The 72,089-nt window shown below is 38.8% G+C and overlaps 1 long non-coding RNA gene across 1 annotated transcript; it reads left to right on the top strand.

Annotated features, from left to right (window-relative positions):
• Positions 1-29,310: 29,310 nt before the first annotated feature.
• On the top strand, positions 29,311-61,103 carry LOC131508453 (uncharacterized). The gene is made up of 3 exons (XR_009260026.1): positions 29,311-29,369; positions 59,174-59,304; positions 60,804-61,103. It is a non-coding gene; the product is annotated as an uncharacterized LOC131508453 (long non-coding RNA).
• Positions 61,104-72,089: the final 10,986 nt, after the last annotated feature.

Raw genomic sequence — 72,089 nt, 5'->3', positions numbered from 1 at the left:
AAGAGCTGGCATCTTTGTTTTGTTCTTGATAGTCTAGGAAAAACTTTCAATCTTTCACTGTTGATTAGGATGTTAACTCTGGGTTTGTTATACTTGGCTTTTATTATGTTGAAGTATGTCCTTCTATATCTGATTTTTTGAGCATTTTTATCATTAAAGGATGTGATATCTTGTCAAGTGCTTTTTTTGCATCTGACATGATCATATGATTTCATCTTTCATTCTGTTAATGTGATGTATCACATTTACTGATTTGTGTATGTTGAAACATCCTTACTTCTCAGCAATAAATCTAATTTTAACATGGTGTATGATCCTTCTACTGTACTACTGAAAAATGTTTGCTAATATTTTTTTGAGAATCTTTTCATCTGTATACATCAGAGATACTGGCCTATAGTTTGCTTTTCTTGTAGGCTCCATATACAGTGTCAGGGTAATTCTGGCTTTCTAACATTAGTTTAGGAGTATACCCTCCTCTTCATTTTTTTTAGAAGAGTTTGAAATAGATTGGCATTAACTCTTCCTTACATTTAAGGTAGAAGTTACCAGTGAAACCATCTGAATCTGGGTAGTTGGTAGGTTTTCTTTTTGGGTAGTTTTGATTAGTGATGGAATCTCCTTAGTCATTACTGTTCTCTCTACATTTAAAATTTTTTTTCATGATTCAGATTTTTTTTGTTGTCTATTTCTGGGAATTTACCCATTTTCTAAATTAATCAGTCTGTTGGCGTATCATTGTTCTAAGTAGTCTCTTAAGATCTTTTGTATTTGTGTGGTATCACTTGTGATGTCTGCTCTTTGACTTCTGATTTTTTTTTTTTCTTAATCAAGGTAAAAGTTTGTTGGTTTTGCTTAACTTTTCATAATGCCAGCTTGGTTTCATTTGATATTTTCTATATTTTCCTGGTTTCTATTTTATTTATTTCTGCTCTAGTCTTTGTTTTTTTCTTCTTTCCATTGACTTTTGGCTTAGTTTGTTCTTTTTTTAGTTTCTTCAGGTGTAAATAGGTTGTTTATTCGACATCTTTATCTTCTTGATCTAGGCATTTATTGCTATAAACTTCCCTTTAAGAACTGCTTTTGCTGCCTCACATAAGTTTTGGTATGTTGTGTTTCCATTTTCATTTGCTTCAAGATTTTTATTTCCTTTTAATTTCTTCTTTAACCCATTGGTTTGGAAGTGTTCAATTTTCACATAGTTGTGAATTTTCCAGTTTGCTTCTTGTTTTTGTTGTTGATTTCTAGTTTCATACCATTGTACTTGGAAAAGATACTTGGTATAATTTTAGTTTTCTTAAATTTGCTAAGGTTTATTTTGTGACCTAACATATGATCTATCCTGAGGAATGTTCCATGTGCGCTTGAGAAGAATGTGTATTCTGCTGTCGTATGAGATGCTTTTTATATGTCTGTTAGGTCCATTTTGTCTGAAGTATAATTCATGTCCATTGTTTCCATATTGATTTTCTGTGTGAATGGTCTATCCATTATTGAGAGTAGATATTCATATTGAAGGTCTCCCTCTATTATTATTATTATTGTCAATTTCTCCCTTAAAATCTGTTAGTATTTGCTTAATGTATTTAGGTGTGCCTATGTTGAGTGCATATACATGATTGTTATATCTTTTGATGAATTGCTTATCATTATATAAGCCTTTTCTTTGTCCTTGTTAGAGCTTTTTTTTTTTAATTTTATTTTTTATTTTTTGAAATTTACTTCCAATTTAGTCAGCATATAGTGCAACAATGATTTCAGGAGTAGATTCCTTACTGTCCCTTACCCATTTAGCTCATCCGCCCTCCCACAACCCCTCCAGCAACTTTCAGTTTGTTCTCCATATTTATGAGTCTCTTATGTTTTGTCCCCCTCCCTGTTTTTATATTATTTTCGTTTCCCTTCCCTTATGTTCATCTGTTTTGTCTCTTCATGTCCTCATATGAGTGAAGTCATATGATTTTTGTCTTTCTCTGACTAATTTCGCTTAGCATAATACCCTCCAGTTCCATCCACGTAGTTGCAAATGGCAAGATTTCATTCTTTTTGACTGCCGAGTAATACTCCATTGTATATATACACCACATCTTCTTTATCCATTCATCCATCGATGGACATTTGGGCTCTTTCCATACTTTGGCTATTGTTGATAGTGCTGCTTTAAACATGGGGGTGCATGTATCCCTTGGAAACAGTACACCTATATCCCGTGGATAAATGCCTAGTAGTGCAATTGCTGGGTTGTAGGGTAGTTCTATTTTTCGTTTTTTGAGGAACCTCCATACAGTTTTCCAGAATGGCTGCACCAGCTTGCATTCGCACCAACAATGCAAAAGAGATCCTCTTTCTCCGCATCTCCGCCAACACCAGTTGTTGCCTGAGTTGTTAATATTAGCCATTCTGACAGGTGTAAGGTGGTATCTCATTATGGTTTTGGTTCATATTTCCCTGATGAGTGATGTTGAGCATTTTTTCATGTGTCAGTTGGCCATCTGGATGTCTTCTTTGGAGAAGTGTCTATTCATGTCTTTTCCCATTTCTTCACTGGATTATTTGCTTTTTGGGTGTTGAGTTTGATAAGTTCTTTATAGGTTTTGGATACTAACCCTTTATCTGTTATGTTATTTGCAAATATCTTCTCCCATTCTATCATTTGCCTTTTAGTTTTGCTGATTGTTTCCTTTGCTGTGCAGAAGCTTTTGATTTTGATGAGGTTCTAGTAGTTCATTTTTGCTTTTGTTTCCCTTGCCTCTGGAGACGTGTTGAGTGAGAAGTTGCTGCGGCCAAGATCAAAGAGGTTTTTGCCTGCTTTCTCCTTGAGGATTTTGATGGCTTCCTGTCTTACATTGAGGTATTTCATCCATTTTGAGTTTATTTTTGTGTATGGTGTAAGAAAGTGGTCCAGGTTCATTCTCCTGCCTGTTGCTGTCCAGTTTTCCCAGCACCACTTGCTGAAGAGACTGTCTTCATTCCATTGGATATTCTTTCCTGCTTTGTCAAAGATTAGTCACCCATACGTTTGTGGGTACATTTCTGGGTTCTCTATTCTGTTCCATTGATCTGAGTGTCTGTCCTTGTGCCAGTAGCATACTGTCTTGATGATTACAGCTTTGTAGTATAGCTTGAAGTCTGGGATTGTGATGCCTCATGCTTTGGTTTTCTTTTTCAAGATCACTTTGGCTATTCGGGGTCTTTCTGGTTCTATACAAATTTTAGGATTATTCTAGCTCTCTGAAGACTGCTGGTGTTACTTTGATAGGGATTGCATTGAATATATAGATTGTTTTGGGTAGTAACAACATTTTAAGAATATTTTTCTTCCTATCCAGCAGCATGGAATCTTTTTCCATTTTTTGTGTCTTCTTCAATTTCTTTCATAAACTTTCTACAGTTTTCAGTGTATAGATTTTTCACTTCTTTGGTTAGATTTATTCCTAGGTTTTTATGTTTTTTGGTGCAACTGTAAATGGAATCGATTCCTTGATTTCTCTTTCTCTTGCTTCATTGTTGGTGTATAGGAATGCAACCGATTTCTGTGAGTTGATTTTATATCCTGCAACTTTGCTGAAATCATGAATCAATTCTAGAAGTTTTTTGGTGGAGTCTTTTGGGTTTTCCATATAGAGTATCATGTCATCTGCAAAGAGTGAAAGTTTGACCTCCCCCTGGCCATTGTGGATGCCTTTTATTTCTTTGTGTTGTCTGATTGCAGAGGCTAAAACTTCCAATACTATGTTGAATAACAGTGGTGAGAGTGGACATCCCTGTCTTGTTCCTGACCTTCGGGGGAAAGATTTCAGTTTTTCCCCATTGAGGATGATAATAGCATTGGGTCATTCATATATGGTTTTTATGATCTTGAGGCATGCTCCTTCTAGCCCTATTTTCTTGAGGGTTTTTATCAAGAAAGGATTCTATATTTTGTCAAATGCTTTTTCTACATCTATTGAGAGGATCATATGGTTCTTGTCCTTTCTTTTATTGATGTGATGAATCACGTTGTTTTGAGGATGTTGAACCAGCCCTGCATCCCAGTTATAAATCCTGCTTGGTCATGGTAAATAAATTTTTTAATGTATTGTTGGATCCAGTTGGCTAATATCTTGTTGAGGATTTTTGCATCCATATTCATCAGGGAAATTGGACTAGAGTTCTCCTTTTTAGTGGGGTCTCTGTCTGGCTTTGGAATCAAGGTAATGCTGGCTTCATAGACAGAGTTTGGAAGTTTTCCTTCCATTTCTATTTTTTGGAACAGTTTCAAGAGAAGAGGTGTTAACTCTTCCTTAAGTGTTTGGTAGAATTCCCCTGGAAAGCCATCTGGCCCTGGACTCTTGTTTTATGGCAGATTTTTAATTACTAATTCGATTTCCTTACTGGTTATAGGTCTGTTCAAAATTTCTATTTCTTCCTGTTTCAGTTTTGGTGGTGTACATGTTTCTAGGAATTTGTCCATTTCTTCTAGATTACCCATTTTATTGGCATATAATTGCTCATAATATTGTTTTATTACTGTTTTTATTTCTGCTGTGTTGGTTGTGATCTCTTCTCTTTCATTGTTGATTTTATTTATTTGGGTCCTTTTCTTTTTGATCAAACTGGCTATTGATTTATCCATTTTGTTAATTCTTTCAAAGAACCAGCTTCTGTTTTCATTGATCTGTTCTGTTCTTTTGGTTTCTGTAGCATTAATTTCTGCTCTAATCTTTATTATTTCCTGTCTTTTGCTGGTTTGGGGTTTTATTTGCTGTTCTTTTTCCAGCTCCTTAAGACTTAAGGTTAGGTTGTGTATCTAAGATCTTTCTTCCTTTTTTACGAAGGCCTGGATTGCTATATGTTTTCCTCTTATGACCACCTTTGCTGCATCCCAGAGGTTTTAGGCTGTGGTGTTATCATTTTCATTGGCTTCCATATACTTTTTAATTTCCTCTTGAACTGCTTGGTTAGCCCATTCCTTCTTTAGTAGGATGTTCTTCAGTTTCCAACTAATACGTTTCCAAATTTTTTCTTGTGGTTGATTTGGAGTTTCATAGCATTGTGGTCTGAAAATATGCACGGTATGATCTCAATCTTTTTGTACTCATGCACTGGAGAGGAATGTATATTCCGCTGCTTTAGGATGAAATGTCCTGAATGTATCTGTTAAGTCCATCTGGTCCAGTGTGTCATTCAAAGCCATTGTTTCTTTGTTGATTTTTTGATTAGATGATCTGTCCATTGCTGTGAGTGGGGTGTTGAAGTCTCCTACTATTAAGGTATTACTATCGATGAGTTTCTTTATGTTTGTGATTAACTGATTTATATATTTGGGTTCTTCCATATTTGGTGCATAAATGTTTACAATTGTTAGGTCTTCTTGGTGGATAGACCCCTTGAGTATGATACAATGCTCTTCTGCATCTCTTGATAGAGTCTTTATTTTAAAGTCTAGGTTGTTTGATCTAAGTATGGCTACTCCACTTTCTTTTGTTCACCATTAGCATGATAGATGGTTCTCCATCCCCTTATTTTCAATCTAAAGGTGTCTTTAGGTATAAAGTGGGTCTCTTGTAAACAGCAAATAGATGGATCTTGTTTTCTTATCCATTCTGTTACCTTATGTCTTTTGATTGGAGCATTGAGTCCATTGATGTTTAGTGTGAGTACTGAAAGATATGAATTTATTGCCATTATGATGCTTGTAGAGTTGGAGTTTCTGGTGGTGTTCTCTGGTCCTTTCTAATCTTTTGTTGCTTTTTTCATCTTTTCTTCCCTTAGAGAGTCCCCCTTAAAGTTTCTTGCAGGCCTGGTTTAATGGTCACAAACTCCTTTAATTTTTCTTTGTCTGGGAATCTTTTTATCTCTCCTTCTATTTTGAATGACAGCCTTGCTGGATAAAGAATTCTTGGCTGCATATTTTTCTGATTCAGCACACTGAATATATCCTGCCACTCCTTTCTGGCCTGCCAAGTTTCTGTGGATAGGTCTGCTGCAAACCTGATCTGTCTTCCCTTGTAGGTTAGGGACTTTTTTCCCCTTGCTACTTTCATGATTCTCTCCTTGCCTGAATATTTTGTGAATTTGACTATGATATGCCTTGTTGATGGTTGGTTTTTGTTGAATCTAATGGGGGTCCTCTGTGCTTCCTGGAATTTGATGTCTGTGTCTTTCCCCAGGTTAGGAAAGTTTTCTGCTATGATTTGCTCACATAATCCTTCTACCCCTATTTCTCTCTCTTCCTCCTCTGAGACCCCTATGATTCTCATGTTGTTCCTTTTTAATGAGTCACTGATTTCTCTAATTCTTAAATTGTGCTCTTTTGCCTTAATCTCCCTCTTTTTTTCTGCTTCTTTATTCTCCGTAAGTTTGTCCTTTATATCGCTGATTCTCTGTTCTGCCTCGTCCATCCTTGCCACCACTACATCCATCCGTGATTACAGCTCAGTTATAGCATTTTTAATTTCATTCTGGGTATTTTTTACTTCTTGTGTCTCTGCAGAAAGGGATTCTAATCTATTTTCGACTCCAGCTAGTATTCTTATTATCGTGGTTCTAAATTCTGGTTCAGACATCTTGCTTGTATCTGTGTTGGTTAAATCCCTGGCTGTCGTTTCTTCATGCTCTTTCTTTTGGGGTGAATTCCTTCATTTTGTCATTTTGAAGAGAGAAGAAGAATTAATGAGGTAGAAAAATTGAAATTAAAAACAACTAAAATTAAAAAAATATTAAAATTAAAAATTAAAAACACACACACAAAAATTGAATAGATGATCCTAGATCCTAGGTGTGTTTTGGTCTGGGTGTTGAAAGTGGTTTGACAGATTAGAGGAAAAAAAAGGGGAGGGGGGAAGAAGAAAAAAAAAGGAAATCGTTTGAGAATTTGAAAAAATGAATACACTAAAGTAGACTAAAATGAGATGATTGGGGTAAAATAGAATTTCAAAAAATATACACAAAAGTAAAGAATATAGTAGAAAAAAATTAAAGAAAAATATTTTTAATAAAAATTAGAAATTAATATGAATTTTTTCTTTTTCTTTATTCAAGAAAAAAGGAAAACAAAAAAGATAAAAAGATAAAAAAACAAATTAAAGAAAGAAAATCGTTTGAAAATTTGAAAAAGTCAATACACTCTAGTAGACTAAAATAAAATGATGGAAGTAAAATGGAATTTGAAAAAATATACATAAAGACAAAAAATATGTAAAAAATTAAATAAAAATATTTTTAATAGAAATTGAGAATAAAACTGAAGTTTTTCTCTTTCTGCATTCAAGAAAAAGAAAAGAAATGAAAAAGAGAAAGAAAAAAATAAAAAGGAAATTGTTGAAAATTTGAAAAGGTGAATATGCTGAAGTAGACTAAAATAAAATGATGGAAAATAGAATTCGAAAAAATTTACACAAAAGTAAAAAATATAGTAATAAAAATTAAAAATATTTTTAATAAAAATTGGAAATAAAAATGAATTTTTTCTTTCTGTTTTCTAGAAAAAGAAGTGTAAAAGAGAAAAATTAAAAAAACAAAGAAAGAAAATTGAATAGATGAACCTGCTAACAGATTGAAGTAGGACTGAAATTACTTCATTTTCCTCTAGAAGTCAGTCTATGGTAGCGCTTTATAGTCCATAAACTCTAAGCCGGTGGTGATACTTGTGTTCTTGAAAAGTGAGGTTGGCCCATTTGGGCGGGGCTCAGTGTAACAGCTCCGTTCTCCACTAGATGGTGCTGCTAGCCTACTGGGGTGGATTGTTGCAGTGCTGGTAGGTGTGTATGCACATGCGCAGGAGCAGTGAAAATGGCGCCACCCAGCTACCCAGTCTGTTCTCCCAGATCAGCAGTCGCGCACCCATGTTCTGTCTTCAGCTTTCATCCCCTCCCCGCTTTTTCAGTCTCCGTGACCAGGCCCCAGGCAGTACCTCTCTCCCAAGTTTTGTCTCAGATGCGGCTGTTTTCCCCAGCCCCTTACTTCTGAAGTACTGCGGCTTTGACCCATTCCACCCCTCTGTGGGAGGGTCTCACCGAGCAATGGCTGAATGTCAGCTGCACCCATGTACGCTTGCTGGACCCTGCTGCTGCTGGTGCCCCGAGACTGTGGCCAGGCAGCAGCCTATTCCAGGAAAAGTTTGTGAGATAGTGTAGCAGCAGCATTTCAGGGATTATGGAAAATCACAGCACACATCTGGCACCAGGCCTCCCCCTTAACGACCTTGTTCCAGCACCAGCGAATGTGGCCATTTTCTGGGGTCTGGTGGGACCAGGTGGCTTCAACAGTCTCTACCAAATGTCCTTCCAGCAGTGGAACTGCTTTTCCCCGTGTGGCCTGAGAACCTCCCGGACCCCACTCTGTTCCCAGGGATTTGCCCTTCCCACCAGAGCACTGGCAGGTATCCAGCTGTGGAGTTGCAGCCTTTGAGCTCCCCTTGTTTACAGTCTTAATGGAATTTAAACCCTCTCCTTTCTCCTTTCTCCCTTTTTAGTTTAGTCCCTGTGTCTGTTTCCAATTTTCCACTTTCTCTCCAGCTGCTTTTGGGGAGGGGTGCTTTTCCCGTATTCTGCTGCCCTCCACAGTCTCCATCCTCTCTCCACCTAGAAAAGCAGTTCCCTACCCTCCACAGCTTCTCACTCCCCAAATTCACCTCTCCATGCTGCATACCTGCTCAATTCTGTGGTTCAGTTGTGCAGATTGTTGTGTTAATCTTGCAATCGGTTTTCTAGGTGTGTAGGATGGTTTAGTGTTGGTCTGGCTGTATTTCATGGACACAAGACACACAAAAAACTTCCATGCTGTTCTGCCATCTTGGCTCCTCCCTTCTGTCCTTGTTAGAGCTTTTAAGTCTGTTTTGTCTGATATATGTAGGGATACCCCTGTTCTCTTTGGGTGTCTACTTGGATGGGATATCTTGATGGGATATCTTTTTTCATCTCTTGGAGCTTATGTATCCTAGATAAATTGAATGTACAGGAACCCACTGTGACTCAAGTTTTGAGAAAATGGGAAGTGAATTGTGAATTCGGATTGGAGGTGCCCAAATCAAATTATACATACACAGCCTGGTTTTGTAAATGAGTGAAGTCTGGAAAAAGGAGTGGGTGGTAGAAAATAGGGCATATTGGAGAGCATGAGTCCCATCTAAAGATGACTCAGAATTTTTTGAAGGACATAAATCCAAAATTTTATGTGAAATCAGCCTTGTGTAAATATTATGGATCTTGATTTTAAAAACAGAATGTACTAGCCCAAATCATATTTCTGTCTTTTCTGCAAGTTGGCATGTTTTGAACACTAGCGTATCAGGGAAGGTCTTTTAGGATGTTTTCCTTATTTACTGCTTCCCATTTCTTTTATTTCTACCTTTAACTCCTTCCTAGTCCTTCTCATTTCCCCCCCTTTTCTTTACCACATCTAGGCTCTAAACCCAACCTAACAACAGAAGTTGAGAGGAGAGGAACATTTTCTAGCAGAGTAGGATTTGAATGTAAATACTTGTATTTATTTTTACCTGTTAGCCTTGTTTTGAAGCATGTTTAGAAACTGCTTTTTATATGTCCTTAACTATTTCTGTTACAAAGATGCTCCAGGATAGGATAACCTGCGCTGTAAAGGTGGTTTGTACCATATCTAATTCTTGCTCTGTATCTTTAGGCAATAGCATAATGGGATTTTATGTTGGAGGTGAAAAAATGAGACTATTTTACAGTGCAACTTTCATTGCCCAAAATATGTTAAGTTCAACATCCTTAAAAGGCTACTACCGTATTAAAACCATTAAAAGGTGGGATTTCATGGAATTGAAGAAGACACTTAGACATTGCCCAGGGGAGAGTGAAAGCATATGGAAAGTAGTATACACTTTAGAGGTAGAAAGAGCTGGGTATTTGACATGTACCAGCTACATGAGGGCTAGCAAGTTTCTTAGCTTCTCTGAGCTCCTGTAAATGGGGATAAGGAGGGAAAAGAGGATTAATTAATTGATTAAAAATTTCCCGAGAGACCCCTCTATAGCAGCTCTTGCTCTAAACATATTTAGTCTGCCCACATAGAATTAAAAGTCTGGCAGGAGAGACAGATGAAAAATAAGCAAATTTTATATGCTTATTTACTATTGTGATAGGTGCTACAGAGGAAAACCACAGCATGGAATGAGAGCAAAACTAAGTGATCGTGCATGGCAAGTACTCAAAAATATTCATGAGTGTGAATGAAAGGTGATAAAGCCTTTTTTGGGGTAAGATTTGGAAAAGATGTTTAAACAGCATAGTGTCTTCAGTATCAGATTTCAAGGGGTTATTATTAACAGTGCTGTGATGATGCCTTTCAAAAAGGGTGCAGAGTTAATGCTGAGTAATGGTTTGGATGTGCAACACACTCTGAAAAAAAATCCTGGTAATATACTCATTTTTCAGTTGTTGCCTGTGACTAGTCTGGTCTTTACTTCTCTGCTGTCAGTGATGGTAGTTGGTGGGACACCTTAAGTTTCCTGATTCAGGCATTCCCATTAAATTCTCAGATGAATTAAAGACTATCTAAAGAATGTGCTTAAGTGGAAGCAAGAGATACCTTCCTCAGCTTCAGCCACAGCAGGGAATATGTTAGAAAATACACAGATCCTGGTTGATGAGGTGGTGCCCAAAATAGGTCCTGCAAAGGAATCAGTCATCAAAGGAACATATCTCTCTTCTCTGTCTGCACTGCCTTCCATCTCTGCTTTCTTCTGTTCTTACAGCAGAGAGCCTTTCTCTGCTTCTCTGTCTGTGGGTTACAGGAGGTTCCAGCCATCCATGGACCTCTAGTATGTGTCCCAGGAGGGGTAGTCTGATCAGTCCTGCTTTAATCAGGTATTGTACCCAAGTCCAGTCCACATGGTGAAGAGGGTAGAATCACATAATAGGGTCGAGTCACATGACTCCCACCACTTGCAGAGTGACTTTTGGAGTTCATTAATCTATTTAGTGGGGAGTAAAAACAGTACACACTTCATCAGGAATATTGTGAACATTAAATGAAACAGTATATAGTGCCCAGCACGTAGTAAGTAGCAATAAATGTGAGGTATTATTACTGTTATTGTTGTTGCCATTTGACGTATTATTTCAAGCTTTGTAAGAGACATTTTTGCTTGTAATCATTGGAATCATTTCAAGAAGTTTAGAATGAAAGTCTTATTCTGTAATCAACTCATGAGCAATTGTGGGACTGTGAGGCTGAATGTGTCCTCATTAGTACAGTATCAGTCTTAGAAACATGGCTCACGTAATTAAATTTGTTATACTCTTTTCTTTATCATTTTGTTGAAGCAAGCCAGATGGGAGGAAGGCAAATAACAAAGCTTATCATTACCAAGGGTAAAAAAAAAATTCAAGCTAATATTCAAGCTAGCTGCTTAGATGTTTCTGAACTTCTAGTGAATAAAATAGGCATTAATAGTAATACAATTGTTGGTACTCATTGAAGTTTGCAGTTATTAAAGCAGTAATAAAAAGAAACTTATCATAGCCATTACATGGTTTTCCCACATTTTAATAGACATTTGCCTCTCCGGGTAATTAAGGCATGCCCATTAAATTCTCAGATGAGTAAAGTTAATGTAAATGAACATTTCTAAGTCAATACCCAGTGGGTGAAATTGTTTTTGTGGTTTTTTTTTCCTATTTTCTCAACCGATCAGAGAAACCTTTCGAGTTGTAGAGTCAGTCTACTGAGGTAAAAAGTTCTAGCATATCTGTGGTATTTGCACATTCAGTAATTAAAGATAGGTAAAATTGTCTTTGGCAATTACGCAAAAGTAGTTTTCATTTTTCTTAGTAATAAGATGTTTGTGACTAGGGTCCTTCAGCAGGCATGTGTGAAGCCATGTTTGCTCTCACTTCAGCCCATGTACTGGCTGCTTTCCTGCCCAGTGGGCTTCTTTGCTAGGTATCTGCCTGGCTTATGCCTCCCTTCCTCATATTTTGCTCACCTAGTCCCTTCTCCGTGGCAACTGCTCTGCCCATCTGTTAAAAATTGCATTTCATCACCACAGCTTTCCTCAATCCCCTTATCTTGCTGGACTTTTTTCTCAGAGAACTTAATACATTCTAACATGTTAGGTAGTTGATTTATTTATAATGTTTATTTTAGGTCTTAATACTGTTTTTATTTGTTTTCCCTGATATATCTCCAGTGCCTCAAACCAATCCAGGCACAGAGTATACCTTCCATAAATACCTAATGTATGGAATATATAATTCATATGTAAATACCATGCACATATATACTTACGTTAGTGGGGCTAAAATATTTTAATGTATGTGTTCATAGTACTATTTTTTTGTTTTTGTTTTTTAGCTTTCATCCTTCAATCCATCTATCCATTCCTTCATCTATTAATGTTTTCTGAGCCCCTGAAAACGTTCCCCTGGAGCTTTGTTTCCTGGGTGGGATGGAGGAAATGGAAAGGAAGGAGGACCTAATTCTTGTTTTTACTGAGTTTATGATACAGCCGGGGCAAGACACTATTAAATATGTTCTGTAAGATGAATTCAGAGTTACTAAAGGACACTTGGATACCATAGGAGAAGATAACAGAGGCTAACACGGGCTTAGGCTTTTTTTCAGGGGAGACCTGAATGATGGGAAAGTTCCCAGCAAAGGGGTTATGTGAAGGGTTTGGAGATGACAAAATGGATGGCAGATGTGTGACAGGCAGAGCAACAGTATATGCACAGGCCTAGGGTAGGAGAGATGGAGAATCTTAAAAAGCAAAGGAAGGTTAGTGTTACCAATTGAGAGTCAGAATGAGGACAATGAGAGAAACAGAGGCCAAGTCCTCAAACACCCTATAAGCCTCGTTGGTAGGTTGAGACTTGTCCTGAGCCATTTGTAGATTTTAAGCACTGGGGAATGAAGTAGCCCAACTGCCACAAAGCGTGGCTGCTCTGTATGTATGTCTTCTCCTCCATCTGTGAGTGTCACATAGAATGCCTTGAGGTAAGCCTTGGTGTCAAATTTGGCCTATAAAAGCTGTCCTTGGAAAACCACTGAATATATTTGCTGTCCTTGAATGGCCAGAGTCCATTTCCTCCTTTGCTCATCGTAGAACCCTGAGTTTCCTTTAGGAAACTCTTCATCTCTTGTTAGTCCTTGTTGAGGTGAGGCCCCACTCCTGATGCCAGAGGTGGAACCCTAGAGCCTAATCTATGAAAGTGTTAAGTTCCCTTGTCTACAATGATGGGTCTGAGTGTGAGCACATGACCCAGTCTGTGCTCATCAGTGTAATTTCACCCTTCTCTAGCATTACTAACTGGTTCAATATGGCCAAACTGGTTTAATTAAAATGAACTCAGCTGTTACAGAGAGGAAAATCTGGTTTTATACTGGGTTTGAACCTTGGAAGCTCCAAGGTAGCCTGGAGATGCTGGCAGCCATCTTAGCACTGTATGGGGCCTGAGATTTGCGCCAGGATGGAGAAGAACATTGGGGGCAGGATGGGGATACTGGGTCTTGGTGACATTGCTTGAGGCCTAGATCAAGTTTTGCATAAAGCCAGAAAAAAATCTGTAATTTTCGGGAATGTGTTATGTTTGGTTTCATTTTCATTTTTGCTTATGTAGTTTGAGTTAGATTTTTCTGTCTTTGCAGAGGTAAGCATCCTGACTTACATAGACTGCAAAAGATTTCCCTGTTGTAGACTCCCATGCTGCAATTTGCTTAAATGGGGTGCTGACCCTGCTTGTTGACCATTATTAACACTGGAAGTGAATTGTTTCAATACAGTGGCTTGAACTGCCTCTTGTTCTATGCAATTAATCATGGTTAATGTAAGGAAATAATTTATTCTTCATTTCATCCATTTTTCTAACACATTCCAAATTTTTTGAATTTTCATCTGATCCATACTTACTTTCTCAGATGATTACTTGTGAAAACTCGAGATAGCATAAATAATTCTCTGCTTTTTCTTGGAACAGTAAGGATAGTAGTGTATTAAATTCTGCTAGTCCTGTATCAAGCCCCAACTTGAAATGCAGTATTAAAATCTCCTTCAGATGCATGCATTGGTTTACAGAAAAATTCATGGCATCCTCGAAACTCCAACACAAACTATGGTTGACTGTAACCAAAACGATATTCCCCAAACCATATTTGAGTCAGTTTATAAAGGAGTCTGTTTGTTGGATATTGATCAAATTCATGTCAGCTTTTTCAATAGAAGTTTGTTGGTGGCAACTGTGAATTTTATTCTTTCTGAAAATGAATACATTTGATTTCATTGCTCATTACTTTTAGTATGAAAATGCAACTGTAATTCGTACACATATTTGTTTACTTCAGAGTTATCTCTGAAATCATCTGCTTAGTCATTTATGCATGCATGCATTTCTTGATTCATTCAGCAAATGCTTGTTGATCACCCAGCTTCTCCTGGTATTAGGGATATAGAGACCATTGATTATGGTCTTTCTTTTTAAAGAATGCATATGGATTGAGTTCCTACTGCTTGTTTAAAAATTAGGAATAGAACTCTAAAGACAGTTGTATTTTATCTTCAGATTTTTACGTCATAAAGTGTCCTTATGACAGACATTGTATAACAGTAGTGGTTCTCATACTTGAAATTCTAGGACCTGCACTCAGATAAGCTAGGAAGTGGGTCCAGCTTTTCCAACCAGCTTCCCAAGGGTTCTGTTCTAGATGGTCAGCTAATCACATGTTAAGAATCATATTCTTATAAGATAATAGTTATTTTGGAAATGAGAGCTTAAAGGAGAAATGTATAAAGATATTAGACTAGAGGAAGGATAAGGGCAAAACCTCTTTGGCTAGAATGCAAGACCATGGATAATATGACCTGGGTTTATAAGCCCAGTTTCATCTCTTACTGCACCCCCAAACAACCCTTTGGTTTAAGTAAGATACCCACCCACTAAAGACATTTCAGTAGTTTGGTTTATCAAACCTTTTTTCCCTTCTCTTCTCAACCATAGGAAGCCCATTGTCCCCATCTTCTCCTTGAATATCTGAATTTTGCATATCATCAAAAACATGTCAAGCTAAGTGCTCTTCAAACTTTAATTGGCATATATAACATCCAGGAATATTATTAAAATATAAATTCTGATTCAGGACTGGCACTGGACTTGAAGATCTACATTTCTAATAAGATCCTGGGTGATGTTGATGTTACCTATCCTCAGACCACACTTGAAGTAGCAAGGATCCAGCCTATAGTAAGATCTTTCTTCTCAGAACCCCTACTTGCCCTAGAAAATGTCCAATTCTATATTGCCTCATACTGGTACTTTTCCACATACATACTTTTCCTATCTAAATATTAAATACTTAATATTTACCTACTAAATGCTAAGCATTTCATATGTGTTCTCTTAATTCTCTCAAGCATCCTGAGTAGATGGTACTATCACTGCCATGTTATAGATGAGAAAATAGGCTCTGAGAGATTGAGATAGTTACCCATAATCACACACAATTTTCCTGAAAGTTTTTGAGGGTATGATCTAGGTATCCTATACAATATACAGCACAAGGGTTGACACATTTGGATTACATTTTGAAAAACATCTTTATAAAAAGAAAGAATATGGGACTGGGAGCAGCCATGATGTTAAACTTGTTTTTTCCACTTACTAATATGGCCTTGGGAGAAATTACATGACCTTCTAAAATTTGTTTCCTCACCTATAGTAGTGTATCCTTGTGTTGACTGTCTGGTTCACATGAAATAAAGTATATGAAATGCTATGTAAAGCATTCTGTAAGTAAGACATTGTTCTTATTTCACAAAACCTAACTAAGAGAGTAGAAAGAAAAAGTTTGTAGTTAGTAATAATACTTACATTGAGGTGACATGTCTTGGCCTTTTATTTTTTAAATGAAATCATACTACTGCTATAAAAATTGTGACAGCACAGAGAATTTATTCCTACAGAGAGATGACACCTTTGATCTCAAGATATAAAGCCTTTTGGAAAAGGAACCATGTTCATGGATAGGCCCACAGCACACTGAATGCATAGATGACCAGTTTCAGCTTGGTCAAGGAAATAAAGAAGAAAGACCAAAGTTAGACTGAATTAAAATATTTTTTCATATTTCTCTAACTCAATAAAAGAGCAGGATGTATGCATCAGAGGAGATCAAAATTCATAGTGATCGTTTGATAACTAAGGTACCCTCCCTGATTCTTAATTCTTTACCTTCACTTCACCCTCTTTGTGTTGTAGCTTCATTGAACTTGTTTCAGTCCTAAATGTTCTTTGTTGATTTCAGCTTCAGCATATAAACTTTACCTGGAGTATTCTCCTCTGTTCTCTGCTTAGTGAATACTTTATTACCTGTTTAATAGTCATTCTGAATGGGAAAGCGAATTTCCCTGCACTTGAAGCAGGGTCTCTGTGGTTATGTAATCTGATGTTAGCCTTGTATAACCCTGAATGTCTTCATCAGAACACCCACCCCACCACTGTCTTTTTGTAGCTCATTTATCATGGAATGGTAAGCTCCATAAAAGACTATGCTTATTTCATTGACTGCAATATTGTCAACAGCCCAGAGCCTAGCACATAATAGACTGTCAATAATTATTTATTTTTTGTACTGCTGCGTTTTTTTTCTTTTTCTTTTTCTTTTCTTTAAGCCAAGAAAGAACAGTTCCTTGGAAGCTAATGATGAGGATACCCAAGAGCATTAGTACTTCAAAACTGCTCCTGGATCCACAAGCATCCCATGCCTAAGGGCATAGGATTTCCATTGTTATTTGTTTTTAATACTTCACATCTCTATATTGTTTGTTTGTTTGTTTCATTCTTTTTCTCTCTCTCTCTTTTCTTTTTTTTTTTTTTTTTTTCTTTTGGAATCAGACGATGCCTGCATGCATGTTGATTGCAAATGACTGGGCAGGCTTCAGATTGCTACTGGATAGATATTCATGCAAGTAAATCTTCCCTTTTATCAAAATTTCAGAACTTTTCCAAAGCAAAGGGATCAGAATTAGCATTCTCCTTAAGGCGGAGTGACTCACATCAGGTCATGAACTCACTGAGTCACCCATGCATACACAGTTTTGTGTTTTGAAATCAAAATGGGCATTGAGATCACAGCCAGAATGAAAATAATGTTTTGAGAGGTTATTACTATTTAGTTCTGGGAAACAATAGCCAGCCTTTGTTGTTTCCCCTCCAACCCTGTCATTTGCTATTTACACGCAACTTTGGCCTTTTATTTATTTTTTTTATATTTATTTATTTATTTATTTATTTATTTATTTATTTTTTAATATATGAAATTTACTGTCAAATTGGTTTCCATACAACACCCAGTGCTCATCCCAAAAGGTGCCCTCCTCAATACCCATCACCCACCCTGCCCTCCCTCCCACCCCCCATCAACCCTCAGTTTGTTCTCAGTTTTTAACAGTCTCTTATGCTTTGGCTCTCTCCCACTCTAACCTCTTTTTTTTTTTTTTTTCCCTTCCCCTCCCCCATGGGTTTCTGTTACGTTTCTCAGGATCCACATAAGAGTGAAACCATATGGTATCTGTCTTTCTCTGTATGGCTTATTTCACTTAGCATCACACTCTCCAGTTCCATCCACGTTGCTACAAAAGGCCATATTTCATTTTTTCTCATTGCCATGTAGTATTCCATTGTGTATATAAACCACAATTTCTTTATCCATTCATCAGTTGATGGACATTTAGGCTCTTTCCATAATTTGGCTATTGTTGAGAGTGCTGCTATAAACATTGGGGTACAAGTGCCCCTATGCATCAGTACTCCTGTATCCCTTGGATAAATTCCTAGCAGTGCTATTGCTGGGTCATAGGGTAGGTCTATTTTTAATTTTCTGAGGAACCTCCACACTGCTTTCCAGAGCGGCTGCACCAATTTGCATTCCCACCAACAGTGCAAGAGGGTTCCCGTCTCTCCACATCCTCTCCAGCATCTATAGTCTCCTGATTTCTTCATTTTGGCCACTCTGACTGGCGTGAGGTGGTATCTGAGTGTGGTTTTGATTTGTATTTCCCTGATGAGGAGTGACGTTGAACATCTTTTCATGTGCCTGTTGGCCATCCGGATGTCTTCTTTAGAGAAGTGTCTATTCATGTTTTCTGCCCATTTCTTCACTGGGTTATTTGTTTTTCGGGTGTGGAGTTTGATGAGCTCTTTATAGATTTTGGATACTAGCCCTTTGTCCGATGTGTCATTTCCAAATATCTTTTCCCATTCTGTTGGTTGCCTTTTAGTTTTGTTGGTTGTTTCCTTTGCTGTGCAGAAGCTTTTTATCTTCATAAGGTCCCAGTAATTCACTTTTGCTTTTAATTCCCTTGCCTTTGGGGATGTGCCGAGTAAGAGATTGCTACGGCTGAGGTCAGAGAGGTCTTTTCCTGCTTTCTCCTCTAAGGTTTTGATGGTTTCCTGTCTCACATTCAGGTCCTTTATCCATTTTGAGTTTATTTTTGTGAATGGTGTGAGAAAGTGGTCTAGTTTCAACCTTCTGCATGTTGCTGTCCAGTGCTCCCGGCACCATTTGTTAAAGAGACTGTCTTTTTTCCATTGGATGTTCTTTCCTGCTTTGTCAAAAATGAGTTGGCCATACGTTTGTGGGTCTAGTTCTGGGGTTTCTATTCGATTCCATTGGTCTATGTGTCTGTTTTTATGCCAATACCATGCTGTCTTGATGATGACAGCTTTGTAGTAGAGGCTAAAGTCTGGGATTGTGATGCCTCCTGCTTTGGTCTTCTTCAAAATTACTTTGGCTATTCGGGGCCTTTTGTGGTTCCATATGAATTTTAGGATTGCTTGTTCTAGTTTCAAGAAGAATGCTGGTGCAATTTTGATTGGGATTGCATTGAATGTGTAGATAGCTTTGGGTAGTATTGACATTTTGACAATATTTATTCTTCCAATCCATGAGCAGGGAATGTCTTTCCTTTTCTTTATATCTTCTTCAATTACCTGCATAAGCTTTCTATAGTTTTCAGCATACAGATCTTTTACATCTTTGGTTAGATTTATTCCTAGGTATTTTATGCTTCTTCGTGCAATTGTGAATGGGATCAGTTTCTTTATTTGTCTTTCTGTTGCTTCATTGTTAGTGTATAAGACTGCAACTGATTTCTGTACATTGATTTTGTATCCTGCAACTTTGCTGAATTCATGTATCAGTTCTAGCAGACTTTTGGTGGAGTCTATCGGATTTTCCATGTATAATATCATGTCATCTGCAAAAAGCGAAAGCTTGACTTCATCCTTGCCAATTTGGATGCCTTTGATTTCCTTTTGTTGTCTGATTGCTGATGCTAGAACTTCCAGCACTATATTAAACAACAGCGGTGAGAGTGGGCATCCCTGTCGTGTTCCTGATCTCAGGGAAAAAGCTCTCAGTTTTTCCCCATTGAGGATGATGTTAGCTGTGGGCTTTTCATAAACGGCTTTTATGATCTTTAAGTATGTTCCTTCTATCCCGACTTTCTCAAGGGTTTTTATTAAGAAAGGGTGCTGGATTTTGTCAAAGGCCTTTTCTGCATCGATTGACAGGATCATATGGTTCTTCTCTTTTTTTTTTGTTAATGTGATGTATCACGTTGATCGATTTGCGAATGTTGAACCAGCCCTGCATCCCAGGAATGAATCCCACTTGATCATGGTGAATAATTAACTTTGGCCTTTTAGATGGAGCGGCAAGGAAGGGGGCTGTTAGAGGTGGAGCTTTAGGTTGCCCATCAACCATTCACCCATCTACCCATCACTAAATACATGCATACTCACCTGGAGAATTACACATCCAAGCTATTGAGTTGAAGAGGCAGTATGTCTAGTTTAGAATTTCCTAAGTCATCAAATTTGTGCAAATTACAGTGATAAAAAGGGTGGCTAGACATAGGAAAGGGTAGAAGTGCTCTAAGATTCAAAGCAGGAATTTTTATATTTTGCTAGAATGTTTGAATTGAAAGGATCTTTAAAATATATCAACTTTGGTGGTGCCTGGGTGGCTCAATTGGCTAAGCATCTGACTCCTGATTTTGGCTCAGGTCATGATCTCACAGTATGTGGGATCAAGCCCCATGTTGGGCTCTGCACTGGCAGCCCCCTCCCCTTTCTCTGCCCCTCCCCTGTTCTCACTCATTCTCTCTTCCTCTCTCCCTCTCCCTCCCTCCCCCTTCCTTCCCTCTCTCTCTCTCTCTCTCTCTCTCTCTCTCAATAAATAAATAAATAAATAAATAAATAAATAAATAAATAAAACTTGAAAAACTCATTCAACTTTGCACTATCTTAACTTCATTTGCTTTCTTGCCTGTTAGTCATTTGGCTTAGTGGTTAATTGCTCAGACTCTGGAGTTTGCTTGAGTTTTAGTCTTGGCATCAACTGTTGTTGAACTTAGGTCATTGGCCAAGGTGTTTAACAGTTATGTGTGTGAGTTTGCGCATCTATAAAAAGGCAAAAATAAGAAGGAATGTGTTGGGTTGTTGTAAGGCTTAAATGAGGTAATGGATGTAAAGTGCTTAAAGCTCAGTGCCTGGCCCCTAATGAACATTCAGTGCATGTTGGTTTTTATTTTCACCAAAGGCTTTAATGGTCAATATGTGCTAGATGCTGTGCTGGTACCAAGAATAAAGTTCAGTCCCCATATTTGTGTGATATTTCCTATCTAAGAAGAGAGGGTAAAAACCTCACAAATTATTGTCCAACATAATGACAAGTCTACCATAGAAAACATATGGAACAAAGTGTGCTGTCAACTCTGGGGATGGAGAAACTATATTTGATATTTGGTTTTATATGGACTTGGTAGAAGAGAGATGTAGGGATAGGTTTTTCAGCAAAGAGAACTGCTCACAGGGATTTAGGCCTGTGGGATGTTTGGGCAAGTTGGATGTGGCTGGCTCAGAGGTGTGTGTGAGCAGTGGGACTGAGCAGTGAGGTGGGGAATTCAAAATCCCTGGGAAGGTGATTGCGAGGAGACCTGAAGTCAAGGATGTGTGTTCCCATTAGTTGCTCTATGTGTTCCTGTATTACGGGGCTAACATTCTCAACATGTGTTTCTGAATGTATCTTGGGGTGTGTTGACTCATCGTTTAGAAGATCTTACTTTATACTTTGAGTTTGGAAAGGGCATTGCATTTATTTCAGGTTTTTAAGGTTGAGATGCCAGGTGTGGGTGAAATGTGGTTCTGCCCCACTGTTGCTTTAGTTAAACTGATTGAGTGCCATCGTCTGATGCCATTTTTCATGGGTCTCAAAAAAGCACTTTCTGTCTTAACAATTGAAAAAGCAACTACTCTGGGCAAAAAGTTGAGAGAGTTAATATTAAGCACAGTGACTTGACTTGTCTTTCTTTCTTTCTTTCTTTCTTTCTTTCTTTCTTTCTTTCTTTCTTTCTTTCTTTCTTTTCTTTCTTTTCTTTCTTTTCTTTCTTTCTTTATCTATCCCCTCCTTCCCCTCCCCTACTTTTACACCCTGTTTTGTCTTCCATTTTAATTTCCCTTTTAGGGGCTCTCTCCACATTCTTTTTCTTCTGCCATCACTCCCATCTCAAACTCAGCCCTTTGCCAACCTCTCTTAGGACAGTGGTGTCCCACTGGGGGGCCCCTCACACTTTTTTGAGGCCCTGTGGAGTTAACTCAGGGTCTGGGCTGGTGGAGCTCCTGAATTTGCACTGTGGCTTCCACCTTGCTTTTCTGACTTACTTTGTATTTTGAGTTTCTAAGTAAGATTTTGTTCAGAGAAACAGTTCTGGGGTTACAGAAAGTTTAATATTATGGCCTTAGGGTACTGAGTCATACTTCATTTCTCATTTTCTTTAACCACTTCATAAATACTAAAACAGATTTGTGTAGGGCCCTTTTCAAATAAATGTCTCTGTGGGTTTTTTTTTTTATTTTTCACAATTGCTCTCTTGAACTATTCCTTTCCTTTCTTATTTTGCTTACAAATGGTGCTTTTTGATGTGCTTTCCGTGAGCTAATGTGTTGGAATGCTGTTTTTATAATCTTTCTCTGAATTATACAAGTCAGAATGGCATTCTTGAAACTCACTTTTTAAAAATTGTTGCTGACTAGTGTTATGAAACTCTGTATACCAATGACATATAAGGTTCAAATGGAAGGATAATGTGCATATTGATAAGCTTTTCATGTGTTGTATAAAAGACACATTCCATAAGGCAGGCACATTCATGTTTCTTCCCTCTGCTGGGTGTGAGGCGGGCCAGCTTGCCCCTCAGTCCAAGTTCAGAAGAAACAAAGAGAATCAGAAAAAAGAAGAGGAACAGTAATGTGATGTTTTTTAGATTGTGGAACTCTGTAGCTAAATGATAATTCCACATCATTTTTTCAACTCCTTCATGGTTTTTGATAGTTCAGAGGGGAAGAAGGGATCAGAATGTAAAGTGTAAATAAAACTCATTCATGAGCAAATAGATGACTCCTCCCCCTCGTCTACCTTTTTAATTATGCCAAATAATTAAGTCTAATATGCTTTTTAAATGAAATTTATTGTCAAATTGGTTTCCATACAACACCCAGTGCTCATCCCAACAGGTGCCCACCTCAATGCCCATCACCCACTTTCCCCTCCCTCCCACCTCCCATCAATCCTCAGTTTATTCTCAGTTTTTAAGAATCTCTCATGATTTGCCTCCTTCCCTCTCTGTAACTTCCCCCCACCCCTTCCCCGTGGTCTTCTGTTGAGTTTCTCAGGATCCACATAAGAGTGAAAACATATGGTATCTGTCTTTGTATGACTTATTTCACATAGCATAACACTCTCCAGTTCCATCAACATTGCTACAAAAGGCCATATTTCATTCTTTCTCATTACCAAGTAGTATTCCATTGTGTATATAAACCACAATTTCTTTATCCATTCATCAGTTGATGGACATTTAGGCTCTTTCCATAATTTGGCTATTGTTGAAAGTGCTGCTATAAATAATTAAGTCTAAAATTAATGGACCAAGATTGGGGGAAGGGGAATTGAGAAGTATGTTATAGAACTTTCTTTTTTTTTCTAAGTTTATTTATATCGTGAGAGAGAGAGAGAGAGAGAGAGGGAGAGAGCGAAAGTGTGCACGCCTGAGTGAGCATGTACCCACAAGTGAGGGAAGGGCAGAGAGAAAGAGGGAGAGAGAGAATCGCAAGCAGGTATCTGAGCTGTCAGCACAGAGCCTAACACTGGGCTCAATCTCAGAACCATGAGATCATGACCTGAGAGGAAATCAAGAGTTGGTGGCTTAACTGACTGAGCAACCCAGGCACCCCAGAACTTTGTTTTTAAAAGTTTTGTGAAGCAAATATGTAAAATGCAAAATACAATAAATGTCTCCTTTCTATTCTGATGTTTACTTCTCTCAAGCTTAGAGGCTATTCGAATTTCTTTGTTTACTTGTTACTGAACCAAGTTATACATACGTATTAGTTTTAGCTCTTTCCCTGTAAATCCAGTCCTCAGACATTTTGTTCCTTTTTGGAGGCAATACTGCATTTGTCTGCATCATTCGCACTTTTAACACGAAGTTATCAAGTTCCTTATAGGTTCTGTTCATCCCTTGTGCTTAAATATGCCTCTAAAAATGGTTTGATCCAAATATATTCTGTCATAGTATAAAAGAGGTTTGCATTTTATTTTTTTGAGTGTGTGTGTGTGTGTCTGTGTGTATGTGTGAAGAAATTCTGAATCTCATAAACCCAGCTATGTGTATATGACTTTGTGGAGATTTAAGTATTTCTTAGAGTGAAATATAATTTCAGAGAATTCTTTATATTCAAAGAACCAAAATGGTTACTTTTGGGAATTTAGCCTGAGGAACTAACTCAAAATGTGGACAAAACCAAGTGCATAAAGAAGTTTATTGCAGGTAAATTTCGAAAGGCAAAAAATCGTAAACAGCTAACAATGGGGTACTGGTGTTTTCAGGTAGTATATAATCCACTCAGTGAAATACACAGATCCATTTAGATGAGAACTATGAAGATTGCACAGCACCGTGAATAAACTACCCCGTGACAGTAACTGTATCTTGTGATTACGAATGAGTAAAATTATGCTAGAGGGAAACTACTGGCAGAAATTGTGCTAAGATACTAATAGTTGTGTGGCAGGAAAGTACAGGAATAATAAAACTCTGTCGCTCTCCCCCATTTGCTGAAGGTGTATTATTGTGCCAGAAATTACATAAAGTGGCTCCTGAGCTAACTCTCACATTATTTTTAATATAGCTGTTTTGATCCCCATTTGCAAATGAGGAATTCTGAGGTTCACATAGGTTAGGTGTTTTTCCCCAAGTCATACTTGCTCAGACTGTTGGGGTTGAGCTTCACAGAGAAGGCCTTATGCATTTAATGTATTTATTTCTTTCATGCATTTTAGCAAGAGAATGGTGAAAAAAGAACTAAGGTAGTGGTCATACAACTTGGATTCAAATGTCAGGCCTTCTACCAGTAGGTGGCACGACCTTGGTCCACAGATCTTCATTTGTAAAAGAAGGGGGGTTGAGATTGAACTTCCATAGGAGGCTTTCCTGTGTTGAGATGCTTGTGCGTAGGATTTTAGTTGCCTAGTGTGCTTCTCTAACTCAAAAACAAAACAAAACAAACACAATAGTGTAATTCCATGAGATTTGGGTTAATAGTTGTTAGTGTAGTTTCTCACTGTAGACACTATACCTGTTAACTAGAAATTGCATATCTCATAGAGATGGAAGTACTACTAACAAAAGGTGGTGTGGTTGGTGTACAAACTGGGGGGGGGGGGCGGGGGAGGATTCATGATGTCCAGACCCCTTTGCATTTATTTGTCTAAATCAAGGAAAAGGAATATGCAAGGGGTGACATGATTGATGGGGAGCTTCAGATCCCTGGCTGCTGCTTGAGTATGGCTCATAAATTCCAGAGATGATTTCCCATTTAGTTGGGTGTTTAGCCTCATGGCAGACAGCTGCCTGCACAGCTGGGGCATCAACCCTCACTCATCATGTGGGATGCAATAAGAATGGCTTCTAGCTGGTAATATTCATGCCCATCTGTTGAGATAACATGGTGCCCTCATGAACACTGGTCAACTTCATCCTTCTATACCTCCCTCCAGCCTCTTCCCTCCTACCTCCCATTCATCCCTAGCCATGCTCATTTCCATCTTCTTTTCAGATATCCTTTCTAACTGGGTAGTACTTTGTTAGTCCCTACAGTCTGAGGAAATTTCCAGGTGTGCATTATAATTATCCTGTACTCCTGAAGCCAGAAAAGAGCTGAAAACAGCACTTTGTCCATTCTGCTCATTTCATAGCCTAGAAGGCTAAGATTGAGAGAGGTCACATTATTTTCCGTTGTTCACACAGGTAGTCTGTAGTAGAGAAAATGGTTAGTGTAGTATACTAACTAAGTTAGTATAGCAGGCTTCATACTCTTCTCCAAACACATTTCTGGAATTTTCTTCCAGTGACCCTGATGGTCTTCCCAATACACTAAGAGATATTTCTGCTAAAAATCTGCATGGGTGTGACAGTAGATTGGAAAAGAAAAATAGTCTCACGGGAGTGTTAGAGGTCACTAGATCATCTAAACACCTAGAGAAAATAAATTCACTCATTCAGTCGTAAGGCACTGCTGGAAAGAGTGAATAACATTGTTTCTGGGAACCAGAGGGCTAGGATCTATTTATTCTTTCATTGCCTATCTTCTCTTTCCTCAATAAAGAGAAACACTCTGTGTTAAAAACAGAGAGTCTGTTGCATCCTTCTTTTTCTCCTTGACCTTGTTTTTTTTTTTTTCTTCTCATTTGTGATCCTTATTTTAGACTCTTGTGAATGGGGAGAGTCACTTGCTGTTTAGAGGTTGGACTGAAAATGGATCTCACATTGTGTATCATGACATTTCCTGTGTAACACTAGGAAACAGCCCTTCAGAGACACACAGGCCCAGAAGCACTTTCATGGTTTAATAATTTCATGGGTCCTTATCATGTAGGCTACACGTTCACTTTTGATAAGTGAACATTTAATTTGATAAGCACATTTAATTTCCACAAGAGTTCTGAGATAGGGATAATTATTACCATTTGACAGGTGAGGAGAAAGAGTTCCATAGTGGCAAAGCAGTGGTTTATGATGGTGAGGATTGTAACCATCTGAAGTGGGTTTTAGGAATCCAGGTTTGAGTCACTGTGTTAAACTTGAATATACACACATAACACTTGGCAATCTTATGAAAAGGTATATCCTAACTCACTAGATCTGGAGCAAGGCTAGATATTCTGTTCTTCTGGCAAGCTCTAAGATAATGCTTGTGCTGCAGCCATGGGTAGATGGCTTTATTCCCCACTGTGCACTTTATTTTGGAACCTTAAATCCTTGAGGTAATTGGACTCCACATATGGTCCCCAGATGTTGAATATTGCCTTCCTTTTAAGTAACTTGGTCAGGATTTGTATTTGTACTTGAAGGCATGTAGGAAAATAACAAGATATGACCAGAACATGATTGGGTTTGCCATTTTCTGACCATTGAAGGAAGCAGCTGATTTTTAGGACCTAGGACTCCTATGCAGGGTGTATAGAGTTAGGTGGGGTTAGAATGAGGGAGAATGGAGCTACCAGTTCTTATCTGTCCTTGGTCAGGTTCCTGATCTCAATAATAAGCTCCCAAGCTCATTATCTTAGATTTAGTCTCATTCACAGAGGAAGAGCTATAGGAGAGGTGACTGCATGGTACATACCAGGGCTCCAAGATGATCTGACATCCCTTCCAGTAACATAAAGTACAGAGAAAACTTTGGAGGAAATGTCAGTGACTCACCTTTTGATGATCATATTCATGAAAGAGAGGAAGGGAGAAAAGGTGATGTAATATCAGATCCTTTGAAGCATTCCTATCTTGCTTGGGTCAACATAGTCTAAAGGAAGCTCAAAAAAGAAAGGAATGAGAAGAAAAAAATCCAAAATAAAAACATACATCAACATCAGTCTTGCCTACCAACCATCTTGGAGACCAATATTTTCCTTAGCACCATAGGACATTTTGATTTTCCAGAGACTAAGCCTACGTATGTGTATGTATATGTGTGTGTATGTGTCTGTATTTATGTATACATTACATATATATAATGTGTGTGTATGTATGTGTGTGTATATGTATGTGTATATATTACATATATATGTGTGAATGTATGTGTGTATATGTATGTGCGTACACATACATACACACACACATATATATTGTAGAGGTCAAGGAGTCCTGAGAAATGCATTTAGAGAAAGAGAAAGGATTTTGAGTACCTTGTATTTTTAAATTTGCAGACACAAGGCTGATAGGTAAGGAGAGGGAGCAGTTTAGAGATTTCTGTGTTCTTTATAATCAAAAGCTTAGTTGTAATGGGTTCCTGCACTCTCCTGGCTGGACCTTTGAGGGTAGAACCCATTAATTCTCCTTTATAAATAATTTTCATTCCCATGCTCTGTAATTCTAGTTGCATAACAGAAGATTAGGATAGGCATGTGGGTAGATGCCTTTCTGCACTCTTAGAGTATTGGTATTTGCCCATTTAACTTATGTGATGGAAAAGAAATTTTTTGCAGTATGAAAACAAACAACCTGATGATCTTTGTAATCCACAGATAGAGGCTTTCTAAACTTCAAAGCAAGCTCATGAAAATTACTTGAAAGCACTTCAAAGTTGTCCACCCAAGGTGCTTTTCCTGCATCCCTTCCACCCTACTCTTCTGCTACTTTACACTCCATCTCTCCTGAAATAATTTACTCATTCCTTGAACCCACCATGTTCTTTCATGTCTCAATGTGTCTGTGTATCTGGTGAGATCTCATTAAATAATTCCAGCTCATCAACTGCACCTCTTAACTAGCTATTTTGGAAAAGTCTTTGCCAATTTCTTACAAAGTTTAAACGTACTTACCAAATGACCCCAAAATTCCACTCCTAGATACATACCTCACATAAAGGAAAACATAGGTCCACACAAAGATCTCTACTGGAATGCTCATAGCAGCTTTATTCAAAATAGCCCCAAACTGGAAACATACCAAATGTTCATCATCTGGTGAATGACTAGCCATATTATGGTACATTCAGAAAATTGAATACAATTCAGCAATAAGAAGAAACAAATGACTGATACCTGCAACAAAAGGGACAAATATCAAAAAGCATTATGCTAAGTCACAGAAGCTGGATACTAAAGGCTATATACCACGTTACTCCATTTATATGACATTTTGAAAAAGGCAAAACTATGGAGACAGAAAGATCAGTGATTTCTAGGGCCTGGAGTTAGGGGGAGGGCATAGACAGTAAAAGGCCACAAAGACAGATTTTGGGGTAACAACCCTTTTATATTTTGGTGGTGCTGGTGGTTACATGACTATATTTGTAAAGTCATCAACCTGTGCATTTAAAAAGGATGAATTTTTACTGTAAGAAAACCGTTCCTCACATTGAACTTGAGAAATTCTGGGCCCCAAATCGTGTTGTTACTTCTTCTCTGATCCCTTTTAGACACAGCCATTTGTAGCCATAAGTTCCACTATAACACTCATCACCTGAAACTTGAATATGCATGCACATCACCTGAGGATTGTGTTAAAATGGAGACCGCAATTCATCTGGAGTTGTGCTGGAAATGTGACCAGTCCTGAGGTGATGCTTGTACTGCAGGGCTGCAGACCATCCTTGGAGTAGATGGCAACATGCAACACCATGCAGTTTCTGATCTTGGAACCTTAAATCCTTAGTAGTGATTGGGTTGCCCTTGTGGTCCTGGGTATTGAATATTGTCTTTCTCTTAAGCAACTTAAGAGAACTCAAGGCCTTCACTCCTCCTTAAGCGCACATAGGAACATCACAGGATGTGATATTTTTCTGTACTTATTTCCACTGTGAGCTTCTCAAAGGCCAACTCTGTGTGTTTTTCAGCATTTGCGTTTTTATACCTGACCACTGGCTCCTAATAGACACTCAGAAAAGCTCTGTGGAATGGATGGGTGGAGGCAGAATACCATAAATCATAAACATTGAGGTTCTTCTTCTAAATAGTAGTAACTGGAAGAATCCCAGACTTCTGAGCAGAATCAGAGTTCAGTTAGTGCAGGGACTAAGTCATGAGACCAGACCCCAGAATCAGTACATATCGGAAGTTAACTTACATTTGCTGTCTCTAGGCCTGTGTGTTCCATAGAGCCCTTTCCTTTCTCTGGCAGAGGCTGGCCCATAGTCTTCTCTTCCATCTTACTGGCCCATTGTCTGGTATCTGTCATTATTGTCATAGTGCTGTTGATTGACATTAATTTGCTGTTGTACTAATGACCCATTTCATGTTGGATCTCCAGAGTTGTAGGCATGGCTGACACTGGTATGCATGGAGCTCTTTGCCGGAGAAATCTAAAGGTAAGCCTCGTGGGTGTTGGAGCGTCTTTAATGGGTGGTCCCTGGTCAGAAAACATAAATTTCAAACCTGGTTTCACCACTATTTTTGTGATTTGGCCAAGTCACATACTCCATCTAAGCCTCCATGCCCTCATCTGAAAAATAGGCAAACCTGTTTCTCATCCTGTTCATCACAAAATTTGAGGCGTATGATTCCTAAAACCTTACCACTTCTGCTTTAAGTAGTATGAGGATTTAAAAATATCTTAAATCCTTGTTATTTAGCTGGATAAAACCCAAGTCCAGATGGTTGGTGTTCCCTGAATGATGTACTCTTTACATATGAGAACTTGATTTGCCAAGTTGCCTCCCCTATTTTCATCTCACATTCATGCCCAACAGATTTATTTAGGGGGGAAAACCTTGTATGAAAATAACCTCACAATAAGGGCACTTGCTGAAACTTTTCTGATCATGCTAATTATTGACTTCAAACTTGCATGGTTTCAAATGGACAGCTGTGTATAAATATTAATTTTTCTTTGAGGGCTTCAAAAAAAGATTTTCTTCAGTAGTTTTGTTTTCACAACACAATCAAGAGAATTAGTGGTTCTGACAAAACAGCAATTAAATGTGTGCCATATCTCAGCTTGTAAAGTGACATGCAGTTTCTGGAAACAGGACATCATTTTAAATGGAATTTGTTTGCTTCTTCATATTATTGATTGAAACAATTATGATCTCAGCCCTTTGCTCTTTTTCAACAATTTCACTTCAGAATCCTTTCTTAACTTCTTTTGAGGTAACCTTTCAAAGGGGCCAAGATATTCTTTCTTGCCCATTGTCCTGACATTTATTACCTAACATATCTTAATTTTTCCTAGCTTTCATCCGATTTCTGCCCTTCATGTCTCTTTCACATACTGGATCATTTGTAGATCTTTTCATTGTAATTTTCCGTACCATCTAGTTAGAATGTGTGACCATCATATCACCTAACCTCTAAATATTCATGGTCCCTTTTCAGCTCCTAAGTGGTTTCCTAGCCATGACTATATTTCCCAGCATGCTTTGCATCTCACAGAACTGTAAGACTAGTTCTGGGCAATGGAATATGAGTGGAAGTGGTGTGTCACTTCTTGAAGAGACTAAGAAGCTGGCTTGCCTTCCACATGATCTTTCTTCATTTGCCACCTCAATGGGGCAAGGCTCAAAGGATTAGAGAAGAGTGAGTCCTCAAATAAAGATGAGGTGGTCTTGATGCATAAAGGACCATGTTGAAGGTGGTCAGACATGCCAATATTGGGTATCCAGGAAAAGAAAATAAATTTCTATCATGTTCCATCACTGAGATTTTGGAGTTTATATTCTGTGGCAGCTAATGTTACCTTCACTATCCCAAAATGTTATCAGATCTGTGTTTTTAATTTCAGGTTTTTGTCTCGTTTTCAGCATGATATCATTTAGGGTTTTTAAAATAACATTTTCTTGGGCCACCTGGGTGGCTTAGTGGTTGAGCTTCTGACTTGAGGTCAGGTCATGAGCCCATGGTTCATGAGTTCAAACCCTGCATCAGGCTCACTGCTATTAGCACAGAGGCAGCCTCAGATCTTCTGTCCCTCCCTGTCTCTGCCCCTTCACCCCTTCCTCTCTCAATGATAAATAAATACTAAAAAATAAAATAATTTTTTCTTTTTTCCATCTTACGTTATTAAAATAATACAATATATAATACATATAACATACAAAATATATATTGACTATTAATGTTATTGCTGAGGCTCCCAGTCAACAGTATGCTGTGAGTAGTTAAGCTTTTGGGAAGTCAGAAGTTACACTCAGGAGTTTTGATTGTGTGGGGTGCTGAGGGAACGACATCCCTAACTCCTGCGTTGTTCAAATGTCACCTATACAGGGAAATTGGTGGGCTAGAAGAGAAGCAGAGTCTAAGGAATTAAATAATAGACAACACAGAATTGAGTAGGTGCGAGAGTTTACTAGGATGATTTGTTACAGTTCTGTTTATTGAAGAAGGGCCTAGAGGATTTGACACTGATACAATTTTTTAGGAGACAAGTTTGGATCTTGTTCTCAGGTGTGCCCCAGTTTTGCGCAGGTGGAAAAGGCTGCTGAATTATTTTGTATTTGTGAGCAGAGAGTGCAGGAGATAATAGCTAGTTGAGGAGGACATTGTGTCATGTGGGTACAGCAGGGTGAAACGGAGAGTTGGATAAGAAGAAACAGACTTAGATTCCAGATCTAGCTCTGCTCCTCTGCTTCTGTTACCTTGATTTGGTTATTTAATCTATGCCTCAATTTCTTTACCTGTAAACTTGGTATGACACTTTTCTTGTAGTAATAACACGGAACAAAAGGTAAATTACTTAAGTGCTTGGCACAGAACCTAGAACATTTTGTCAAACGTGAACTATTATCAGTCTTTTTGCTTTTAAGCAAAACTGGTACGTGATGATAAACTTTGACTGCTGGGTCCTCACCATCCAGAATAGTGCCTAGCACATGGGGGTTCAATAAATAATGATTATCTGAAAGAACAGATACAGTTTTTATTCTGTTTTCCTTTTCATGTACTACTATAAGCATTTTCCTATTGTTTGCAAAAACATGATTTTAGAATTGTTGCTGTGATCAATATTTAATAAACACATTTAGAGCTCCTCTATCCAATTGTGAGCTTCTCTCTTCAATGTTGTCAGCAAGTAATCACTTTTCCTAAAGATGCTGATGTTGACCAATATATTTTTGCAATTTCTCTTAGGGTAATATATCTAGAGCCTGCACCATATTCTTTTGAACACTGACAAGGGTGGAAAATTGTCAATCTTTGCAGGTGTATTAGATTATTGGAAATAGTCACAAGTCACTCCTGGCCACATTGTTGAATATGAAGAATGACTTGTCTAGATGAAATGTAAAGAGCCTAATGTGGCACAGATTGTAAAATGACTGATTTCACAAAGAAAAACTCCAAAATTGCACCAACCAGAAGAGTTCATGTTAGAATGACTGGGCAACCACACAGAGTGGCTGCTTTGAAAAAAGAAGACCCGTTTGAAGGTGCTTCTTTAATTTTAAATCCTACATCAGGGGGTGCCTGGGTGGCTCAGTCACTTAAGCGTCTGCCTCGTGGTTTCAGCTCAGGTCATGATCTCACAGTTAGTGAGATCGAGTCCCGCGCAGTCTCCTTGCTGACAGTGTGGAGGCTGCTTGGGATTATTCCTTTGCCTTGCTCTCTGCCCCTCCCTGCTCTCTCTCTTTTCTCTCTCTCTCAAAATAAATAAACTTAAAAAAAATTCTACAACTGGTCAGGGGAAAACCATTTAATTTTTAAGAGATGCTTCTTGGTTCAACTCTCATTATGTTTGCCTCTGAAAATAAAAATCCTTGTTTTGGCTTTTTTTTTGGCTAAAGGCCCTAAAGGGAGTTCTGTTGAGAGTTGAATATGGAAAATATTTCTCAGTAATTTCTCATTTCCAGAAGGTTAAATAATTGAGAAAATTAGAGTACTTCCAAATAAAGACTTTAAAGAATGGATCTTTGGAGTCCTACTGTTTGAGAGTTGATCCTACAGTGATATTAAAGAGATGGTAAGACCATAGCTTTCTGGGAAATAAAAGCTTCGAGAGAATGGCAATGTCATCATGAGTATGTAATGCCTTGTAATAAATTTTAAGGGTTTGGAGAGAGAGCCGGGTAGGGGTTGTCCCATTGACTCATCACCATCTTTAGAGGGTGATAAAATTATTTATATTCCTATAACTCTTCACAGTTTACAAAGCAGTGTCATATACTGTGTTTTGTTTGATTCTCTCAACATGCTAAGTGGGCATGATTATCTCTAATTTCCAGATGAAGTAACCTGAGGCTGAACGAGCCTGTGACTTGCCTAAGGTCAATTAAACAATGATTGAGCTTGGACACTAAGAGAAATTTGCAGTGTTCTTTTTTTTTTTTTTTCTTTATAAACATCTGATTATTTTGATTCATTGTTTTTTTATTTATTATAAAATGGGTTTTCAAAATGCAAAAAGTGGTATGTCAATTGAACCATGATTGGAAAAGTAACAAAGTAAAAACAATTGTTGCTTTGATTTGAGTGCTAACATTTATGGAAGTCTAAGTGCTTAGGTTTGGTAACCCAGACAGGGACCTCACCCTTTCTCATTTTATGACTGGGAATTTAACAGTCTTGTTGATTCTGAAATTAACTTCCTCTCCATGTTAGACATATTTTATTTTTTTAACGCATTTTTTAAACTTGATTTATTTATTTTGAGTGAGACAGAGACAGTGCAAGTGGGGGGAGGAGCAGAGAGAGGAGAGAGAGAGAGAGAGAGAGAGAGAGAGGAGAGAGAGAGAGAGAGAGAGAGAGAGAGAGAGAGAGAGAGAGAGAAAGAGAGAACTTCAAGCAGGCTCCACATTTCCAGTACAGAGCCCTATGTGAGGTTTAAACCACGAAGCTGCAAGATCATGACCTGAGCTGAAACCAAGATTTGGATACTTAACCGACTCAGCCACGCAGGCACCCCTAGATATATTTTACTGTATCATCAGATGAGACTAATTTATTTTTCCACTGAAATTTTTGGCGCATTAGATACTTTAAAATGACATTTTTGGCTTTACATTTTTGCCTAAATGCAAAGAAAATTACCTCCTGACTAAAGCATTATGTTTCATTGGGGAGGCTGCTGGTAAATACATGTGATGATGAACTAGAGTGTCTTTCAACCTATCCCCAACTTTTGATGATGTACTCTCCCTTCTAACAACACTTATACAATGTGGTTATATGTTGGGCATGTAGCACTTTGTAAAATGGGGGAAGCAGAGTAGTATATAAATTTTCTCATGGTAGCATTAAAGCTATTTTACTGGTTTATCCTGGAAACCACTGGCTTTTCTCGTCAAGAAATGATTTCGACAGCAGTGGAAGCCTTCTTTCTCTAACAAAGCTTGATGAGAGATGCCTGCATTCTTGTCATGAGGCCATGTTGTTTTAAAAATATTGTGACCTATTTTTCTTTGCCTTGAATTCTTGGTTTTAAAACATAACCTCTGCACTGGGGACTCCAACTGTATCCAAAATACTTGATACCTTGGAAAATAAACTTGAAGTGAACAGTGTGACACTGTCATTAGGTAGATGTTATAGCAAATAGATGATTGTGATATTTACGTATAACATAACAATTTTTTTGAAATGGAATTTTTTCCTACAAAATTAGTTTGTTATTATGGAGAGTGGTATTTATCCACACATCCCAAAATTAGCTAAGAGTATAAAACCCTTATTCTCAGTACCTTAACATCATAGTGTTTTACTTGGGTGGCAATTCTGATGGTTTAATAGTCTTCTAGGTATGTATATGTTTGCATAATTTTTTTAAAAGATGTAAAATATACCCCATTTTTGAATTTTACGAGTAAGTATCTCTCTATTTTTCTGCATCATTTTTACAAGCATCGATTTAAATAGCTGTGGACTAGACATGCTGTAGTTCTCTGTACCATTCCCTGACTATTTATTGTTTATGTGTTGGTGCTTCTTCACCATCTCAAGTAATGAGGCCATAGGGACCTGAATAGTGGTTTCCGGTTTTCTCATCGCCTTTGTTTCTTCCTCCACAAACCTTATGACATCATAAATTTTCTTTCTCTTGAAAAATTGTCTAAGCAGCTGCCTCCAGGTGGAGGCCAGTGTACTCTGCTTAGGAAGCTGTTCAACTGAATCAGCCAGGCCAACTACCAACAGTCATTGTGGACCTTGCCTCAAATGTCACTCCTTCAGAGAGCCTTTCTCTGTTTATTGGAGGTGGAATTGTGGCCCTGTCCCGATTCTCCACCACCAACACCCTCCAAAGGTATGTCAAAATTCTCATCTCCAGTTCCTTTGAATGTTACTTTATTTGGAAATAAGGTTTTTGCAGATATAGTCAAATTAAGATGTTTATGAAGGTTGGCCCTAATCCAACTAGCGGTTCTTTATAAGACCAGGAAAATTTGGGCACAGCGACACGCAGAAATAGGATACCTGTGTGAAGATGAAGGCAGATCGGGGAATTTACTGTCCCAAAATGCCCCAAGCCAAGAAATGCTTGGGGCTACCAGAAGTTGAAAGAGGTAAGAAAGGAACCTCCCTTAAAGTCTGTAGAAGGAGCATGACCCTCCCAATACCTTGATTTTAGCCTCTGGCCTCCAAAACTATGAGAGAATAAATTTTGTTGTTTCTGACCACCCAGTTTTTGGTAGTTTGTTACAGAAATTTTAGGAAATGGATGCCCCTCTCTTTCTGAAATAGCATCCACACACTCCTTACCCCCACCATGTTGGTGTCTATCCTGTTACCCTGCTTTATTGTTCTCATAGAAGTTTGTGAAATTCTCGTGTTGGTTTATGGGATCCTGTATTTATTTTTTAATTTGTATTCATTGGCTTCCTTGTTTAACACGCTTCCCCTCCTTCACGTAGAGAAGCAGAAACCTTATCTGTCATTCTCTATTGTGCCTATAAAACACATTTGTAATAAATAATGAATTATCAGTGAGAAGAGAGGTATTAAGCTGTGATTTACACTTTTGGGGCATTCCAGTGCCTTGCCCCTCTATCTTACGAGGAGGCTGGATAGCTGCTTTTGAACTGAGAGCAGTGCTGGTTTTGAAGTACTAACTAACTGTGGTTACCTGAAGGGTAGATTTTGAAAACTTATATTCAGTGTTGGGCACTGTAGAAGCTGATGCCCTAGATCCAGGAGCCAAAGGTGGCAATATTAGAGATTAAATTACATCCAAAGAAAGCAATGGAAGAGCACTTTCTTATCCCTTATCTACTGAATCTTACAAAAATCACAAAAATGTAGATCAGTAAGACTGACACAGAGGCCCTTGTGCCTTTATTGCTGTACTTGATTTTGATTTTAGTGTGGTAGGATAAGTACTAATTAGGATGTTTCCCTGATAACTGCTACCCAGAGAACCTCCTTGGAATCTGCTCCCTCACATATGGAATTTGATTGCCCTGTGTAGAAAAATAGAAACAGAGGTGGACATCAGATGTGACTATCAGACTTGAAAGAAGGTATTGCCCAAGAATGAGACAGAACCATTTTGGTGCATTCTTTAAGTAAACATTCTTATTCTTGAAGAAGATGTGATATATGGTAATGGAAGTAATGAGAAAGTGGGACCTTTATGGAGAGGCCCCTCTTGCTTACCAAGAATTTGGATGTTCCAGAATTAATGGCAGGAAGCTGCATGGAAGTTTGGGTACACAGAGTTACCCTTCTTTTAAAGAGCCTTTGATCACTATTGGTCAAACTGCATTTGTCCAGGGAAAAGTGGCATTCTTCTCTACCCAGTCTTTCCAATTTCCCATTTGACTCATCATAGTATGACCCCCTTTATGAGGCTAGCCAAATTGAGGAGGGTATGAAGAGAAAACCTTGTTGCTGACCAAGGTGAGAGTATACAGAATCTCTTTATTTTTTAAAAAAAATTTTAATGTTTATTTTATAAAGACACAGAGAGAGAGAGAATGAGTGAGTGAGTGAGGAGGAGGGCCAGAGAGAGAGGGAGACACAGAATCTGAAGCAGGCTCCAGGCTCTAAGCTGTTAGCACAGACCCTGACGCAGGACTTGAAATCATGAACTGTGAGGTCATGACCTGAGCCTAAGTCAGAGGCTTAACCAACTAAGCCACCCAGGTATCCCCAGAATCTCTTTGATATTACCCATTCAACTAGAACATCAGTAAAAACCACCATTGACATTATATTACCTTTAACATATTTTCTTAATATCTATAAAACATGTCACATGTACAATATTAGTTATCATCTGATTCGTGGCTTACAATAGGTACTTTATAAATACTCTTTGGGATGCATGACTGGGTAAAGACTGTTATATTCTTGATGTTTGTTACATTCTTGGGTGCTTTAGAAATGGGAAATGATTTTGTGCTGATGCAATCCCACTTGGGAACTCATTCCGCTTGGCAATGAGTTTAAAAGACAGCTTCCCAGGGCAAAGAAAGGGACTGAGGAGTATTGCAAAGCCAATTAGACAGCCAGGATTGAGCCTGTGTTCCTTCATGTCTGTGGTCCTAATGTGAAAAGCCTGGCACATTCTTTCAAACCATTCTTTACAAGGAAGCTGAAGTCACAGCTCAAAGATACATGTCAGATCCTGTCTGTCACCTGATTAAAACCACCAAATGGTTTCCCAACACACTTGAAATAAAACCAATGTCCTTACCCTGTTCTAGAAGCCTATATAATCTGGCTCCTGCCTAAATCCCCAGTCTGATCTATGACATTTTCCTTTTCTCTATATCAGCCCTACTTGCCTTCCTTCTGTTTCTTGAACCAAGATGTCATTCTTGCCTTACAGCTCTTATACCTGGTTTTCTTTGTGCATGCCACTGGGTGCCATTGGGAAGTTTTAAGGTAGGAAGTGCATATTTGATGAATGAATTCACAGTGACTAAGGGTGGCTGGGAATGGTACAGACATAGCCCCTCTAGCCCTTGTGTTATACATTTTAAGTTAAAATATCCCCAAATCATCAGTTGTTAAACCAGCCCCTCTAGAGGAGCTTGCACTTATGCCCAGAGAAATCTTCTTGAGACATTGTCTTACAGAAAAGAGCTTTCTGGTGGTTATTAAAGTATGCATGGTTCACAGTCATTTTGAATGGAACTTCAAAAACCAGGACTCAAAAAAAAAAACTAGTGCTCGTGCATTTCGTGTAAGAGTCTATGCTCCTTCTCACATGCGTGTTACCTTAAGAAACTACTCCAGGTAGATACAGCGACGTTTAAAGACTTGAAGGACAGGAAGAGATTTCAGGATTCTTAGTGAGTGGAGTGCCAAGAGAGTCATACTTTGGAAGTGCGTTCAGGGTCGTTTCTATCCCACTGCTCATTTAGTGTTATGGAGCACAGGATTTGACAAGAATAGTCCAAGCAAGCTGTGCCTAAAGAAACCACGAAAGATTGCACCCTTTAACTGGGGATATTAAATGCTGTGACACTGACCATGGATCAGAGATACCTGTTCATTACAACAACTGTAGATGGCTTTGCTTTTCATTGGTTTTTCCTCAGCTGTTAGATGTGGGTTTGTGTGGAGTCAGATCTGGTAAGTAACTCTAAACTGTGATTTTAGGTCTTGGGGAGGGCTTTCTCTTCCTGACCCAGCAAAATGTTTTGCCTGCCTGCTCAGTGGTTTAGAAAATTATTTTAAGAGCAGAGAGATTTATGATAGATGTTTATAGTAAAATTCTGTAATCTGAGAATAATGTTGATATATATTTAATGGCATGAAAATATACACAAGATATATTACTAACTGAAAAACAAAACTAAAAGTACATAGACTTTTGTTCAAAAGTTTTATGACATAGAAAATGATCTATTTTTTCTGCCTTTATTGAGATATAATTGACATAAAACATTGTGTAAGTTCAAGGTATGATATGTGAATTTGTTTCAAAATGGTTGCCACAAGAAGTCTAATTAACACATTCTTCACCTCACATAATTACCATTTTGCTGTTGTTTTTAAGGTGAGACTATTAAAGCTCTACTCTCACAGCAACTTTTTTTTTAATGTTTGTTTATTTTTGAGAAAGACAGAGTGCAAGTGGGGGAGGGGCAGAGAGAGAGGGAGACACAGAATCAGAAGCAGGCTCCAGGCTCCCAGCTTGTCAGCACAGAGCCTGACATGAAACTCGAACTCATGGGCTGGGAGGTCATGACCTGAGCTGAAGTTGGACACTTAACTGACTAAGCCACCCGGCTCCCGCATCATAGCAACTTTTAAGTATGTGAAACACTGTTGTTAACTATAGTCACTGTGCTATACATTAGACCTCTCAGAACTTAGTGACTTTTTAAAAAATGTTTATTTATTTACTTACTTTGAGAGAGACACAGAGAATGTGTGTATACACTTGAACAGGGCAGCGGCAGAATGAAAGGGAGAGAGAATCCCAAGCAGGTGCCACACTCAGCATGGAGCCAGATATGAGGCTCGATCTCACAACTGTGAGATCATGACCTGAACCAAAATCAAAAGTAAGACGCTCAACTGACTGAGCCACCTAGGTGCCCCCAGAACTTACTATCTTATTACTGAAAGCTCATACCCTCTGACTAAAATCCCCATTGCCTTCAGCTCCTGGCAACCATTATTTTATTCTTTGCTTCCGTGAGTTCAATGTTTTTAGATTCTACATGTAAGTAAGATCATACAGTATTTGTCTTCCTTTGAGTTATATTTCACTTAGCATAATTCTCTCAAGGTCTATTTATATATCTTTGAAAGGATGCAAAGGAAATGAGCTTGGCTATTATATACCTACATGTTAGCAGGGGTAATTTTTGGGTTGCAGGGGTAATTTTTGGGTTACAGAGTTACCTGTACCTCCCTTCAAGGTCAGGTCCTAGTGGATGGTAATGCATAGAAAAGACATGTCTATAAGTAGTCATTTGAAAATTGCAAATTTTATCAGTGGTGCCCTCTTTTCAAATCAAATACTATGTGAAGTGCCCACATATAAGACAGGTTAAGAATAAAACTGTTGGGGCACCTGGGTGGCTCAGTCGGTTAAGCGTCCCACTTCGGCTCAGGTCACCATCTCGCGGTATGGGATTCGAGCCCCGCGTGGGGCTCTGTGCTGACTGCTCAGAGCCTGGAGCCTGTTTCAGATTCTGTGTCTCCCTCTCTCTCTGACCCTCCCCCGTTCATGCTCTGTCTCTCTCTGTCTCAAAAATAAATAAACGTTAAAAAAAAATTAAAAAAAAAAAGAATAAAACTGTTCCCCCCCAAAAAAAGAGGGGGTGCCTAGGTTGTTCAATCAGTTTAGCATCCACCTCCTGATTTTGGCTCAGGTCATGAACCTCATGGTCATGAGTTGGAGATCCATGTTGGGCTCTGAGCTGACAGTGTGGAGCCTGCTTGGGATTCTCTCTCTCTCTCCCACTTTCTGCCCCTCCCCCTGCTTGTGGTCATGTGCATGCTCTCTCTCTCTGAAAAAAAAGAATAAAACTGTTCTCACTGCAAGAGAGGAGAAGCAGAGCAGATCTTTTTGCACCCCCTTTTCCCCAGTTCCCCTGCAGTGGTTCCCAGGTAACCCCTGGGTACAAAAGATCCAGGGAACATAGTTTAGATTCCACTGTCCTGGAATGTGGGGAGCATGCCCAGGAGTTGCATCTTACAATAATTAGCCTAAAACCAGCTATCCATGTAGTATAAATCCAGCTAACCTGGACTGCATTCCCTCAAGTATGCTGTGGTCACAGCATTCATGTTATTAAACCACAACAGTAAACAAATGCCACAGAATCCTTTATGGACTAAGAGTATCTTTGCATTTCTTAGGTGCCATGAAATTTTAATGTTACAGTGCACACATCTGAAGAGGCCTGTGATCACAAACCCAGCAGGTTTTTGTATAGCCGTTATGAACAAGCACAAATATTGTCACTCAAGAATGGCATGTGATTATTCATCACCAATGGGGGTGGAGGGATGGGGGGATGGACCCTAGTCTGAGCTTTTGGGAAATTGGATGGAAAAGATTTTTTGAGGGGAGTGGGGAGAAAAGATTTTTACTTGAAGAGCTTCTAGTGTGGTGGCTGCTGAGTTCTCTTGCAAGAGCTTAGAGGTTCCTGAGGATGGTCTTGAAGAGGCAGAAGATGGATGGCCTCCACACTCTGGATGCCAACCCTAACCTTGAATTACTTAATAATTCCATTTTATATGTTGCTATTCCATTTAAAGCTTCATGTGAAAAAAAATACTATAGAAAAGTGCAAGTTTGAAAATTGTTAAACTTCCCACTTGGCATGTGCTGAAATTGGAAGTATTACACAATCTAGTCAAGTACTTAATACTGTGAACTCAAAATTGATAAACATAAAAACAAATATTTTTTGTCCATGAGAAGGGAAGGGAAAATTTTATGCATTAGGCTTTCACCTTAGTTGTTATCATTTATTTGTCACAAGTGAAAGAAGATAACATTAAAAATGTTTTTTCTTTAAAAAATTAATTTTGGGGGGTAAATTGTAAAAAGTTTGAAAAATACCAATATGCATATCAACAACACTTTACCCACAGATGATTATTCCCACAGTCAGAGAAAACTACTAAGGAACATTAATGGTATATTTCTTGCTAGTCTCTTTCCTCTACACCTGTGTATGTGCTGATATATATGGCATAGTGGTGTGCATAAAGTTTTATTTTATGTTGTTTTTGTTTTATGTTATATTGGGAGTCTTTCTCCCATCATTAAAGGTTCCATTGTGTGGATATTCCATCCCCTACTGTATTCCTATGTTCTTTTTGGAGGTTTATGTTGTTTTGAATTGTTTACTGTTAAGAATAATGTAGGATGCCTCTTTGTAAAAGAATATTTAATAACATCTCATTTTTTTTTTTATCAGATAGAGGCCTTAGAAATATTGTTGAATATAGGTATGGATTGTTGAGTATAGGTAGGATGAGTATCTCTCTGTCTCTCTCTCTCTTTTTTTTTTTTTTTTTTTTTAGCTGACAAGATTTTATTGAAGGGTTGGTTTGCTGAAATGTTGCCATGGTTAAGGAGTCAACAAGGAATGATAAAGTGCCAGTAACTAGCAACAAAGAGGAACCATTACCACTCTTAGGTGTGCAGAGGCCTTACCATTTGCCAGGGTGGTGAAAACCTGTAGGAACTGCATTGAAGGCTGTAGCTCCAGAGGAAAGCAGCCACTGACAGCACAGAGGTAATGTGGAGGTTTTGTCCACCATGCTGGATTTGTCCATTTCTCCCTGAGGTTGGCAAAGTTTGCTTTATTTTGAGGCTACTTATTTTGGAGTCTACAAGTTTAGGATTATTACCATTTCCTGGCAAATTGAGCACTTTATCCTAATCTAAATATTCTGTCACGAAAAATGCTTTTTGTCTTATAGTAGGGTTGCCGGATAAAATATAGGATTGCTAGTTGAATTTGTATTTCAAATAAACCACAAATAAATTTTAGTGTAGGTATATCCTAAATAATTTTAAAAACTATTCATTCTTTGTCTGAAACACAAGTTTAGCTTACAGAGTCCTGGGTTTTATTTATTTTCAATAAATTTGGCAACCATGTCTTTTTTTTTTTTTTAATTTAAATCCAAGTTAGTTAACATATAGTGTAATAATGATCTCAGGAATAGAATTTAGTGATACATCACTTACATATATAATACCCAGTGCTCATCCCAACAAGTGTCTTCCTTAATGCCCCTTGCCTATTTGCTAATCTTCCCACCCAATAACCCTTCAGAAAGCCTCAGTTTGTTCTCTAATGGTGTGTAAAAGTCTCTAATGGTGTGTCTCCCTCTGTTTTTATATTTTTGCTTCCCTCCCCTATGGTCATTTGTTTTGTATCTTAAATTCCACAGATGAGTGAAATCAGATGATATTTGTCTTTTTCTAACTTAGTTTGCTGAGTATAATACACTCCGGTTCCATTCATGTTGTTTCAAATGGCAAGATTTCATTCTTTTTGATTGCCCAGTAATACTCCATTTTGTATATACACCACATATTCTTTATCTGTTCCTCACTCGATGGACATTTGGGCTCTTTCCATAATTTGGCTATTTTGATAGTGCTGCTATAAACACTGGGGTGCATATGCCTCTTCGAATCAGCAGTTTTGTATCCTTTGGATTAAAATACCCAGTAGTGCAATTGCTGGGTCACAGGGTAGTTCTATTTTTAATTTTTTTAGGAACCTCCATACTGTTTTCCAGAGTGGCTGCACCAGTGTGCATTCTCACCAGCAGTGCAAAAGGGTTCCGCTTTCTTGGCATCCTTCCCAACTCTGTTGTTGCCTGAGTTGTTAGTTTTAGCCATTCTGACTGTATGAGGTGATACCTCATTGTGGTTTTGATTTGTATTTCCTTCATGATGAGTGATGTTGAGCATTTTTTCATGTGTCTATTAGCCATCTGAATGTCTTCTTTGGAAAAGTGTCTATTCATGTCTTTTGCCCGTTTCATCACTGGATTATTATTTTTTGGGTGTTGATTTTGGTAAGTTCTTTACAGATTTTGAATACTAACCCTTTATCTGATGTCATTTGCAAATATCTTCTCCCATTCCGTCAGTTGCCTTTTAGTTTTTCTGATTGTTTCCTTAGCTCTGCAGAAGTTTTTTTTTATCTTGATGAGGTCCCAATAGTTCATTTTTGCTTTTGTTTCCCTTGCCTCCAGAATCATGTCAAGTCAGAAGTTATGGATGCCAAAGTCAAGAGGTTATCGCCTATTTTCTCCTCTAGGATTTTGATGGCTTCCTGTCTTACCTTTAGGTCTTTCATCCATTTTGAGTTTATTTTTGTGTATGGTGTAGGAAAGTGGTCCAGGTTCATTCTTCTGCATGTCGCTGTCCAGTTTCCCAACACTGTTTGCTGAAGAGAATGCCTTTTTTCCATTGGATATTCTTTCCTGCTTTGTCAAAGAATACTTGGCCGTAGATTTGTGAGTTCATTTCTGGGTTCTCTATTCTGTTCCATTCATCTCTGTGTCTGTTTTTGTGCCAGTACTATACTCTCTTGATGATTATAGCTTTGTAATACAGCTTGAAGTCTGGAATTGTGATGCCTCCAGCTTTGGTTTTCCTTTTTAGTATTGTTCTGGCTCTTCAGGGTCTTTTCTATCTAGTTCCATACAAATTTTAGGATTGTTTATTCTAGCTCTGTGAAGAATGCTGGTGTTATTTTGTTAGGGATCACATTGAATATGTAGATTGCTTTGGTAGTATCGACACTAACAATATTTGTTCTTTCTATCCAGGAGCATGGAATCTTTTTTCCATTTTTTTGAGCCTTCTTCAATTTCTTCCATAAGCTTTCTATAATTTTCACTGTATAGATTTTGAACCTCTTTGGTTAGGTTGATTCCTAGATATTTTATGGATTTTTGTGCAACTATAAATAGGATCTATTCCTTGATTTCTCTTTCCGCTGTTCACCATTGGTGTATAGAAGTGCAACAGATTTCTGTATGTTGATTTTATATCCTGTGACTTTGCTAAATTCATGGATAAGTTCTAGTAGTTTTTTAGGGGAGTCTTTTGGGTTTCCCACATATAATAACATGTCATCTGCAAGGGGTGAAAGTGACTTCCTCCTTGCTGATTTCCATGCCTTTTATTCCTTTGTTTTGTCTGATTGCTGAGGCTACGACTTTTAACACTATGTTGAATAACAGTGGTGAGAGTTGACATTCTTGTGGTGTTCCTGACCTTAGGGAGAAAGCTCTCAGTTTTTCCCTGTTGAGGATGATGTTAATGGTGGGTCTTTCATATATCGTTTTTAGGATCTTGAGTTATGATCCATCTATGCCTACTTTCTTAAGTTTTTTTTTTTTTTTTATCAAGAAAGAATGCTGTATTTTGTCAAATGCTTTCTCTTCATCAATTGAGAGGATCATGTGATTCTTATCCTTTCTTTTATTAATGTGATGTATCACATGGATTGATGTGTGGACACTGAACCAGACCTGCATCCCAGGAATAAATACCACTTGGTCATGGTGAATAATTCTTTTAATGTATTGTTGGATCCAGTTGGCTAGTATCTTGTTGAGAATTTTTGTATCCATATTCATCAAGGACATTGGTCTGGAGTTCTTTTTAGTGGGGTCTTTGTCTGGTTTTGGAATCAAGGTAATGCTGGCTTCTTAGAATGAGTTTGAAAGTTATCCTTCCATTTCTCTTTTTTGGAACAGTCTCAAAAGAATAGATGTTCTTTAAATTTTTGGTAGAATTCCCCTGGAAAGCCATCCAGCCCTGGACTCATGTTTGTTGGGAGATTTTTGATTACTGATTCAATTTTTTACTGGTTATGGGTCTGTGTAAATTTTCTATTTCTTCTTGTTTCAGTTTTGGTAGTTTATATGTTTCTAGGAATTTGTCCATTTTATTGGCATATAATTGCTCATAAGATTATTGTTAGTATTTCTGTGGCATTGGTTGTGATTTCTCCTCTTTCATTCTTGATTTTATTTTTTTGGGTCCTTTCCATTTCTTTTGGAACAAACTGGCTAGTGGGTTATCAATTTTGTTAATTATTTCAAAGAACCAGCTCCTGATATCTACTCTTTTTTCTTATTTTATTTTGATAGTATTGATTTCTGCTCTAATCTTTATTATTTCCTTTCTTCTGCTGGGTTTGGGCTTTATTTGCTGTTCTTTTACCAGCTCTTTTAGATGTAAGGTTATGTTATATATTTGAGAACTTTCTTCCTTCTTTAGGAAGAACTGGATTGCTATATACTTCCCTGTTACGACTGCCTTTGCTGCATCCCAGAGGTTTTGGGCTGTTGTATTTGCATTTAAATTGGCTTCCATGTATTTTTTTTTTTTTTTTTAGTTCCCTCTTTAATTTCATGGTTAGCCAATTAATTCTTTAGTAGGATATTCTTTAATCTCCATGTATTCATGGTCTTTCCAAATTTTTTCTTATGGTTAATTTTGAGATTCGTAGCTTTGTGGTCTGAAAATATGCACAGTATGACCTCAATATTTTTATACTCGTTGAGGGCTGATTTGTGACCCAGTATGTGATCTATTCTGGAGAATGTTCCATGTGCTTTCAAGAAGAATGTGTATTCTGCTGCTTTAGGATGAAACGTTCTGAATATATCTGTTAAGTCCATCTGGTCCAGTGTGTCATTCAAAGCTATTATTTCCTTGTTCATTTTCTGTTTAGATGATCTGACCATCGTTGTAAGTGGGGTGTTGAAGTCCCCTACTATTATGGTATTATTATCAATGAGTTTCTTTATGTTTGTGATTAATTTATTTAAATATTGGGGTTCCCCCACATTGGGAGCATATATGTTTACAATTATTAGATCTTCTTGGTGGATAGAGCCCTTAATTATGATATAATGCCCTTCTTCATCACTAGTTATAGCTTTTATTTGAAAATCTAATTTGTCTGATATAAATATGGCTATTCCAGCTTTCTTTTGATGACCATTAGCATGATAGGTGGTTCTCCATCCCCTTACTTTCAATCTGCAGGTGTTTTAGGTCGAAATTGGGTCTCTTATAAGCAGTATAGATGGGTCTTATTTTCTTATCCATTCTGTTACCCCGTGTCTTTTGATTGGAGCATTTAGTCCATTGACATTTAGAGTGAGTACTGAAAGATATGAATTGAGAACCATTGTGTTGCCTGTAGAGTTGATGTTTCTGGTGACGTTCTCTTGTCCTTTCCAGTATTTGTTGCTTTTGGTATTGTTTTGTTTTGTCTTTTCTACACTCAGAGACCCCATAAAATATTTTGCAGGGGTAGTTTAGTGGTCATGAACTCCTTTAATTTTTGTTTGTCTGGGAAACTTTTTATCTCTCCTTCTATTTTGAATGACAGCCTTTCTGGATAAAGAATTCTTGGCTGTATATTTTTTTAGATACAGCACATTGAATGAATCCTGCCTCTCCTTTCTGGCCTGCCAAGTCTCTGTGAATAGGTCTGCTGTGAATCTGATCTGTCTTCTTTATAGGTTAAGGACTTTTTTCTCCTTGCTGCTTTCATAATTCTTTCCTTGTCTGTGTATTTTGTGCATTTGATTACGATATGTCTTGGTGAAGGGTGGTTTTTGTTGAATCTAATGGGAGTCCTCTGTGCCTCTTGAATTTTGAGATCTTTGTCCTTCCCCAGATTAGGAAATTTTCCTCTATAATTTGCTGACATAAACCTTCTGCCCCCTTTTCTCTCTCTCCACTTTCTGGGACTCTTATGATGTAGATGTTGTTCCTTTTTAATAAGTCACTGACTTCCCTAAGTTTTGTATCGTGCTCTTTTGCCTTAGTTTCCCTTTTTTTTCTTCTTCTTCATTATTCTCCATAATTTTGTCTTCTATCTTCAGCCATCCTTGCTGTTGTGGCATTCATTTGAGATTGCATCTGGGTATAGCATTTTAAATTTTGTCCTGACTAGCTTTTTTTGTCTCCACAGAAATGGATTCTATGCTTTTTTTCAACCCCAGCTAGTATTCTTATTATCATGGTTCTAAATTCTAGTTCACATATCTTGCTTATATCTGTGTTGATTAAGGCCCTGGCTGTCATTTCTTTTCTGCTCTTTGTTTTGGGGTGAATTCTTTGTCATTTTGGAGGAAGAAAAAAATTAATAAAATAAAAATTTAAAAACTAAATACAAAACACTAAATCAAATAAAGGAAGCTAGATCCTAGGTGTGTTTTGGTCTGGTTGTTGAAATAAGCTTGTTAGAGAAAAAGGCAAGAAATGAAAAGAAAAAAAAGGTAAGACAATATTTAAAAATAAAAATTATATAATAAATTAGAATAAAATGAAGTAAAGCAAATAAAATAGATTAAAATAAAAAAATAAAGTAAAAATATAATTAAAAAATTAAAAAAGAAAATAAAAATAAAATTTTCTCTTTCTGTATCCAAGAAAAAGAAAATAAAGAAAAAAGTTAAAAACAGAAGCAAAAAAAAAAAAAAAATGAACTGATAAATGAACCAGGAAACAGAATAGTTCCCTGAATGAATGCATGAAACCTGAATGAAGTTATATCCAGTTTTCTTGGAACTGAAACTAACCAGTACTCTATAGTCCATACACTAAGCAGGGGGAGGGACTTGTGTTGGTCTTCTAGGGGATATGATTGGAAGGCACAGTTGGGTGGGGCTTGATGTAATGGCTCCATTCTCCCCTAGGTGGTGATGCTTCATGGACTGGGGTGGATCAGTGTGGTGCATGGGAAAGATAGAAATGGCTTTACCCAACTCCCTAGGCTCTGGCACAGGATCTTTGGGCTCTAACCACCGTGCCATCAAGCACCTTTCTTTTGTCTCAGGCCTCTGTCAACTCTTTGTCTCTACTCTGTCTATATCCAAGTCATCCACCTGTGAGGCAGCACCTCCCTTTGGAGTTTTATTTCAGTTGGGGTTGTGTTTCAAACCCCACACTTTAGAGACCCCCACAGCTTTGACCTGAACTAACTCTCCTTGGGAGGGTCTCACTGAGCAATGACCTGGTGACAGCTTGCCCCAGAAAATGTTCATGTGATTGTGCAGTGGCAGAGGTTCAGAGACTATGGCAAATCACAACATACAGCCCATGCCGGGTTTCACCACACTCTGGCATCTTTATCCCAATACTGGCAAATGTGCCTGCTCCCCATGGTCCACTGGGACCTTTGCCTGTTGGGAGTCTCTGTGGCCTCTACCAAACACTCTCCAAGTAGAGGTACCACATCTCCCCGTGTGGCAGTAGACCCCTCAGACCCCACTGCGTGCTCCTGGGGATTCACGCTCCTTCCTCACCAGAGCACTGGAACTTGATAGTCTGCATTCCATTGTTGATAGAGTGCTAGTGGCATTGAAACCCTCTCATTTCTTCCCGTCAGTGGTCTCGGGGAATGGATTTCTTGTTCAGTCCCTGCAAGTGTTTTCACTCTGTCTCCCTCTTGCTCTCCAGCTACTTTCAGGGGAGGTGTTTGCTTACACTCTACTGATGTGCTGTGCTCTCCCCCTTTCTCTGTCCTCTCTCTGCACACATAGCTCCCTGCCCTCTGTGGCTTTTCTCTCCCCCATTTCACCTCTCTGTACCTTGTACCTGCTGAGTTCTGTGGCTCAAGTTATGCAGACTGTTGTGTTAATACTCAGATCAACTTCATAGGTGTGCAAAATGGTTTGGTGCTGATCCATCTGCATTTCAGGGACAAGACAAGCTGAGGGTTTCCATGCTGCTCCACTATCTTAACTGCCTCTTCCAGGAAGGAGTATCTCTAAAGCTCCTCCAACACAGTGCCAACTTCATGCCAACATATCCACCATCTGCAGTGGGAGTGGTCAGTACTGTTGCTCCCTGCTCAGCAGTGCATGTTTGCATTAGTTTTTTTTTCTTTTTTTTTCTTTTCTTTTCTTTTTTTTTTTTTTAGCAGTTTGATCCATCCATTTAAGGAATATTTATTAAGCACCTGTTATGTTTCAGACCCTATTCTTAAAAACAGGGGTTTGTGGTGGGAATAAGGCCAAGTTCTTGCTTGCATTGAACTCATTTTCTAAAAGGGAGAGTGACCATAAGCAAATAAATTAATAATTTACATCAACCTCATAGATAAAAAGCAGGATTGCAAATAGCTGTTAACTGCAGTAAGTATTGGCAGACTGGCATGGCATGGGGTTCTGGTGAAATCTACCAGTTTTCTCTGAAGACGTTTTTAGACTCTTGAGTAAAACGTACTATTTATTTGGGCCACTTTATTCTGTTTTGTAGCCAAGCATATTCATTGACTAGTTTACTGTTTTTGTTTACTTAATCCCTTTAGGATTTGTAGTCCCTTACTATAGGTGTTCAAATTGGCGAGGCATTTTTATTCTTCTTACCATTTCAAAGAATATAATAATTTTTATGCCACAAATGCTTTTTGTTTTTGGGAAAACAAAGATTCAGTAAAGGATAGTCACTGTTACTTGAGATTTTTTTCATGCCATTTTTCTCTCTTTGTTATTTCTTTTTAGTAGAGGTAATAGTAAAGAAGCAGTGGTACCTTCATGTTATCTTTCATAATTGTCATTGTGTTGTTAGAAAATAAAAATGAGATTTCTGGAAATGCTAAGCACTTTAAGTATTCAGAGCATATATTTAACATAATAGATATAATAAAAGATCTTTCTCTTGAACTTGATAGTAATGAGAGCTACACTAACTGATGTTAAAGGTGTGTGATAGTTTCTGTGCAAGGCAGATAAGCACCCAAAAGGTTCTGGTGTGTTTTCAAGCATGCATTGTGAAGCCAGGCTGCCAGGTACAAATCATGGTTCCACCTGGAACAGTTTTGTGACCTTGGACAAGTTACATCATCTCTCCAGGCCTCTGACAACTCCCAATCTATGGATTGGAAGGATTAAATGAGTTAATATATGTAAAACTGTTAAAACCGTACCTGGCTCATAAAAAGACCCAATACGTTTTGGTTATCATTATTACTAACATTATTATTATATTGTTTTATCACTGTATTTCTGAGAACTGCTCTGACATTCTTGGACCAGACGAGCTATGTATTGAGGCCACTTTCTTGCTGAATTTTGTAACTAAACACATTCGTTAGTTCTGTTCTGAAACATCCTAGGAGATATGATTTTGATCTTCTCTTTCCTTTCTTAGAATATTCATGTAATGTCTCTTTTGGCTACAACAGTATTCTCCTTCCATATCCTAACACAGGTAAGTATTACACTCAGTTACTTAGTCTTTACTCTTGCCCACTGTCGTGGTTCATTGCCTACCTGTTGACCTCTACTGGGTGACCACAGTGGCCTCCCTCAATATGCAACTGAGATCTGCTGAGATGGTCATGTCTTGTGATTAGTACATCTTACGGCATTATAATATTATTTGTACCTTACTAACATTAGCATCCTTCACCATTTTTTTTAAGTTTATTTATTTATTTATTTATTTTGAGAGAGAGTGAGTGAGCAAGAGAGCACATGCATGGGAGAGGGCAGACAGGGAGAGAGAGAATCCCAAGCAGGCTCTGAAGTGTCAGTGCAGAGCCTGACACTAGACTCGATCTCATCAACTCTGAGATCATGACCTGAAATCAAGAATTGGTCACTTAACTGACTGAGCCACCCAGGTGCCCCTGCTTTACCAGTTTTCCAATTGTCCAGTGTCTAGAAACACTTTGAAACATGTATCGTTATTGAAGTGAATGAACGTTTTGTGTGTTGGGAAAACTCTTCCTCATCTTAGGCTCACAAAAAATTTCCCAGGTGTTTCTTTTTATTTCCCTTTCCTCTCTTGTACACATTCTGTGTTCAGCAAATCTTGGACACGTTGGCAGGCTGAGTCAGCCTGTGGACTGGTGATTCTCACCTTGGCTATACATTGGAATTACCTTCAGAAGTTTAAAACATGGTGAAATTGGAGTACTAGCCTCAAAGATGCTGATTTAACTGGTCGGGGGGGGGTAGTTATTAAAGTATGGTTTTCTATTTTAAGAAGCCTTCCAGTTTATTCTGATGCGTGTTAAAATTTAAGAACCAGTGAACTTGGGTGTAAGCCTGATTGTAAGGCCTTCTAATGGTTCCTGTGATGGTTCTACTGCAGAGCCTATGTTGACAACCATTATAGTGGCTTCCTCTGGATGATGAATCTTTTTTTTTTTTTTTAAATTTTTTTTTTTCAACGTTTTTTATTTATTTTAGGGACAGAGAGAGACAGAGCATGAACGGGGGAGGGGCAGAGAGAGAGGGAGACGCAGAATCGGAAACAGGCTCCAGGCTCCGAGCCATCAGCCCAGAGCCTGACGCGGGGCTCGAACTCACGGACCGCGAGATCGTGACCTGGCTGAAGTCGGACGCTTAACCGACTGCGCCACCCAGGCGCCCCTGGATGATGAATCTTAAGAAATGTTAGCTTTTAAAGATTAGTCAACCTTTTAATGACAAGTGTTCTATATAAATAAAAGTAAAGCTTTCATCCTTTTGTAGGCTCTTACTAGTGGACATATGATAGGTTGAGATACCAAATCATCCCTGAGGGAAGCTCAGCTTTCAGTTTTCGAAGAAAAGACAGCTTTATTATTGATCCCTTGTGTTTTCTTTTGGAAAATTGTATATTATTGATAAAGCTTTGGCATGGGATATTGAGTTAGGCCTATTCTTGCATTTCACTGAGCTCCTAATTAAGCCAGTTTATATGAAAGACTTGACAGACGAGACTTGGAGTTAAATGTATTGATTTGCGTATTGATTTTCTTTGAATCTGGTGGTTGCCACTGTATATCACACCTGACTGGAATCTGCTTTGTTTTGATAAGAAAGATAATTCAGGCAGTTGGGTTTATTGCTTAGGCTTTTAAATTGCAAAATAAAATAAAAGTTGTCAACCATTTTCTTTTATGGCTGTTGGAGGAAAGGTTCAGATTAAAGTCACTAGGATGATGTTGGCAGGATGTATCTATTTTTCCTGGGTTCAACAGTACTGTTCATCTCTTTAACATCCACAGATAATTCTATAGCAATGCTTCTTTACTTTAACATACTTATAATCAACTGGAGGGTTTGTGAAAGCGTGAATCACTGGATCCCACTCCAGGGTTTCTGATTCAGTATGTCTAGAGTGGGACCTGGGAATTTGTGTCTGACAACTTCCCAGGTGACATGGCTCATTTTGGTAGTGGTGGTAGGGGACCCACTTTGAGAACTGTTCCAGAACATTTTACATTATATTTCATAGTACAATATTACATAGGGTATATTATATAAGAGACACAAATCATTAAAATTACCTTTACATACATCACTTGGCAGTTTGTTTCATCCTAGGGAGTCGGAATGCACTAGAATAATTCCAAAACGTTTGCTCTCAATACCAATTTTACACTCTTCTAATTCTTCCTGTAGCTCTGGAGCCCATAGAAATACATGGAAAACATAGATCTACCTAACTGAGATTTGTGAAACTTTTCTGACCTCACGGTGTTTATACATGTAATGGGAATATTGTCTGCAATGTTGAAAGCCTAATTCAGAGGATAAATATTTATGGAATTTGATGTTAGTGCAGCACTGGGTCCACGTGATAGTAGCTTTCTCAAACTTTTCCCAGTTGATACACCCAAAGATTTATATCTTGTAGTGAATATTTTTCCGGGTCCTTGGCATCTATAGTTGGGATACCAAAAATTAGGTTGTAAAAATTTCCATTGCAACTGAATGCTTCCAGATATACAAGAATACCATTACACCATCTCACAACAAGCATTTGTACATAAAAATTCCCAGTTACTTAAGTCTTTTAAGAGAAAAATTGAGATTCCTCTATCTTACATACTAACTCCACAGACCCTACAAAACAGTGCACTACCAAGAGGAAATACACTGTGTCCAGAACTGCTAAGATCCCATTTTAGAGAAGGCAAATAGCCACCATGAACATGTCTCTAATAAGCTTTAGTTAAGGATGTACAGAACTAAAGGTAAAGATATCTTATAGAGAGAGGCCGGTTTGTATACCCCACCTGTTGGGAGATGATTCTGGATGGGTCTTTAATGATTCTGCATGCTTGTACTTGTCTCTGTGTTGGGTTTAACTGTTCCAGACTAACTTTTTAAGTATATTTGAATGGTGACCAGCTTTGGAAGACAGAGATAGTGTCACACTTTGGATCAAGGAGAAAGCATTGTTGTTGCCCATTATAAAAGATTTGGGTTCCCTAAAGCTCAGCACTTCTTGCCTTATAATAAAACTCACCATTTGGGCAAGTGCCACTGGGCCATCTTCATATCACTCCTTTGGAATTAGGGTTAGGGAAATGCTGTGAAATGCTGACACTCTACTGCTGTGAGTAATAAACTGTCCTTCATCACTCACCTTGGAATCCTGTCTTCCACTAGCATCCATATAGCTGTGGCAGGCTTGTTCTTAATGTGCAAGCAGGGAAAATACCAGACCTTTTATAATTCTTGCCACTGCTTTCCCTCCGTTGAGTCTCCATCATAGTTCAGTCATTTTTTTTTTTTTTTACATGCTTTCTTGGAGCTCTGTTCTTTGCCTTCAGACCAATTATTTTCTTAACTGTACATTCTGCACATTAATTAGTATTTGATTCATATTTATCTTCTCTGCTAGACTTCATGAAACAAGGGCTATGTACTTTGTTTTAATTTGTTTTGTTCACTTTTGCAACGTGAGTGCCCTGCATAGAGCTTGGCGCATGGACAGAGTTTAACCAATATTTATTGAATGAAGGAAGGAATTAAGCCTTGTTTGGTTGTTGCTTCAAGTTGGATTCCCTGGAAAGAGACTGTGAGACAGAGATAAGCATGCAGGGTGTTTGTCAGGATCAACACCAGCAGAAGGAAGGAGAAAAAAGCAGGACTGGGCAACAGGATTCACTCTCAACATATTCTCACCCAGTCTGTCAGGAGCTACCCCCAGTGTTGTCCTGAGTTGAGGCAAGGGGCCAGGGGCTTTATAGCCCTTCATTGACCATCTCTCTATTAGATGTGAGCTTCTCTGGGTAGGGGATGGAACTATGGATGAGGCCATTTTCTTTCTTTCTTTTTTTTTTTTTTTTTAATGTTTATTTATTTTTGAGACAGAGACAGAGCATGAACGGGGGAGGGTCAGAGAGAGAGAGGGAGACACAGAATCCGAAGCAGGCTCCAGGCTCTGAGCTGTCAGCACAGAGCCCGACGCAGGGCTTGAACTCAACGGACCGTGATATCATGACCTGAGCCGAAGTCGGACGCTTAACCGACTGAGCCACCCAGGCGCCCCTGGATGAGGCCATTTTCAAAGAGGACTGATAGTCCCAGATCATCTTCTAGTAACATTCCAGCATCTGGGGGAATAATTCTTTCACCAGTGAAGGAAATCTAGCATCCCTGTCACTCAGTCCACCACGGTCCCCTTCAGTATGTTCATGTTTTTGGTACAAGAGTGAATGTAGAGATGATCTTTCTCTTACTATTGTTTAGTGTAGCTTTTGTGAGCTTTTCAAGTGTGGGTATGTACCTTATTCATTGTTGCAATCTCTAGTTTATTTCAAGAAGCCCACTCTTTGTCCCATGGAATGTTAAGTGGCACATTTATACTGAAATGCATGCTGGGTGTTGATATAAAAACCTATTTGAGAACTTGTCCTTGAAGTTTCTTAAGACCACTCTCATGGAGGATAGTTTTGACATAAAGGGAAAAGGACTCGAATGTTCATTTCTATTTCTTCTTCACATGAACTCTGTGTTCCAAATACCTTGAAATCTCCAGAGAGGATCTGTCTCTTTCATGCATTTAAACTCTTGCATGTGCTGTTTTCTTGGACATAAATGGCACTGTCTCCATCTTGCTGCCTGTACTCTTTGCTCTCCACTTCTAAGCATGTTTTGGGACTGAACTCAGATGTGGCATCTTTTGCCCAATATAGTCTGAATTTCTCCCTGACTCTCCCCTCAGGCTTGTTTGTGCTTTCAGTGTTTTGTTGACACTTCCCCTTAGCAGTTTTCACTTTGCTGTGATTTCCTTATGTCTCTCTCTATTATGGAGCTGAGAGCTGCTTCTGAGCAGAGACTATATGTTATTCACGTATCCTCAGACCTTATCACAAGCTCCAGCACCAGTAGTGTGGCTCGTAATGACTCGTTCTTGCTAAATGTTAAATTGTAAGGAATTTTGAGAGGAGGCTGTTAAAGACAACCATTACTAAAACTTTAATGGCAGAAAACTATAATGAAATTCTATTCAAAGACAAATATAACAAATACTCAAAAATCTCCACTTCCTAATTGTTTTTCTACCTTTTGCTGTTATCCTTGCTCTTGAAATCATTTATATGTAAGTTGTTTGCAGTGGGGATACACTCTATAGTGTTGTTCATTGAACGTCTCTTAACAATTCCATGTTTAGTGACTTTTCACTGGTAGCTTGAAATTGGCCATGGTGGAGGAATTCACCGTGGAGACCAGCAACTGCTACATACCAGAGCTCTGCTTCATTCATACCTGGTTTGTGAACATTCCCAGGCAAACCCCTACTTGGTACAAAGGTGGTTCTTGATAAATACCAGCTGAAGTTTGGGGGAAAAGATTTTGGAAAACTTCATTTAAGGTGGGCATGAGATTGGCAGTTATGGAAGCCCAGATGAAGATAGGAAGAAACCCATGTGTATCTGGGATGGTTAAGGATTGCCCCTACAGGGACAAGGTCATTGTTGGCCATTGTGATTACTGTTTTCATCCTACCTACAGTATTTTCTTTTCTTTTCTTTTTTTTTTTTTTTTGTAAGTAAGCACAGTGCATGGGAACTGGTGTGTTTGAAAACACATTCTTCAGGGGTTGCCTCTCGATATTCAGTTTCCTAGTTACTTCAAGAAGCTGGTGATACCTGCCATAGAATGTTAAATGAGGGAGAAAGAAATTGTTTTTTTTAATGTTTGTTTATTTTTGAGAGAGAGAGCATGAGTGGAGGAGGGACAGAGACAGAGATGAAGACACAGAATCCAAAACAGGCTCCAGGCTCTGAGCTGTCAGCACAGAGCCTATCGTGGGGCTCAAACTCGGGAACAGTGAGATCATGACCTGAGCTGAAGTCGACGCTTAACAAACTGAGCCACCTAGATGCCCCCCTTTTTTTTGTTTGGTTTTAACTGAAACCTCAAGACCTAGGCCCTGAGCAACTGCCTGCAATTTTAATTGCAAATATTCATTTTGATTGCCATATGGCTATATCATGATATATGTTTACTTTTTGTAAATTCCTTGAATGTGACATTCATGGACATGACAGATAGGGTTAGTGGTGCCATTATCTACATCACGGTGCCATTATCTAACATGACAGATAGGGTTAGTGGTGCCATTATCTACATCACGGGAGAGGGAAAGTAGATATCAAGGGCTGCATCTGCAAAACCTGGTGAATGGGGAAAGTAGGAAAAATTATTTAGGATTCTGGCCAAAATGTCAGGGTCTAAAGAGGAGGGTCTGGTGCAGGAGGCTGAGGTGGTCGCTGAATCTCTGATTCATTTAAAGGTGGGACCTCTCCATCTTTCCTTATATTGACCCAAATGAGACATGTAATTTTATTTTTTTATTAAAAAATGTTTTTAATGTTTATTCATTTTTGAGAGAGAGACAGAGAGTCAGCGAGTGAGCATGAGTCAGGGAGGAGCAGAGAGAGAAGGAGGCACAGAATCCAAAGCAGCTCCAGGCTCTGAGCTGTTAAAACAGAGCCCAATATGGGGCTCAAACTCATGGACTGTGAAATTATAACCTGACCCGAAGTCCGGCACTTAACTGACTGAGTCACCCAGGCACCCTGTAATTTTATTTTTAAAACAAAAAGAGGTTTTGTTTTCTTATTAAAATATAAATCCACCATCCTTGTAAAAAGAAATGATAAAGACAATACAGAAAGGAATAAAGAAGGAAGTAGAGAAATAAATCACCAGATATCCTACCACTCTCATAATTCTTTAAACATTTTGCTATTTATCTTTATGGATTTGAAATATATCCTTGGCTCCACCAGTCATAAATATTGGAATGATTTTTTAAAAATTATTTTATTTTTTAAATTTTTATTATTTTTTAAATATTTTTAAAATTTTTATTTATTTTGAGACAGATCATGCAAACAGGGGAGGGGCAGAGAGAGAGAGAGAGAGAGAGAGAGAGAGAGAGAGAGAGATGGGGAGAGAGAATCCAAGGCTCCATGCTGGGTGTGGATCTCACAACTGTGAGATCATGACCTGAGCTGAAATGAAGAGTCAGATGCTTAACTGACTGAGCCACCCAGGCACCCGAAGATTGGATTGAAATTTATTTTCCACAATTTACATTAAAAAAATTAGATTTCCTTGCAGTTCCTACATGAACACTTATTTTTATTTTTAATATTTAGTTATTTAGTTATTTTAAGGGAGAGAGAGAGAGAGAGAGAGAGATAGATAGATAGATAGATAGGGAATCCCAAGCAGGCTCCACATTGCCAGCACAGAACCCAACACAGGGCTTGATCTTGCGAACCAGGAGATCATGACCTGAGCCAAAATCAAGGGTCACATGTTTCACCAACTAAGAAAGTCAGGCACCCCCCACCCTCCCTGCACATGAGCATTTTAACATTATGTTTTTTAACACATTAGCCTCTTGGAGGTTCTGATGTGGCCTGTAACTCCACTGAAATGCATAGTTCATTATTTGAATGACTTACAAGCGGGTTTGGAAAGACAACTACCTTTGGTACCATGGGAAATTATGACAGCACATTGAAGAGGGAAGGAAAATGTGGGGATCATTGGCCCTTAAAATTCGCAGAAATCTTGAGAGGAGAATGAAACTAGCAATATGACTGGGATTTATTCTTCAGCAGACATTTGTAGTGATGCTGTGTCAGGCACTGGTGTCCCAAAGGTGAATAAGACATTCACTGCTCTCACTCTAGTAATGGACACAGCTGTCCACATAAATAATGATGGGACATGATAATTGCTCTTTGGGGGATTTTAAGAAGAGATCTATGGGACCATAAGGGAAATGGTGATTAATTCTTTTTTTGGAGACACTAGGGGAATATGTCAGTGATATCCTTCTCTTGGCAAAATAAAACCTCAAACTTAAGAAAAACAAAGTCCAAGGACTCAAATACTGTCATTAGAAAGAGGATTATTATCCCTGTTTTCAGTATCTCTTTCTCAGGGAAGGATATTTCTGCAACCTCTTCCCACATGATGGCAAAAATGATCTACCCAGCAGGGTGACTCTTGATTAGATTTTTAAAATTCATGCCTATTTCCTAGTAGTGTGGAGGAGTCCTAGATGGAATGTACTCTGTACCTCTGGTGACACATGTCCATTTGTGAACCAGTCTTTGTGTCCAGGATGATGCCATGCTTGTTGGCCTAGTGACCTCTCTTGTAACCTCCCCTGAACCCTCTATGCTGTAAGTCAGGGAAGGATGTGTCCTGAACCAGGAGGAGTAGATGCTAACAGATGGCCATTACAGGAAGGGCTCACTGGGGAAGTGACAGTTGATTCACACACTTTGTAGCATGACTAGTAGTTTACCAGATAAAGAAGAATGGAATACCATGTACAAAATCCAGGTGTTTTTAAAGGTTTGAATCTCAGGGGAATGATGTAGGTATATCTGAATTAGGGTATAGAAAAGAGAAGGGTGTGGGGTGAGGCCAGAAACAGAGGTGACATAAGTCCAAATTGTGAAAGGACTTCTAGACTACAGTAAGAAGTTTATATTTATCCTTCTAGGCATGAATAAGCCAATGGGAGCTCTTAGCATGGCTGAACGATATGGTTGGCCTCGACAAGTTGGAAGACAACTTGGGTGAAAAGATGAAAGATGGATTTCAACGAAGAGCGTCTGGTTTTGTCAGAAAAAGGTAGGAGTATGTTAGCTTAGGTTGGCATACTGTGGTTGCCAGCTCCAAAATGTCAGCCTGGGGCAACTGGCTGAGAAAGGAATGCCAATGGGTCAGTAATATCTGTCATATGAATGACACATAGCATGGTGGCACAATCTATATACTCGATGGCTCCGATAAGACTATGGCCAATGAAAGATTATTAAAGTCTGTCTCCCCTTTTCTTTCCAAAACAGAGAATTTTTTTTTAATACATGAAATTTATTGTCAAATTGGTTTCCATACAACACCCAGTGCTCATCCCAAAAGATGCCCTCTTCAATACCCATCACCCACCCTCCACTCCCTCCCACCCCCCATCAGCCCTCAGTTTGTTCTCAGTTTTTAAGAGTCTCTTATGCTTTGGCTCTCTCCCACTCTAACCTCTCTTTTTTTTTTTTTTTCCTTCCCCTCCCCCATGGGCTCCTGTTAAATTTCTCGGGATCCACATAAGAGTGAAAACATATGGTATCTGTCTTTCCAAAACAGAGATTTTCTTAATAACTTGCATGTCCCTTATTTAGTCACTCACTCACTCATTTATTATTACTATCATTACATTATTTGTTGACAATAGACTGGAGTAAATCATATTTTAATATGTCTTCCTTTATCAGTGAAGCAATGAAACACTGCTATTTGATGTAATATAAACATAACGCAATTTTTAAAGTAAGAAATTCCTGCTTGAAAGTGTCTTCCTAAGAGGGTTCTGGAAACTGAACATTGCATAGTATTCCCTGTGGTCCCAGCTCTCGCTTGCCCCCTGCTCTTCTGTCTTCGGTTATAAATTTTCATCTCATTTCTCTGGGCTTGAATTTTAAGGCATAATAATGGATGGTGTTAGATTGAACTGCCTCTTTTTAGGTTTTCTACTCTTAGTATATGGATGAATAGATTAATTTATAGTGCTATTAATCTGTTACCCTTCACTAGCCATAAATTCAATTTCATACATTAAGGTATGGCTCTAGAGGGAATAGGATAAGGAGATTTCAGAACATGAATAACAAGTTATTAAAGTTGGAGATGAATGTGTGAATGACTCTGAGGAACAAGATTAACTAATGGGTTTTCCCGGGTATTTTTAAATGGATAGCCAATTAGTACCCTGTTTAAACACAGGAAGTAAGAAAGCAGTACAAACAGATTTTTCAAGACCTGATCCCTATCTAGCTTTTGAACGTCTTCACATGACATCAGTCCACTTCTACTTTGTGCCCCTGAAACTCCAAATTCTATTCATAGTTCTTTTGAGTGTGCTATGCTGTTTTAGAACTATATGTTTTTATTCATGCTGTTGCCTCTTTCTGGCATGATTTTCTCACCCACTTGGCCCATGTTCATTTCCCAAAGCCCAGTTGGTTTTCTACTTGTAGGAAGCTTTCTTCACTGCCCCCCTCCTTTCTTTCTTTCCTACACCTTAAAGATCCATTCTTTCACTCATACCGCTTGATTGCAATTATTTGTTCATACAGATGTCTTCCCTACTTGGCTGTGAGCTCATTCACAATATAGATCATATTCTACCTTGGCATCCTGGTATGTAGCAGAGAATCAGTAAGTGCCTGCTGGATTGATTTGAATGCCAACGTCACAGGTATCTCAGAAGACTCACAAGCCTGAGTATACAGGGTAAGGAAAAAATTGAGATTAGCTCTACTTTCCCAGCCTTCTGATGCCAGAGGCATGAAAGACCTCAAATATGAAAAGGTTTCTAATTTGAGATGTTCCAGTGGAGTCCATTTTCCTCTTAATTTATTTTTGGCTGATTTGGAAAAAGCTAAGTTACTTCTGAAATTGAACGGAAGATCAAGTGTGTTATTCACTTACAGAAACATCTTCCTCTTCCTAACTACCTGGGAACATGTGCTATCTTTGCTTCTCATTGCAGGGGTGGCCCAGGGTCAGAGCCTTTCATTTCCGATGCTCTGTGTATAGCCTCCAGTGGATCAGATTCTGCTTGCTATTCCTGGCGATGTTTTATTCATTAGAATGTTGCCAAATGGAAATTACCTTCTGACTGCTAACAAGCTGTACTAACGTGAACCTTTATATATATTTATATATATATATAAAATTATGTATATATTTTATATATTTATATATGTTATATAATTATATATACAAATAAATTATATATATTTTATATATGTGTAAATTATATATATATTTTATATATTTATATATACATATATAAATAAAGCTAGCCTAAATCAAGGTGCAAGGATAGAGCCATCTATTTGTCTACTCCTGTCTGCAAAACAGCATTGGACAGAGCTCTTGCTTGGTGACACCTCCCTGTAATCAGCACTTCCCTGACGCTCTGTTCCTTTACCCTGCTTGACTTGTCTTCATGGCTCTTATCACCACCTGACAGATTTGTTAGGTTATTGGCCATGTTTTCTCCTAGAGTACATGCACCATAAGAACAGGAGTTATGTATTCATTGCTGTATCAAAGCCCCTAGAACCATGCATGGCACGGAGTAGGTGCTTGATAAATACATGTCAAGTGAATGGAGGATGGGACTTCTCACCAGTACTCGTAATGCCCTCAACATGTGTCAAGCATCGGGGTGAGCACTTGGTATACGTTCTTTCCTGTCCTTCTCACACCATCCAACCAGGAGGGTGTTGTGCCATTTCCACTTACCCTGAAGCAAATGAAACTTAGAGCTAGCAAAGCAAGGTGCGCGAGGTTTCACAGCTTTTAAGTGGTGATGCTGAATGTTGTCAGAGCCCATGTGGTTAACCAGTATGCTGTTTGTGGTGGGTGCGTCCAGGTTCTCTGTCCAGTCACTGGAGTTAAGTGGTGCTGTTTCTTGTGCAATATTCTGTCATTTAGGGTCTTGGGAATCCGTGTGTGTCATTCTGTGTCATTTGTCTAGTCTTTTCCCCCATAAAGATAATAATTGCTAAGATATAAAATTTTTAAGGAACTTAAATTTTAAGGATTTTATCAAGTCCTGTATCTGGATGATCTAATTTGATCTTCCACCCTACAGAAGAGGTATTATTATCTCCCTTGCATGGATGGGGAGAGGAGATTCAGATAGGTTAAGTGACTTACCCAAAACCACATTGCTGACAAATGGCAAAAGCTGGGACTTGAATGCAGCTTTCCTCTTTCCCGTGCCTATTTGCTGACCTTGAACTCTGTACTCTTTAACCGGAATTCCCTGTGTGATATTATACATGCAGCTAGAAGAACGTACTAGTGCATCCCTAAGCTGTATATTCAGAAACTGCACAATGGGAAGAAATAATCTCAGGGAGCTTTGTCATGGGTGAGTCACGTGTGGAGAAATAGGTCCATGTTCAGGAGATAGATTTTAAGGGAAGGTACCAAACCAGAGAACTTTGTATGCAGATGGGAAGGATGAGGAGCTTAGAAGCCCTTTACTTGAAGATTTTTTTGGGCAGGGTAAAGATGTTTACCTTTTAGAAGGGAAAACAGAGGCCAGAAGCACATGATGGTACACAGGTGGGGTAGGAAGCAGAGTTGGACAGGAGAGAAGGGGCCACTTTGCTGTTTATTAGGAGGAAGCATATCACGGTGGTTATCAGCCTACATCCTGGGCTTAAATGGTCTAGGTTTATGTCCCACTTTATCTTCCTACTAGGTGCTGTCCTTGGGCAACTTATTTCACCTCTGTTTCTTTTGTCTTATCTATTAAGTGAGAACAGTCTTACTTCCCTTACCTTGTTGAGATGAGAATTGGGACAATGTATCGAAAACCCTAGCACAGGGCCTAGCACAGAGTAAAATTCCATTAAGTGTTGGCTGTCATCATTGTTGCTAGTCATGGTTTCAAAGTGTCATGGACTGAGGCTCCTGGTGTGCCAGTGCTGCTAGGGGAAACTCTCACTTACCTGTTTCATTGGCTTCATTCTTCAAAAAGATACCTGAGCCCTACAGAGGACAAAGTTCTGTCTTGAGGCTGTATAGGGGGTTATCTGCAGGACCAAGGCTGTTACTTCGCTCTTCTAACAAATACTGTCTAAGGTTGTTTTAAACAACTTTTTAAGTGTTTATTTTTGAGAGAGAGAGAGAGAGAGAGTGCACGAGCAAGTGGGGAAGGGGCAAAGAGAGTGGGAGACACAGAATCTGAAGCAGGCTCTAGGCTCTGAGCTGTCAGCACAGAGCCGGATGCAGGGCTGGAACCCTTGAATGGTGAGATCATGACCTGAGCCAAAGTCGGACACTCAACCTACTGAGCTACCTAGGCACCTCAAGGTTTTTCGTTTGTTTGTTTGTTTTAAACATGGCTGGTGGCTGTACTAAGCACCAGCTCTAGGACAGTAATGCACTGCCAGCCCCAGGGAGTAGGCCCTTGGGTACACCTGGATCACCAGTCCCTCAGCACCGTTGGAGACAGGTGAAGCAGAATGGTATCAACTGCTCTATGCTTGTCTTGCCAGTTCCACCACAAACTAGCAGAATCTGAACCACTACTCCCCAGCTCTCCTGCCGCACCCCAGCTCTTGCCACCATCATCTGCATGGTTACAGTAGTCTGCAGACTACTGTTCCCTGCAGCTAGTTTTTCTCCCATCAGCTATTCTCCATGCAGCAGCCAGAGGGATCTTGTGGCTATAAATTTAATCATGCTTCCCACTCTCACCCTGTTTAGCTTCTTCCACCTGGCTCATGTTATACTTGAAACCAAATCAAAATTACTCAATATCGTCTTCCAGATATTATAGGATCTGCCCTTGACTTTTTTTCTGATGTCCTCTCCTTTCACTCCCACTCATTCTCAACCTCCAGCCACACTAGCATTTTTCCTATTCTCAAAGGTACCAAGCTAGTTCCTACCACAGGACCTTTGCATATGTTCTTCCTCCAGATATTTGAATGGATGGCTTCTCTTTTTCCATCATATTTCAGCCTAACTTCCCCTTCCTTAGTGAGGCCATTCCTATGGTGGCCCTGTCCTCCTCTCTCTCATCCTGTTTTATTGTCTTCATGGTGCAGACCTAGTTTCTGAAATTATCCTTATGTTTTTTTTTTTTTTCTAAGCAAGTTCTTTTACACTGGGGTCTTTTTACTTGTTTGCTGCTATATCATAATTCCCAAAATGATGTCTGAGTTTTGGTAGATGTACTTTAAATATTTTTTAATGAATGAATGAACCCCTTGTAAATCAGGGCTTACTTTACCACAAGAGAGTTGTGTTCATAATATGAACACAGAGGTCCGCATCGGGGGAAGGAAGTTTGGGCCTGAACTCAGTTTTTATGGAGATTTAACTTCTCCATTAAGGAGGATAAATGTAGGTTCTTTGAAGCTTGGGGCACAGGGATCTGTTATTAGGAGTCTAGGAGGGCATTATAGCTAAATGTAGTGGGAATCCAGACATCAGCAGCTAGAGCTTGAGGTGAAGAAGTGGGAAAGTCAGAGAGGGGTCAAGGAGGCAGTTAATTTCTCATCTCTGCCAATATTTGAAATACCATAATTAGCCTCTTGTTCTTCCTTTGCAGGTGTATGTTCCTTCACTTTTTCTGGTAACAAAGTGGCAAAACATAGGATAGGGTTGGCCCCTGGAGCTTAATCTTTGCCTAGTTAATTTCTATGGCAGGGTTATGACCTTTCAAATGTCATCAGGGGTCAGAGTAAATAGCAGAAATGTATCAATTTACAGGTGGGGGGGGGGGTGAGCTGGAGAGCATGGGCCCAGTGCAAGGGGAGCATGCAAAACACTGCTGAGTCAGTAACCAGATTTGCTACTTGCCTGGCCAGTTTGAGAGTCAGAATTAAGAACATTGATCCTTCTGATTTTATGATGAAGTGTTTTGTTTGCTTGTTTGTTTTTTAAACTAGCCCATACTTTGTGGATTTGTAAATTTCCTTCATACAAACATTTGTTTGGCATATGTTAACTTAGAATCTTGGTGCATGACAAACCAAATTGTCATCATACATGTATCAAGAAGTTGGCTGGGTTTTTGTTTTTGTTTTTTAAGTGGAGTGAATCCTAATTACCCTTTGGTTTCATTCCTTCACCTAAGACTTACACTTAATATAGTGTGGTTAGTTAAATATCAGAGTTAAATATACATTGTTGGCTACTTTGTTACTTTTTCATTATAATGTGAATGATAGCTGCCCCGACCCAAAGTCTGTTTTCTTAGTATAACTTATGGATCTTCTACACAGGTGTTTCTATAGAAGTATATTAGAATAGAATAGGATATCTAGTGCTGTTTTAAAAGAGGCTGTAACATACCTGATTATTTATAATAGCAAAATGATTGTAGGAGCATGTCCACTTAAAAGAAGATTAGATTAAATTGCCCATTATTGTTTGATCACTTGGAAGAGAGAAAGTATATGAGAGAATTGACAGTAAATTTATTTTCTGGGAAAATTTTGGAGTCTGGTTATTTTCCTGCTCCAGGGGCGCCCAATGTAGAGAATTTAAAAAGATTAGCTAGAATTGTAGTTTGTAATGACAAATTCTCATCTATACTAGATAAATAACCTAGCTAGAGGATTTCAGATCCAGATAATTTGAAAGTGAAATAATACTCACTACCACTGGCATGAGTTAATCTCTGTTGGAGACTGCAATGCTGATGGAAACAGTCTTTTGTGTCACGGATCCACAAGGGCCTTAAGCAAGTCATTGGTTCTCTAGTAAACAACTCTCATTCTCTGTACAGATTCTAGCAAGAGACCTCCCAGGTCCAGTGTGAGTTACTGACCTCGTATAGACTTGTCCCCTGGGTACTACTTTAAATTTATCTCAGTCTGAGAGTAGCTGGGTTCTAATATCTAAGGGCTGTTGAGTAGCCTTTGTGAAATGGTGTGTGGCATCAGACCATTAGTGCACCGACAAGCTGTATATCAGCTAACCTCTATCACTACCTCTTTTCTCCCTCAAGGTTTAGAGACTGGGATGGAAGAGGGGAAATGAAAGTGGCCTTCCACCCCAAGAGTTCTCTTTGTAGTACAGTTAAGGCATAGTGGCAGGTAAAATAAACCTTGTGCAGTGTATATCTCTTCTGACAAGTCTTCACCTCTAAGACAGGTTCCTTTAAGAATCTTTCCTTATAATAGTAAACCATTTGGAACATCCTGGGTCTCTAGCCTTCATGCAAAGGGACAAGAAAGGTTGGGATCTACATCTGCATCTATATCATCTATATTCATACCTCTATCCTTTTTGAACATTCTAGTTTCTCACGCAGGAATGCTCTGTTTGATAAGCCACTCCTCTTTTGGAGCCTGTCTTCATCTGTCCTTTGCTGACTGACTATAATCACCTCAGGAGCATATGAATGAACTGTGCAGATTCTGGAACCCTGTCTCAGACTCGCTGAGTCAGAATCTCCCTGGCGAGAAGCTGAGGAGTCTGCACACTGGGAACAAGTGTATATACTTTGAGTTTGGTCTTCCCTTCACCGAGTTCTCATTCATCTCCTTCATTTGAGAGAGGTGCATATTGGAAAAAGGCTTTATTTCTGTTTTTATTTTCAGTGTGTCAGATGGAGCCGGGGCTAATGATGTTACTGAACTAATGCATTTGGAGATTGCTGGGTTCCATCACTGTGGGGCATGATGTATTGAGATTATGTTTCTTCGGTTTTAAACAGCAACATGACCTAGGGAAGGAGTGCAAAACCGGGAGTCTTTAGGACAGACAGTCCAGATTTGAAAACATGACCATTAGGGGTACCTGGTTGGCCTCGTTAGCTGAGTGTGCTACTCTTGACTTCAGCTCAGTCATGATCTCATGGTTGTGAGATTGAGCCCCATGTCGGGCTCCACACCGGGCACAGAGCCTCCGTGAGATTCTTTCCTTCTCCCTCCTTCTGCCCCTCCCCTGCTTGCATGCATGTCTGTGTGCACATGCTTTCTCTGTCTCTCAAAAAAAAAAAAAATGAAAACATGACACATGAAGTGGGCTGGGCCTTTTTTCTTGAGTGTAGATAGCACAAGGGCAGGAATGTTTAGAGTGTATCTTCAATAAATATTTGAATAAATAAGTGAATTAGTAGAGGACTCTCGTTACTGAAGAATAGTTCACTGGGGTTTGTGAGAGGATGCTAATGTTTTAGCACCCTTTTAGGGAACATGCTGCTATGGATTAAAAGTTTATATTCTCCCCAAAGTCTTATGTTGAAGCCCTAAATTCGAGCATAATCGTGTTCAGAAAGGGGGTCTTTGGGAGGCAATTAGGTTTAGATGAAGTAGTGAGAGGGGACGCCTGGGTATCTCATTTGGTTGTGTCTGACTCTTGGTTTTGGGTCAGGTCATGATCTCACAGTTCATGAGATCAAGCCCCATGTCTGGCTGTGTGCTGACCGCATGGAGCCTGCTTTGGATCCCCTTTCTCCTTCATAATCTGCCCCTCCCTCACTTGCACATGCCCTCTCTCTCTCTTAGTCACTATCTCATCTCTAAATAAATAAATAACTTAAAAAAAAAAACTTAAGAGAAAAGATGAGGTAATGAGAGTGAGACCCATTATAGGATTATTGCCTTTGTAGGATGAGTTACAAGAGAGAAGATCTCTCTCATTGCTAGGTCAAGATATAGCAAGATGTCTATTTGTAAACCAGAAAAAGAACCCTCACAAGCAACCACGTTGGCCAACACCTTGATCTTGAGTTTCTAGCCTCCAGAGCCATGAGACATGCAGGTCTGTTTCTTCACCCACTCATTGTATGGTATTTTGTTATAGTATTGCAAGCTGACACATGCTCATGTGTGAGGAAGGTCTTTCTGGAAAGATAACACCATTCTATGAGTCAAGGTGTGGGTCTGTCTTCTTTCTTGCTCAGTCTTGGGAGCCCGTGATAATCCCTGTCCTGTAGCAGGGGCGAGTTAGCAGTTAGTTGAATGAATGACTTCTATAGGTCTTGAGCCCAAGGGGGCAACTACAGTTTGGCAGACTCCTGGATGAAAAGAATGGCAGGGGCTCACTGTGAGCAGCAGGGGCATCTGTGTCTCCTGGACACTGACATGCTTGCTCGGAGCTTGGAAAGGGCCCTGATCCCAGCAGCTTGGCTCCTGGACACGCTCATCCAGGGTCCACCTGGAAAGTAAAAGGACTCTTGAAACTGAGGGGACATGTGGGGTGAACGGTGAGTCAGGCCAGCCATGTGGGTTTCACAGTCACCCTGATAAGTATGAGCTTTACCAGTGACTTTGCTGCCACCTTGGCTCCACCAGTCACAGACAGCACTTTGTAACCTTCCTTCTGGGGTCTCATTAGTTGAGGGAAAGCTTTTGTCTCTGCCAAGTCAGGGATGGCCTCTCCAAGAAGCAGGTTAATTAAGGTGGTGGACAACAGGAGGCGCCAATAAGAAAATCTTTTGGAGTAAAATGCTAGCAGCTTTAAGGGAGAGAGACGCCACTGGTGAAATATCAGGTCATCCCAGCAAGTCCAACCTTTGTCTCTTTATCTACAAAAGGAAGATAATCATATTGGTGACATCTGTCATGAGACCTAGTGAGGATTACTTGGGATTATATACATGGAAGCACTGGGTATATTAATGTCCTATACAAATGCTAGCTTATTCTGTTTACTTTCTGGCAGAGACCTACTATATGGTAAGCTCTCTGTATGGGGAAAAGTTTGATGTCCTGGTATCTAATTAGTCTCTACAGTATAAAATTTGGTTTTACATTTATTTATTTTTGAGAGAGTGAGACAGATTATAAGTGGGGGAGGGGCAGGGAGAGGAGGAGACACAGAATCAGAAGCAGGCTCCAGGCTCCTGGCAAGTGTTCAGCACAGAGCCCGTACTCTCTACAATATAAAGTAGAGAAAGGAATGTTTTAAGGGGGAAAAAAAGCAAGCAGAAAGTACTGGGAGAAAAACTGTTTAAAGGGGGAGAAAGAACATTTTTGGGCCGAGGAATTAAAATGCTTTATCGAACTCCCCTTTATTTATTGCTACATTATTTATAGTAGCCAAGAAATAGAAACAACCTAAGTGTCTATCACTGGATGAATGGATAAAGAAAATGGAGTGTACACATGCACACACACACACGCAAGAATATTAGCCATAAAAAAGAGATCTTGCCATTTATAATAACAAGGATGAGCCTAGAGCGTATTTGACTAAGTGAAATAAGTTAGAGAAAGACAAACACCATATAGTTTTACTTACACGTAGAATCTAAAAAACAAAACAAATGAACAGACAAATAAACAGAAGCAGACTCGTAAATACAGAGAACACACTGGTGATTGCCAAAGGGGCGATGAGTCGGGGATGGGTGAAATAGGTGAAGGGGATTGAGAAGTACAGACATCCAGTTATAAAGTAATTAAGTCATGGGGATAAAAAGTACAGCATATGGAATATAGTCCATAAGATTGTAATAATGTTGCATGGTGACAGATGGTAACCACACTTACTGTGGCGAGCATTTTGTAATGTATATAATTATCAAATCTCTGTACACCTGAAACCAAGAACATATTAGATGTCAACTTAGCTTCAATTAAAAAAAAAACACAGAATATTCTTCAAGGAGACACTATGGAGCTGGGCTTGGGAGACTGGATAGGATTTTTCTGGGGTGCCGAGACGTGGAGGGAAGAAGACCTTTGAGGAAAAGGGATCACCACCAGTAAAAGGGCCAGAGACTTCGAGACTGTGGAACCTGGCTTGGCAGTGGTGAGAAATCCACACAGGATACAGATGTGGGTGCAGCAGGAGATGAGACTGGAAAGGCAAACTGCAGCCAGATGGCGGAAGCCCTTGAGGCAGGTGGAGAGCTGATCTGTGTGTAAAGGGGGCCGTTAAACGCAGTGGAGGAAGGATGTTCTCTGACTCAGGCCATACCCTAGGAAAACAATACTGATGGGAGTAGGATAGAGACAGGGTGCTAAAAATGCACAGTTTGGTTTTCACCAACTTCAGAGGTTATTTTGAACCATAGGAAAATGAACAGGAAAGAACGCTTGGAATTTCAGATCTACTTCTGCAGAGGGATGAGAAACAAAATGCTTTTTGATAATGATCCAGGAACAGTTCCTATGACGGGAGCAGGTTCTTTGAACAGCCAGGCCAATTCAGATATAGTGGAATCTCCGGGCAGAGCACTTCACCATATTGCTAGTTCAGTGAAACTGTTTTTTTCCTGGGCATATTGCATTGTTTTGGTAACCCCTTGGAAACCTGGGAAAGTGGAGAGTGCAATAATAAACGCGAGACTTGCTCTTCACCACCTGTGTTAAAATGGGGGTTTCTGTGGCTTCATTGTTACCCCGATTTTCTGAGTTAAGAATAAATTATTTCACATATTAGAAGACTTCATGTTGCCCGCCTATAATCACATATTAAAAATGAACATTTTCTCATTTTGTTGCTAATGATAAAGCAACACCTTTTCAATGCAGAACGTTTGGAAAACAGAAAGGCGCTTTTACAAGATAACGATTGTTAATATTTTCCCTTAAATTCTTCTAGTCTTAAAGAGATACGTATACCAGATATATATGTATGTAGATACACATATGTTGGTGTGCCTGTACATCTGGATATGTTTATACAACATCAACTTTCTCTAAAGTTTCATGACATAATGTTTCTCTCTGTACCTGTTGTTATAAATGTATTTACACATATCAAGTTATGCACAATTTTTTTTTGTGTGTGTTCAGTTTTGTTCCCTTTTAAGTAGATTATGCACATTTTCTCATGTCATAAAATAGTGCTTCTATTATGTGCTTTGATGTTCAGAAAAGTGAGCCCCCCCCATCATGTGAAGTCTTTACACTAATTTATAGCACACTACACTGTGCTGTGACACAGTACTTAATAATTTCTTAGATTTTTAAAGAATTTTTATGCATATTATCTTTGGATCGAGGGGTTATCATTATTCCTGCTTAATAGATTAAAAGGTTGTAATCTCAAAAATTTGAGACTTTATCCAGGTTAAATAGTCAGTAACCTTGTTATTAACAAGGCCCGTTGTGAATAAGCCTTGAGTGTCTGAGAATACGACTCGAATCATAAAACAATTTACACCAGTGGTTAAGCACATGGACTATGGAAAAGACTTCCTAGGTTAAAATTCCAGCTCTGCCACTTACTTGGCCAAATTCCTCAACTTGTCTGAGCCTCTTGGCTGTGAAATGGGGATACTAACAAGATCCTTTATCACCTGAATTGTGGTGGTGAGTGAATGTACTAATTTATGAGCTGCTCTTAGACTCTGCCCAGCTCATGGCAAATACTGGCTTTATGAAAGACAGTGTTATTAAAACAGATAATTAAAACAGATCTTTTCTTTCCAATGTGCCAACTGTCTCTTTTTAATTGTCTAAACCTTAATCTCTTGAATTTGTTTATTTCATGTTCTCCAGCAAAGGTGATTTTATTTAAGACTCTATCTAAATGTAACAAAGGAAAGTTCATTCAAGGAAGGCATATGCACAGCTGTTACCTCCCTTCTGAGAGGGCTCATTTTTTTCCTAGAGGTAAATGAACATTTGACAAGAGAATAATGCAGTATTTTCCTTAGGATTGTTGCTGAAGCTGGAGGCAGTAGTACTTATAGGTTTTGCCTGGTGAAGGATCACACTATGGGGGCAATTTTTGGCTTGTTGGACTTTTAGTGTTGCCCCAGTTCCTGGCTGAGTTGCTGACACCCTTGGTTAAAATTTCAAAGGGGAGGCAGCTTTACTCCCTTGTTAATCAGGGTGTTTAATGCAAGAGATAATGATGTGATATGTAACCACATGCAACTGCCAAACCATATGGCACCTGCTTACTGTTATTTATGGTGA

The sequence above is a fragment of the Neofelis nebulosa genome, chromosome 4, assembly GCF_028018385.1.
Source record: "Neofelis nebulosa isolate mNeoNeb1 chromosome 4, mNeoNeb1.pri, whole genome shotgun sequence".
NCBI lineage: Eukaryota > Metazoa > Chordata > Mammalia > Carnivora > Felidae > Neofelis > Neofelis nebulosa.
This window is presented reverse-complemented; position numbering and strand designations above follow the sequence as displayed.